The 72089-nt window shown below is 39.7% G+C and overlaps 4 protein-coding genes and 1 long non-coding RNA gene across 16 annotated transcripts in view; 1 reads left to right on the plus strand and 4 right to left on the minus strand.

Annotated features, from left to right (window-relative positions):
* LOC104120485 (uncharacterized) overlaps positions 1-1057 on the plus strand; it is a 10259-nt gene extending 9202 nt beyond the window's left edge. For 4 of the 6 annotated variants that reach the window (XM_070191465.1, XM_018766302.3, XM_018766304.3 and 1 more), the window contains 3 exons: positions 89-256; positions 338-477; positions 561-1057. In XM_070191465.1, coding sequence (XP_070047566.1) covers positions 89-256; positions 338-421 — 252 coding nt within the window. In that variant the 3' untranslated portion in view covers positions 422-477; positions 561-1057. The remainder of the gene's footprint in view (positions 1-88; positions 257-337; positions 478-560) is intronic. The other 2 variants (XM_009632241.4, XM_070191466.1) reach the window with 2 other exon arrangements.
* Positions 1058-15639: 14582 nt separating this feature from the next.
* On the minus strand, positions 15640-21653 carry LOC104120486 (pentatricopeptide repeat-containing protein At2g03880, mitochondrial). Of its 4 annotated transcripts, none has more exons than XM_009632244.4 (5): positions 21484-21652; positions 18678-20913; positions 18397-18562; positions 18197-18287; positions 15640-17817 (listed from the first exon to the last, which is right to left on the minus strand). In XM_009632244.4, the coding sequence occupies exon 2, from the start codon at positions 20671-20673 to the stop codon at positions 18694-18696; it is 1980 nt and encodes a 659-aa protein (XP_009630539.1). In that variant the 5' UTR covers positions 20674-20913; positions 21484-21652; the 3' UTR covers positions 15640-17817; positions 18197-18287; positions 18397-18562; positions 18678-18693. The 4 variants fall into 4 exon arrangements, with proteins under 4 accessions (XP_009630539.1, XP_009630538.1, XP_018621821.1 ...); XM_009632243.4 differs by having other exon boundaries at positions 18151-18287; XM_018766305.3 differs by lacking the exon at positions 15640-17817 and having other exon boundaries at positions 17824-18287; positions 18673-20913; positions 21484-21653.
* A 3023-nt stretch (positions 21654-24676) lies between these two features.
* Positions 24677-27828, minus strand: LOC104120487 (cytosolic Fe-S cluster assembly factor NBP35). 3 transcript variants are annotated; one of them, XM_070191635.1, is made up of 4 exons: positions 27688-27828; positions 27539-27622; positions 27340-27441; positions 24677-25832 (listed from the first exon to the last, which is right to left on the minus strand). In XM_070191635.1, the coding sequence occupies exons 2-4, from the start codon at positions 27585-27587 to the stop codon at positions 24907-24909; spliced, it is 1077 nt and encodes a 358-aa protein (XP_070047736.1). In that variant the 5' UTR covers positions 27588-27622; positions 27688-27828; the 3' UTR covers positions 24677-24906. The 3 variants fall into 3 exon arrangements, with proteins under 3 accessions (XP_070047736.1, XP_070047737.1, XP_070047738.1); XM_070191636.1 differs by having other exon boundaries at positions 27539-27647; positions 27688-27819; XM_070191637.1 differs by having other exon boundaries at positions 27539-27610; positions 27688-27814.
* A 2213-nt stretch (positions 27829-30041) lies between these two features.
* Positions 30042-32810, minus strand: LOC104120488 (large ribosomal subunit protein uL6z/uL6y-like). Its single transcript, XM_009632252.4, has 3 exons — positions 32321-32810; positions 30471-30593; positions 30042-30345 (listed from the first exon to the last, which is right to left on the minus strand). Exons 1-3 carry the CDS (start codon positions 32693-32695, stop codon positions 30259-30261), a joined length of 585 nt encoding a protein of 194 aa, XP_009630547.1. The 5' UTR covers positions 32696-32810; the 3' UTR covers positions 30042-30258.
* Positions 32811-36637: 3827 nt separating this feature from the next.
* LOC104120489 (uncharacterized) lies at positions 36638-55979 on the minus strand. 2 transcript variants are annotated; one of them, XR_691673.4, is made up of 4 exons: positions 55831-55979; positions 54765-55661; positions 51324-54664; positions 36638-36908 (listed from the first exon to the last, which is right to left on the minus strand). It is a non-coding gene; the product is annotated as an uncharacterized lncRNA (long non-coding RNA). The 2 variants fall into 2 exon arrangements; XR_011412714.1 differs by lacking the exon at positions 36638-36908 and adding an exon at positions 48964-49467.
* Between the last annotated feature and the right edge of the window lie 16110 nt (positions 55980-72089).

Genomic DNA, 72089 nt, shown 5'->3' on the forward strand with positions numbered 1-72089 from the left:
GTGGTTAACTACTTAACATTCATGAAAACATTCACATCCAAGTCCCAACATGATCTAATGCTATTGGTCCATTAATTTGGATGTGTAGGAAGAGCTAAGAATGGAAAAGCTAAAAGCCAAAGAAGAAGCAGAGGATTTAGCCCAAGAAATGGCTGAGCTACGATATCAGATGACTGGGTTGCTTGAAGAAGAACGGAAACGACGTGCATGTGTTGAACAATTATCTTTACAGAGAATAGCAGAGTTAGAGGCGCAGGTATCAACTTCGGGACTCACTATGTTCCTTGAGGAGGAGCCTTTTTATGAGGTTTCTGATAGATTTTCTTGTGTTATCAAGGTTGAAAAAGAAAGGTTGAAATCCTTCAATGAAGAAGATCGAAGTAAATCTATCACCATTTACAGACATGTCAGTGAAGCATAAAGACGGATCAAATGTTGCAATTTCAAGCGTGTCTTTCCGGTGGTGCATGTTTTAAGGTCTGTTACCCCACTTCATTTTACTTATTTAGAGGTGTTTACTAAAGGAAACTTAATATTGACTGAGAGGATGAACTGTGCAGCAACTGGCAAAGGAATCTGATCAATAACTGTATTATCGCCTTATCAAGTGTGAGATGGTGGGGAAGTTCAGTTTGCTTCCTTGTTTTCGGAATGAGTTATACATGCATAAATATTGAGCTTTCTGTTTGCAGATGAAAGACTGTTACCTCTTAAAATGGAATCAATGTTGGCTTTGATGTGCTTAGGGATTTGCTGGTTTCATTAGCTGATATCCAGCCTTAGGGAAGATGATTCCAGTCCAGATGAAATGCTGGGTTATCAGCATTGCACATTTTAGTTGGATTATGATGCTTTTACATACCGACCACTCGTGCTTGTACAGATTTATTTTTTTCTCGGTGAACCATGGAAATGTAATTTATTTGAGCTTTTGCTTTCTTGAAATTATTGGGTGTCCCATTGTGGTCAAAATTTGTAACTGATCTCCTGGAATGTGCTTGCAAACTGCAAAGTCTTTTCCTAAAGGGTGCCGTCTGATTGTACATTTTTTGAATCAGATCATTGTACTACTCGTGTTTCTTTTTTGTTCTCCATTAAATATATTTATCTATTTGCTTCTGGTCAATGAGCTTTCTCAAAAATTTGCTGTTTCCTCGATGTAATGTTGATCCATCACCGGGCCACACATTACACATTGGTAGATGGATGCTATAATTTCCTCCGTAAAATCACAAAATGATGTGTGCATATAAAAAGGACATTTCGGTGCACAAAACATCCTATGTTTAAGTAGGGTCCGAGGAAGTACCGCATCCCAAGGGTGTCTGATGTAGGCAGCTTACCCTTATACAAGCATCAATGGCGGATTCCCATATAATACACCCAAATTTTTTGTCAAGTTGGAAATCAATCCTTCAGACCTATGAGCTCCTAATCGAAGAAAGAAATAGACAGAGTTATACGAGGATCTCTAATTTCTTTTTCTGCTGTCGAGTTTGTTATTATTACGAGTAATATCTTAGGACTAAGGTATGTGAGAGTTGAGACAAAGAAACCAGCTGGAAAAGCGAAGCCGCTGGCCATTGGATTTCACAATCTACCGAAGATAGTAATATATTACTCCATGCATTCACTTTTACTTGTCCACTTTCGCATATCACGAGAAAAATAATTTATTTTTTCTGTTTTGCCCTTGGCATTAATTACTCATTCCAAATTATTTTCCAAATCCATTAAGACTATACAACAATTAATAAGGGTATCATGGTAAATTATGCACTTTATTTATTATTTTTTAAAGGGTGTGCAAAGTCAATTGTGGACAAGTAAAAGTGAACAGAGGAAGTAAATTATTCAATGTATAACTTCGGTAGCTGTTGTCTTTGCATTAGAAATCAAAACATAATAGGATTTCAAGACTGATTAAATGCTTCTAAGTTAACAATCAAACTCCTTAGATAATTTAAGATAAACCATTATGCCATTATTGATAGCACCTAAATAAAGCTAAATAGTTGTCAACACTTTGTGTGTACATTAATATGGGAATTTTATGAAAACATGGACCCTCAAAATGATTCAACTTAGGTTAGAGGTAAAGTTTTTCATCTCCCTCCATATGTGATTAACGATCTTCATATGTGCTTGAAAAGGTTAATGACATGTTACTCAATTTGCAATTAATAATTTCAATATTAATGAGGTGGTTGACGTCCTGTGTCAAATGATCAACTGTCACATATTCGAGGAATTAACATGAGTCGCATGCACCGAGCTTTGTTATATTTTGTTGATTGTCATTTGAACCCAATGTATATGGTCGAAATAGATTTCGGCCTCCGTACGTTTGATCGAGTTTGAATGATAAGCGATCGAAGTGAGAGCTCGAAACGAGTTCCGAGTATAGTGCATACAAGCCTCGAGCTCCAAGACCAATCGAAGAATCGGCTCAGTATCATTATCAAGTCCATGACCAAATCGAACCGCAAGGCAAAGAGAAGGTTGTCGGAAATGCACATGCCGATTGACACTCACCCTGAATGTCGAACTCGAACTCAAGGCCGAGGGCTCGACCCAATACCGAGCTCGAGCCAGTATCGAACTCGGGCCAGTATCGAGCTCGAGCCAGTATCGAGCTCGCAGACAGGAGCCGTTGCAACCGCACTAGGGGAGAGAATCTTGGAAGGAATCGAGAAAGGGATAATTCATCATGGGTTCTCCACTATATATTTTTTATTGTAAATAATAGTAAGATCCATCTACTATAAAGGGGGGAATCCTTGTAAACACAGGTGGAGATGATGGTAAGAAAAGACTACTTCTATTTATTGAAGAAAATCTCTTAAGCTTGTTTGACTCAACATACTCACTCTTCTAATTCAATAATTTATATCTCATTTTCATAGCCAAAAATCCTAACACTTCCACTTCTACGTACGATTTACGTCAGGCTATATCACAAATCCTTAGAACTACTTGTAAATTCAACTATATCCGATTTTCTGGGTAAACAGTTTGGTGCCCACCGTGGGACTAAGGATAACAGTGATTGTTTGATACAAATCCGCAATACGCACCAGTTTACAATTCCTAATCAGCAATGGCAAACCCTCGATTCATGGTTTTACCTATCGACCACGAAGCCGGCCTTCAGGATGAAACCAACAACTTGATACTCAGGGCAGGAAGGCCACTTAACGACGTCACTGAAGCTCGAGTCGAAGCACCACTAGATGTAAATTCACAAGTGGCTCTAGAGGCGAACCAACGTTCCGATCCGGAAAAAAGCATTCAGGGTGGTACTCGATCCGTAGCTCGAGACGCTCATAACGTGGAGGAGATCGGAGTTAGCTTACGGATGATCTTCGAGATGTTACAAGCCCAGCAAATAGCGATAGCTCACTTGCAAAGCCAAACTCAGGTACAAAGCAGGTCGGAGCCCGATCCGCTTCAGGAAATCACCTACGGAACGGAGCCAGCCATAGTGAAGTCAAACGAGCAAGAATCGGGGACTACTCCCGAAATTACCAAATTACTCGAGGAACTCACAAAACGAGTCAAAGCCAACGATAAAAAAGTAGAAACATATAATTCCAGGGTCGATCAGATCCCGGGAGCTCCACCAATGATAAAAGGACTGGATTCGAAGAAATTCATCCAAAAGTCTTTTCCCTCGAGTGCAGCTCCAAAACCAATCCCCAAAAAATTCCGTACGCCCTAAATTCCCAAATATAACGGTACGACCGATCCCAACGAACACATCACCTTTTACACATGTGCCATCAAGGGTAACGATTTGGAAGACGACGAGATCGAATCCGTGTTATTGAAGAAATTCGGAGAGACCCTCTCTAAGGGAGCGATGATTTGGTATCATAATTTGCCCCAAATTCCATCGATTCTTTTGCCATGTTAGCGGATTCGTTTGTAAAAGCACATGTTGGTACCATAAAGGTTGCAACAAGGAAGTCGGACCTCTTTAAAGTAAAGCAACGCGATAATGAAATGCTAAGGGAGTTTGTGTCCCGATTTCAAATGGAACGCATGGAATTGCCACCGGTTACAGATGACTGGGCCGTCCAAGCTTTCACCCAAGGGTTGAACGAGCAAAGTTCAATAGCATCGCGTTGGCTGAAACAAAATTTAATCGAGTATCCGCAATGACTTAGGCGGATGTACACAACCTATATCAGTCAAAAATCAGGGTCGAAGACGACTAGTTGGGAGCTCCTTCCGGACAGATCGAATGAACAATGGCTCAACGCGCAATTACGCTCGGAACAATCGAAGGAGTGATCGAGGATAAAATTCTCGGGGGCTTATGAGCAAGAGTGGCTTCGATAAATATGGAGATCCTATAGAGGCACCTCGACTATCGGAGTACAATTTCAGCGTCGACGCATCGGGCATTGTATCGGCGATCGGAAGAATCAAAGATACTAGGTGGCCCAGACCCACGCAAACAGACCATTCCCAAAGAAACCCGAATTCAATGTGCAAGTATCATGGCACGCATGGTCACAGGATCAAGGGTTGTAGACAATTAAGAGAAGAGGTAGCCCGCCTATTCGATGAGGGACAACTTCGAGAATTCCTCGGCGACCGAGCCAGGAATCACTTCAGAGAAAGGGACGCCAGCAAAAAGGATAACCAAGAGGAACCTCTGCATATCATTCATATGATCATCGGTGGGGTCGATACTCCGCAGGGACACATGCTCAAGTACGGCAATATACCGACCACAGGGGAAAAACGAACTCGAGGTTACGTACCCGAGGGCACTTTATCATTCAGAATTGAAGAAGCCGAAGGCATCTCTCAACCTCACAACGACGCTGTGGTAATTTCTATCCTATTAAATAAAGCTCAAGTTAAGCGTGTTTTAGTGGATCCAGGTAGCTCTGTGAATATCATCCGATCTTGGGTAGTGGAGCAGCTCGGCTTGCAGAATCAAGTCGTGCCCGCAGCTCGGGTCCTGAACGGTTCCAATATGGCCAGTGAAACGACTAAAGGGGAGATTACTCTACCAGTGAATGTAGCTGGAACCATCCAAAATACCGAATTCCACGTAATCAAAGGGGATATGAGGTACAACGCCCTACTCGAAAAACCTTGGATCCACAATATGAAGGCAGTGCCTTCGACCCTCCACCAAGTAATGAAATTTCCTACGTCGGACGGCGTGAAAACAATATACAGGGAGCAACATGCTGCGAAGGAAATGTTTGCGGTCGATGAGGTAACACCGATGCCAATGCTATCGGTCTCGAAAAGATCGAACACTAAAGATAGACAAGAAACCAAATAACAATCACAGCTACCATAGACCAAACATGTGGAATAGAAAATAGAGGATGACGAGAAAAGGTTTCTGACACCTCGAGCTTTCGTCGCCCCCGACGACTCCGACACCACCAAATCTACGATCGAAGAACTGAAGCAGGTTATATTAATCAAATATCTGCCCGAGAAAAAGGTATACCTGGGAACGGGATTGACCCCCGAACATAGGGAAAAACTCATTCAATTTTTTATTGATAACATAGACTGTTTTGCTTGGTCCCATTTAGACATGGAAGGGATCCCACCGTCGATAACAACGCACCAGCTGAGCTTGGACCCCAGGTTCAAACTGGTGAAGCAAAAAAGAAGACCTCAATCCGAGGTAAATCACGCATTTGTAAAGGATGAGGTAACTAAACTTCTCAAAATAGGATCAATTCGGGAGGTAAAATATCCCGAGTGGTTAGCTAACGTAGTTGTAGTCCCTAAAAAGGGGAACAAACTTAGAATGTGCATAGATTATAAAGATCTAAACAAAGCATGCCCCAAAGATTCTTTTCCACTGTCTAGCATTGATCGCATGATCGATGCCACAGCCGGCCACGAGATCCTTAATTTTCTCGACGCCTACTCCAGGTACAATCAAATTCGAATGAACCTGGAGGACCAGGAAAAGATTTCATTTATCACCAAGTACGGAACCTATTGCTATAATGTAATGCCATTCGGGCTAAAAAACGCAGGAGCTACTTACCAACGCCTAGTGAATAAAATATTTGAAGAACAAATAAGTAAGTCGATGGAAGTTTACATTGATGACATGCTAGTTAAGTCCCTGCGCGCAGAGGACCATTTGACTCATTTGCAGGAAACATTCAAGATCTTAAGGAAATACAACATGAAGCTCAACCCCGAGAAATGTGCTTTTGGGGTTGGATCGGGCAAGTTCCTTAGTTTCATGGTATCGAATTGGGGAATCGAGATCAACCCCGACAAAATTAAGGCCATCGAAGACATCACCATCGTGGATAGCGTGAAAGCAGTGCAAAGGATGACTGGGCGCATAGCTGCCTTAGGCCAATTCATTTCGAGGTCATCAGATCGAAGCCACAAATTCTTCTCCCTACTCAAAAGAAAGAACGATTTCGCCTAGACCCCGGAATGCCAACAGGCAATAGAACAATTGAAGCGGTACCTATCGAGCCCACCACTACTTCACACTCCGAGAGAGATGAGAAGCTGTACTTATACTTGGCGGTATCGGAAATCGCGCTAAGTGGCGTCCTACTTCGAGAAGAGCAAGGTACACAGTTTCCTGTTTATTATGTAAGTCGGACCTTAGGGGAAGCAGAGGCTAGATACCCTCACTTAGAGAAATTAGCACTTGCACTAATAAACGCCTCTAGAAAGTTAAGACCATACTTCAAATGTCACCACATATGCGTTTTGACCACGTACCCACTTCGCAATATTTTGCACAAGCCCGAACTATCAGCTCGATTGGCCAAATGGGCCGTCGAACTCAGTGGGTACGATATCGAATATCAACCTTGTACGACCATCAAGTCCCAAATTTTAGCGGACTTCGTGGCCGATTTCACGGCAACCCTCGTACCCGAAGTTAAAAAGGAACTCTTGTTAAAATCGGGTATGTCGTCGGGGGTTTGGACCCTCTACACAGATGGTGCTTCAAATGTGAAGGGGTCCGGGCTTGGCGTCGTACTGAAACCTCCCACAGGTGGCATTATTAGACAATCCATCAAAACCACTAGATTAACTAACAATGAGGCCGAGTACGAGGCCATGATTGCAGGTCTCGAGCTAGCTAAAAGCCTGGGAGCAGAAGTCATTGAAGCCAAATATGACTCTTTACTAGTGGTGAACCAAATAAACAAAACTTTTGAGGTTCGAGAAGATAGGATGCAAAGGTATTTGGACAAATTACAGGTAACTCTACACCGTTTCAAAGAATGGACCCTACAACATGTGCCTCGAGAACAAAACTGTGAGGCCGACGCACTCGCAAATTTGGGGTCATCGGTCGAGGAAGATAAGATCGACTCGGGGACTGTCATTCAACTCTCGAGATCTATAATCGAGGATGGACATGTCGAAATAAATTCCACGAGCTTAACCTGGGATTGGAGGAATAAGTATATTGAATATTTAAAGAACGGAAAACTCCCATCGAACCCTAAAGAATCGAGGGTTCTATGAACCAAGGCTGCTCGATTCACACTGGTTGAAGATGGAACATTATACAGAAGGATGTTTGATGGACCACTGGCGGTATGTTTGGGACTAGGAGACACCGATTATGTTTTACGAGAGGTTCATGAAGGCACTTGTGGAAACCACTCTGGCGCCGAACCATTAATTCGCAAAATCATCAGAGCAGGGTAATACTGGGATAGCATGGAAAAAGACACTAAGGAGTTCGTTTGAAAATGTGATAAATGTCAAAGGTTTGCACCGATGATCCACCAACCCGGAGAGCAGCTTCATTCAGTCATTTCTCCATGGCCATTCATGAAATGGGGAATGGATATCGTCGGCCCTCTACCATCGGCCCCAGGTAAAGCTAAATTTATTCTGTTTATGACTGACTATTTCTCTAAATAGGTTGAAGAACAGGCGTTCGAAAAAGTGAGGGAAAAAGAGGTTATAGATTTCATCTGGGACCACATCGTGTGTCGATTTGGGATACCAGCAGAAATAACATGCACAATGGTAGACAGTTTATCGGTGGCAGAGTGACGAAATTCCTCGACGACCATAAAATCCCGAAGTCCTTTGGGCATATCGGACAACATCTAAATCCAGTATAGGAGCAACCCCATTTTCCCTAGTATATGGATCTGAAGCCCTAATTCCGGTCGAAGTCGGGGAACCAAGCACAAGGTTCCGACATACATCGAAAGAATCAAACTACGAGGAAATGAATACTAGCCTCGAACTATTAGATGAAAAATTAGAGGCGGCACTGGTTCAAATGGCTGCACAAAAATAACAAATTGAAAGGTACTACAACAGAAGAACCAACCTACGCCATTTTAAGGCCGGGGACTTGGTCCTAAGGAAGGTCACTGTTAACACTCGAGATCCTAATGAAGGGAAGCTCGGCCCAAATTGGGAAGGACCCTATCAAGTCCTCAATATAGTCGGGAAAGGGTCTTATAAACTTGGAGCAACGGATGGAAAACTGTTACTGATTAATTGGAACATATTGCTTCTCAAATGATATTACTGTTAAGGTATGATTTTCTCCTCTATCGTCTATATACGTACATTCGACACAAACTCATTGCAAGAATTCGACGAAAAACATTAAGACCTCTGGTTTCAAAGCATGCGTTGTACTCTTTTTTCCTTAAGTTCGGCTTTTATCCCGAATGGGTTTTTCCGATGAGGTTTTTAACGAGACAACAGCTCTGTGCTACCCGGGGACAAATCAATTATATCTGAGGCTCCTTCATAATCAACCTCGAATACTGGGGGGCTACCAAGCGAATAAATCAAAGTTCGGCACAAGAAAGTTATTCCATATCAAATTCATGACAAACAGAGGCTCGATAGAGAAAAATGTAAGGGCCAAATGGTCAAAACAAACCATGCCTGCGTAGTTTCGCTCGGACTCTGGCACAAGATACAAACACATGTGTAATGACTTATAAAGGAGAACTTCTTTTTCAGATATCTCACACTTTGAAAAGATTTTTCTGCTTCATGATTCAAACGGGCTTAAAGGCCAACCACCATCAAAGGGATTTTTGATAGCGGTCATAAAAGGCCTACGGGCTTAGATATTCTGAGTTCGAGTTCGAAACAATCACTCACTCAAATTAAATCCTAAGGGCTATCTTACTTCGAGTTCGAGCAATCACTTACTCGGTCATAAAAAGCCTATGGGCTAAGATATTCTGAGTTCGAGTTTGAAACAACCACTCGCTCAATTATCAAAAGCCTAAGGGCTATCTTACTTAGTGTTTGAAACAATCACTCGCTCAATTATTAAAAGCCTACGAGCTGAGATATTCTGAGTTCGAGTTCGAAACAATCACTCACTCAAATTAAAGCCTAAGGGCTATCTTACTTCGAGTTCGAGCAATCACTCACTAGGTCATAAAAAGCCTACGGGCTAAGATATTCTGAGTTCGAGTTCGAAACAACCACTCGCTCAATTATCAAAAGCCTAAGGGCTATCTTACTTCGAGTTAGAAACAATCACTCGCTCAATTATTAAAATCCTACGGGTTGAGATATTCTGAGTTCGAGTTTGAAACAATCACTCACTCAAATTAAAGCCTAAGGGCTATCTTACTTCGAGTTCGAGTAATCACTCACTCGGTCATAAAAGGCCTACGGGCTAAGATATTCTGAGTTCGAAGTAATCACTCACTCGGTCATAAAAGGCCTACGGGCTAAGATATTCTGAGTTCGAGTTCGAAACAGTCACTCATTCAAATTAAAGGCTACGAAGACCGAATTCGATGAAATCACCTAAATCCTCATAAAAACATCCGCAAGGCATAAATGAAATCTTCACGAAGCAAGGCAGTAAAAGAAAAAGATATTTGTATAGATATACATGGGTGGTTTATATAAATAAATGCAACATAGAAGAAGCAAAGGGCTAAGCTTCTGGGTTATCTTCGAGAGCGGTCTCTTCTCCACCGGGCTGCCCCTCCCCCCCCCCATCTTCGGACCCGCTCTTGCTACCATCATCATCATCATCATCATCGCCATCAGAATCCAAGGCTTCAGCTTCAGCTTCGAGCTCTTTAGCCCTTTTTATCTCTTCAGCAAGGTCAAAACCTCGAGCGTGTATCTCCTTGAGGGTCTCCCTCCGAGACCGACACTTAGCAAGTTCGGCAACCCAATGTGCTCGAGTGTCGGCAATATCCGCTGCCTCTCGTGCCTCTATCTGAGCAGCCTCGGCATCAGCCCGATACATGGCAATGGACTTGTCCGCCATGACTTTCGACGACTCAACCTCCGCCTTGGCCTTAGCAAGTCGTGTTTCAAGCTCCTCGATCCTCTTGGCCTGAACCGAACCCTTTTGCTTGATGCTTCGAAGCTGAACATCGGCCGATAATAATTTGGCCAAGATGGTTTCTTTTTCTGCAGCCAGGCGGTCGACAGTCTCCTTCCACCGGTTACATTAAGCCTTGATTTGATCGACTTCTTCCCAAAGCAACCTGATCTTTTCAACATTTTGCTGCAGCTGAGATAACGAAGGGTTATTTTCCACAGTTGGGTCAAACCTATACTCTAACAGAACGAGGCTCACTTGGTTATCCTGTTCGGCCTCTTCTTCACGAGCCTTACCCAAATCTGCTTGGAGGTCCTTTATAGCCTCATTTTTTTGGCTGCAAAGAAGCCGCAGGGCATCTCTCTCCCCCAAGACCTTTTGAAGCTCGACCTCACACTGGCTGAGGTCGACTCAAAACCTGCTAATGGCCTGCACAGTAGGGAAAAAACACAAGTCAAGTTTGGAAAAGAACGAAGAAACCAAGCACAGTAAAATCATTACCCGAGAAATGAAACGTTGGGCCTCTTCTAGGAGAAGAGAAGCATCACCAATGTCGGAGGCATCATTGACTCCAGTAAAAAAATCCCGAAAAGGGTCCCCTACACTAGAGCCTCCGCCCATATCGGGGGTTTTCAATTCTCGAGCTTCCTTTAACACCTCCTCAGAAAAGGTTGGAAGAGAAGGCAAATGCCCTACTATCATAGTCCCAAGCGAATCGCTCGGGACGCTCTGATCGAGACTCGGGGTACCGGAACCGACCCCGACCGGTATAGCCGCCATCGACTCATAAGGTCTGGCGACCTCGATAGCTTTCGCAGATCGGATCACCAAAATCGAGGCATCATCTTTTTCTTCTTCTTCTTCTTCTTCTTCTTCTTCTTCTTCTTCTTCTCTCAGCCGTTGGACCGAGTCCGTTGAAAGATCGATTGCCTTCCTCCTCACCCTTCGAGTTTTGGGCTTGGGGTCCTCTGACAGAGAGACAGCTTTTCGCTTCTTATCTTTCCCCGATTCCAGGACCGGGGACTTGGTTCCTTCCTCACCACTCGAAGGCCTCTAAACGGCATCCTTGGTTACACCTGCATGAAAGGAAATCGGTAACGAATGGAGCATAAAAAATATTTCGAAGAACACGAGAAGTGACCCTTACCATGATTCTTGGCCTCCCATCTACCTTTTTGTCAAATCACGCCAAGCGCGTTCGGCATAAGAGGAAGTCGAGTCTAACTTCTGAACCCAATCCTCGAGGTCGGGTACCGCTTGTGGCATCCAAGGGGCAGTTGTATATCGGAGAAAGACATTAGATAAAATCGGAGAAAGATACGAAAAGCAACGTCTTATGAAACCCACTTACGGTCGAAATTCCATTCCTTGGGGAACGACATCTTCTCTTCCGGAATGAGGTCACGGGTCCTCACCCGGATATAATGGCCCATCCAACTCTGATCCTTGTCTTCGTCGATGCTCGACATCAAAGCCTTCGATGCCCGACGATAAAGCCTGATTAGTCCTCGAAAGATTTGAGGCCGATACAATCGTATGAGGTGATTCAGGGAAAAATCCAGCCCCCCGACCTTGTTGGAGAAAAAGCGAAGTAAGGTTACTATACGCCATAGAGAAGGATGAATTTGACCGAGGGTAACCTGATATCTTTTGCAAAAATCAATGATCACCGGGTCGACAGGACCCAATGTGAAGGGGTAAGTGTAAACACTTAAAAACCCCTCCACATGAGTGATGACGCTCTCTTCGGGATAGGGAATTTGCAACGCAACCTCGGAACCCCAGTTGCAGTCTTTCCTCACAGCCTCGAGATGACCCTCCGTTATCGAGCACATGTACATCGACACATGCTCACATCGACCCGGAACAGATGAAGGGTTCACAACCTTAAAATCAATCTTCAGAGTATGCGGGCCGGGAACATACTTATAGGGAGGCGGCTCCACCGGCGCCTTGTCGCCGGACGGCCGTGAAGAAGAAGCTTTCTCCTTCTGAGATACAGTTTTCGAAGTTTTCGCCATTAATGTAAGAGAAAGAAAAGTGAAAGAAGATGAAAGGTTGATGGTTCCAAACGCTGATGAATGTGGCTCTACAAGTGGCGAAATAGAGACAGAAAGAGTAAAGAAATTTGGGAGATTGAAGATGTAAAAGTGGTAAATGATAAATGGAAGGGCTATTTAAAGGTTTATACCGTGGCGGTTCAGTATCAGCGGTGACCGACCACCATCTGATGTGCATTAAATACCTTGAAAGACTAAATCGACGGGACATCTATCATATACGTCACGATCGAGCCCAGTGAAAACGTCAGCTTATAATCCGATCGAGCCGTCGAATATCATATCGTTTCTCACCACATTCTTCCTGAGAAACGAGGGGACTATCTGTATACGGTCGAAATAGATTTCGGCCTCCGTACGTTTGATCGAGTTCGAATGGTAAGCGATCGAAGTGAGAGCTCGAAACGAGTTTCGAGGATAGTGCATACAAGCCTCGAGCTCCAAGACCGATCGAGGAATCGGCTCGGTATCATTGTCAAGCTCATGATCAAATCGAACCGCAAGGCAAAGAGAAGATTGTCAGAAATGCACAGGCCGATTGACACTCACCTCGAATGTCGAACTCGAACTCAAGCCGAGAGCTCGACCCAATACCGAGCTCGAACCAGTATCGAGCTCGCAGACAGGAGCCGTTGCAACCGCACTAGGGGAGAGAATCTTGGAAGGAATCGAGAAAGGGACAATTCATGATGGATTCTCCACTATATATTTTTTATTGTAAATAATAGTAAGATCCCTCTACTATAAATTGGGGAATCCTTGTAAACACAGGTGGAGATGATGGTAAGAAAAGACTACTTCTATTTATTGAAGAAAATCTCTTAAGCTTGTTTGACTCAACATACTCACTCTTCTAGTTCAATAATTTATATCTCATTTCCATAGCCAAAAATCCTAACACTTCCACTTCTACGTACGATTTACGTCAGGCTATATCACATATCCTTAGAACTACTTGTAAATTCAACTATATCCGATTTTTCGGGTAAACACCCAACATTGAATAATTTAAAAAAAATAAAAAAAAATAAAAATAAAAAAATAAAAAATAAAAAATAAAAAAAAATAAAAAATAAAAAAAAATAATAATAATAATAATAATAATAATAATAATAATAGTAATAATAATAATAGTAATAATAACAGTAATAATAGTCCATCCGTTTTATATTTTCTATTTAATCCGTCCAAAAAGAATGATTACTTTCCATATTTGGAAACAATTTATCTTTTCGGCAATGATTTATAGTCACACAAAATATATGTGCCTCATTTTGCACCACAAGTTCAAAAGTTTTTTTTTTCTTAAACTCCGTGCGCAATCAAATAGGTTCATATAAATTGAAACGTAACTAGAATTCCTCGGAATGCATTAGTGCAATCTATCAACTTTCACCATTGAACGTTGGACGAGTAATTAATGAACAAATAAAGATATTATCAACGCTTTGTGCGTACATTAATGCCATGGCTGAACCAGGAATAAAGTTCAGCCATGGCATTTACTCAAAATTGTCCAGAAAGAAAGATTAGGTACCTCAACAACCCTTTCACGCACAAAAGGTAGGAAACTAGTGGAAATTGAAATTGAAATAAGTTGGTAAACAGGATAAGAAAATATAACTTCCACTACAACTCCACATCATAACAGGACAAAGGTATCTAATCATCATTTATAGTTTGTAAGCTAGTAAAGGCACTAAATAGTTGCTTATTTTCCTGTTTGCTTATGTTACTTCAGCTTGGTTAAACTTAATTGTTACAATTTCTGAATAGAAAAGTCATTGAAGTGCGTCTCCTTTCAGTTGTCAATACCATCAGTTGGAATGATAAAAGTTAAATTACATATTATAAGCAAAAGATGCATGTATGCCAATCATTGCCAGTAAATCTAAGGGCAAAAAGGGCAGTCTGGTGCCTAAGGCATTCCGTGTTCACGTATCACGGAAGAGTCGCACCCCAAGCAGTGTAACATAGACGGTTTGCCCTAATACAAGTATTTCTGATTGCTTCCACGGCTCGAACCAGTGACCTATAAGTCACACGGAGACAATTTTACTGTTGCTCTAAAACTCTCCTTCATTGCTAGTAAATCCAACTCCACAAATACATAGAACATATACCAAAATTATATGCTCTTAAACCTTCGACCATGCATAGTCCTCTTCACAGGAAATGCCACAATTTTGAAACTAACAAACTTCTGCAAAGCCACTGCTAATCTCTACAATGCCAGCTATAACAAACAATTCAAAATCATCTATTTAATCTTAATCTATATACTCACGGTCTTGAATCCTATGAACTTATCTGAATCTGCAAACGTTTATTGTATTGCAGTGGTGTTTTAGCCAACTTGCTCGCAACAATTCCACCTAAAATTTTCATACTTCTATAGTAGAGGTATCGAGTAACTCTGTCCATCAAAACTTAGGTAAATGAAAAGAAATCGCCAACTTTTTTTGCCTCTACTGTGATTGGTCTCCTATGATCTTCCATACCTTAGGGTACAAAGCTTGAAACAGAAGATAACTGGCAACAAATATTCTAAAGGACATATTAAGTTCTTAATTTAGCCATTCACCTAGTCTGAGAAAACCTGAATCCCTAAAATATCTCTATTAATGATTGTATCAAATCAAGGAAAACTAACAAAAGCCATCTAAACCTAAAAAGAAAAAAAAATAGACATAAAATCTAACACCTTTATATGCAAAACCTAATACTATCTGCAAAAAATCATTCAAAAAAAGGCAAAAAAAGATCGTTCAATAAACGGCATTTACATTCAAATCGAGCTAATTTTATTCCAAGTAATTAGTTCACCTTCCAACCAAAGTAGAATTCTCTAAAACTACATAACAACTTCTTTAAAAACAATTACAACAAAATTAATACTTTTACTTGTTCAATTTTCCATGACGCTCTTGATTTTAGCTGCTTCAAGCTGCGTCTTTCCCTCGGAGTAAGCAGCGGTGACCTCAAACGGCTCTGGAAGTACCTTGTTTTGACGAAAACCATTGATAGTTTGGCGTCCAGAAAACTATCTTGTGAATTGGATCTCTTCACAGAACATTAAAAAAAGATGCTGAAATGGCTAACATTGCCACTATTACTGATGCACTGACTATTGGACGGACATAATTGAAAATAACCTGCCTCACATCTCCGAATGAGCCTCTAGCTGTTGATAAGAACTCGGCTACCATCTGTTGAATATGCTTCTCTTGGGCCTCATTTTTCAATGTCAGCAAAGTAATCGTCTTTTCAAGTATCTTTCTTTCATTATAGAGGTGCAAAAGAAGATTTGACCTCAACTGGTTGCATAGGTTATCTTGGTCAATAGATACAACTTTAGGCGGATGACGAAGCTCATACTCTCTAATCTGCTTCTGCAATAACTTGAGATCACCTTCCGCTGTATCAATTCTCCTCCAAGTTTTAGCATCCTTTTCCTTCAGATCATTGATTGTATGTTCCAATTTATGGATCATAGCTGCAGTTTTTGTATATTTGATTTCAGATTCCTGCACTCTCTTTTCGTTTTCTTGAGAAGAGAGTCTTTCCGAAACAATCTCTCTACTCCCTCGGGGCTGCGTACTCACTACCTTCCCCAGACCCAATCTATGAGATTTCACTGGGTTGTTGTTGTTGATGATTTCAGACTCCCGCAATAAATAGTCTCTATGATTTCCTAACAGGATTTCAGAAGCAATCTCTCCCTCCAACAACCTTCGCCAAGCAACTTCAATTTCTTCTTCCATATCTTGACGTTTAATTCTTCTTCAACTTGTCTAGATTTAGAATTTCGAACGAGTAAGAGAGAGGGGAAACCAAAAAAATTGAACCAACTCTTTTGCTATTTTGTTTGGGATAAAAAAAATATGAGGGAAACGAAAAGAGTTTCCTCCGCAAAGAATCCTATATTTTGAAAACCACAAGTCTTGTGGATATATATATATATATATACATAGGAATCCGAAAGTAAAGAAGGAAGTCTTAATCCAACACAAAAACCAAAAATCAATCGAAGCCTATTCTTTCTACTCTATATATAGTACTGCTACGGAAGTCCTAATCCAAAACAAATACAAAAAATCAATGGAAACCTATTCTCTCTATACATAGTACTGCCACGGAAGTCCTAATCCAACACAAAAACAAATTTCGAATTTATTTTTTGAAAATAATAAATAATTGATTTCAATCTTATGTATTTTCACAAGATATGGACGGTGTTCAATGCCAAGTTTCATTATTCAGAAGATTTTGATTCAAAACGTGAGTCCTCTATGTCGTACTTGAATTATATTAGACATGTGAAGCACGTTATATAAATGTCAGAACTAAATAGATTATGTAATACTCTTTCCGTTTCAATTTATGTGAACCTTACAGAGAATGACCTCTTTCCTTATTTGAAAACAATTTAACTTTATGCAATGATTTATAGCCACACAAAATATATGTGCCTCATTTTACACAAGTTCAAAAGTCTTCTCTCTTTTCTTAAACTCCGTGCCCAATCAAATGAGTTCACATAAATTGAAACGGAGGCAGTAGGAATTATAAGTTCAGAATTTATGTTTTTTTAATTTAAATTTTGCCTACAATAGTTTTGTAACAACATATCAAAAGTCCATCCATTACTCATCTGGCAAAACACATTTTTCAAGTAATTCTAGATTCTCTATTAGGGCAGGCCGGTGCACTAAACTCTCGCTATGCGCGGGGTCCGAGGAAGGGCCGGACCACAAGGGTCTATTGTACGCAGTCTTACCCTGCATTTCTGCTGGAGGCTATTTTCACGGCTCGAACTCGTGACCTTTTGGTCACATGACATCAACTTTACCAGTTACTCCAAGGCTCACCTTCGAATATAAAATGTAGATAACAATTGGTTACCAAATACCAAACATGGCTATCAGATTTAAACGAATAACAAGATTTTGTTTTTTCATATCCGAAATCTCCGAAGGCTACAGTTCAAAACTTGATGGATAAAACTGTACCATCTATTCCAGTTGCTTGGAGGAATTGCAATTTAATATGGTAATATGTGGTCTAAGCTGGGACATCAGCCACACGAAATCAAGCTCTTCGGGATGAATTCATTCAGGAACTTAAATAGACCATTCTTGCGCCACATATCATCTGTGTTTTGAACCAACGAAACTGCGTGACCTCAACATTAGACTAAATATAGACAACAGAAAGAAACCAGATTTCTCTGGTAAATCTTGTACCCTTCTAGACCAAGCGAATTGGGGACTCTTGGGCCGTAAATATCAATATTAAGGAGGCTGAAATGGAAAACCTAAAACCTTAGCTGCCAATGCAAATGCCAGTTACATAGAGAATGTACTCTTAGCAATCCTTTCCTTGACAGATATAAGCAGTTCATGTTTCACCAGTTTGCTATTTCAAAGATTGCCCCTAAATCTGCATGGAAACCATAAGAAACATGTGGAACATAAGTACAAAGTTTCCTATATAGACAGACTACTGAAGCCTATAACTCTAATTCACATACAAATTAAACCACGAAGTAAGTAAATTGATCGCTATAGGACATATTAGCAAAGCATTTTCCTAAAAGAAAAAACAACAACAAATCCAGTCTAGTTCACAATATGAGGAAGTGACTTCATTGCCAATTAGTTCATTTTGATCAGGGAAAGCAACAAGCATACTTGACAAACAAGAACCACACTGAATAATATCTCAATAATGGAAGAAAAGTAAAAGTCCCAACAAGTATTCAAATACACATACTTGACAAGAGAGTAACGGCTGGGGAAAGATTTGAATAAGAGAGGACCTGGATCAGGGATTTTTAATGTAGTTGCACAAAGCTCTTGACTTGGATAAGCTTCATTTTCTAGCAGATTTCAAATAGGGGACCTTGCAATCTGAAAATTGAAGATGGATGAAATTTTCAGAAGATCAAATAGGCTTGAACAGTCCAACTAAAAGATGTATTTTCTTAAACTTGGGACTTTTGCTCAGCAGCTGCTATACCTTCAGAGGTCTCCTCAGTAATTTTGCTTGCCAACCTAGAAACTCATAGCTGCCAATACAAATGCAAGTTGGGCAGAGAGTGGATTCTTGTCAACCCAACCATTGCTGCATGAAACCAGTACTTTGAGCTCCATAGTTGACACTATTTCTGCAAGTGTTACTATATCTGCCAGCAAAACATATAAACATGGGGGACAAGTGAGTATGATGTGTTTAATGTAGACAGTGAAGCTTATAAGTCTATCGAAAGCAAATTAACTAGGTATTTTATCATACTCAACTGAAGTCCATTCCCATCTACCAATAATCTCCGCATGAACAAATACCATCCTGGAAATGATGGTAACGGATAGGATCTCTTATGACAATGCTCCGACGCTCTATCTGTGCCAAAAGTTTCGCGAATAAATGGCAATCTCCACAGATCCTGAGATTCTTCCTGATTCTAATGGTCTTCTCTCTAGACAGGCTCATTACACCAAAGGCAACAGCTATTTTCTCACTGTGGTACAGAAGTGAATCTTCCATCTGTTCACCTTCAAGATCTTGCAAGACAAAGTTTGTGTCTGGAACATATCCCACTTCCTTTAATCTCCAAATAATCTGATTTAGCTCTTTTTTAATTTCCTCTATTTGTGGATGAGAGTTGTCTCCCATAATAAAAGCATGGATCTGTTTGTTCACTTCAACCCAGCTGCATCCTGGTTCCTTCTTCACTCCTCTTTCCCTCATGGACCTTCTCAAGTCCATAACGTCTTCCCATTTGTGAGTGTGCGCATAAATATTAGATAGCAATATGTAAGTTCCTGCATCACTTGGATCCAGCTTTATAATTTGTTTGGCAGCATATTCAGCTAAATCCATTTTTCGATGTACTCTGCAGGCACCAAGCAATGTTCTCCATGTCACAGCATCTGGTTCACATTCCATTTCATGGATTAGTTTCACCGCTTCATCTAGCTTCCCAGATCTTCCAAGAAGATCAACCATGCAACCGTAGTGTTCTCTTCCTGGATCAATACCAAAGAGCTTCTTCATCGAGTGGAAGTAATATTGCCCATCTTCTACCAGTCCAGCATGGCTGCAAGCAAATAAAACTCCAAGAACAGTGATGTAGTTTGGTTTGATCCCTGAGACTTTCATCTCCTTGAATAATTCCAGTGCTTTTCTGCTGAAACCATTCTGGGCATAGCCTATGATCATGGTGCTCCAGGAGATCACGTCCTTCTCTACCATCCGAGTAAATATTTTGTGGGCATCTTCTAAATTGCCACACTTGCAATACATGTCCAAAAGTGCATTGTTAAGGATTAGGTCCCGCTGGAACTTGAGTACATCAACATGGACTTGACTTCCAACTTCTAAAAGTGCCAAACTAGTACAAGCTCTAAGAACACTTGTCAAGGTCGACTGATCAGACGAGAATCCGGCTCTCTTCATTCTTTTGAAGAGAGTCAAAGCTTCATCCCCATCACTGTTTTGAGCAAATCCACCAATAATGGAGTTCCAGACAACAAGATCCCCTGTCACCATCTCATTAAAGGTGCACAATGCACACTCGAGTTGACCCATTTTGGAGTAAACATCAATAAGAGCACTTCGGACAAATACGTCAGACTCCAGACCAACTTTGAGTATGCTGCAGTGGAGCTGCCCAAGATTGGACAGGTCATCACAAGATCTCAGAACAGAGGAGTAAGTAAACATATTAGGTCTCACACCATCTCTCAGCATGAGGATCAAAAACTCCAAAGCCTTGTTGTTGATCTTAGCGCTAGAGTAGGCAGCTATCATTGTAGTCCAGGAGACAACATTTCTGTCAGACATTTGATCAAATAAAGCTTGTGCTTCGTCCAGCATGTTAAACTTCACATACATGTTAATAAGTGTGTTAATGAGGAACGTTTTGGGCTCATAACCATAGGAGAACACATGTTGGTGGACCCGTTTGCCTTGTTCGACTGCGCCACGAGCCAAGCAGCACTTAATGAGTTCAGAGTAGGTGACAGCATCAGCCCATATCTTGTGAGTTTGCAAGGAGTTTAATGCTTTCATAGCCCTGGAAAGATCCCTTTGATAGCAGTAAGTAGTGAACTCATTGAGCATATCATTACATTTAATTGATCTTGTCTCATTCTGCCACTGAGTTGCTACACCAGAGTAACAGCGCAGATGTTGAAGCAGATGTCCAAGTGCAAAGAGTGGAGGAAATGGACCAATAAAAACCAGACCAAATACTGGTGTGAGTTTGGATTTGAATCTCAGTAAGGATTTCATCTCATTTTATGTTGTAGGACTGTGAAGATTTTCAGAAAAGCAATACAGTATGAGCAAAGTAACTACCAATTAAATGCGTTATACAAATTTTCTTTCAACATAATTAATAGGCAGCCCGGTGCACTAAGCTCACGCAATGTGTGGGGTCCGGGAAAGGTCTGGACCACATTGGGTCTTATGTACGCAGCTTTATCTTGCACTTTTGCAAGAGGTTGTTTCCGCGCTTGCACCCGTGACCTCCTGAAAACATAATTGAAATGGAAAATTTGCAGCTCATACGATTTTAGATGTAGTTTCTACTTCTCTAGTAATTCAGAAAGTTTTATCCACGTTTAACCTCCAAAAGAAGGTCAATCTAAAATCATGAATTGAAATGTGACAACACTAGGAAGGAGAGAGCATAAACATTCAGTAGAAATTTTTCGACACTAGTATTCATAAAAAGGGACCAGCCTATTCCACAATTAACAGCTTCTCATTAAAGAACAGAGCTAAAACGTGATTCTATATTGAGAAGAATCATATCCTTGTTTTAGCAACTCATATAAGGGCAATAAACTCTCCAAGTTCAGACCTTTTTTTTTTCTTTCTTGTGTGTGTTTTTCCCACCTCTAACAATCAATTTATGTTTAGCTTTAGTGAATAAAGAGATATGAATTTGCTAATCTAATTAATTTTGGCTATGAACCTGCTCGCAAAAAGTTATGTTCAATGTTTTCCCGGTTAATATAGAAAGTAATATATGCATACAATCAAATAGGTTGTAGGCATTGCATAAGAGTAACAAGTAGAAACAGAATTTGTACTCACACTTTACAGAAATGAGACCGTGACACGAAGATTCAGCGTAGGCAATTGCAAGAATTTTGGATGTTGAAACTAAGAAGTTGTCTAATTTAAAGCAATTTCCAGCTGCAGCTATATTCGTAATAGCTCGGCCCGCCCAATCCGCGAGAAATTGAGGAATGGCGATTAAATCATACTAGTAACTTTGAGAAAATGACAAAATGGTGTCTTATGTTTGGGATAGGCCTAAATTGTCCCTTAAATATACTCCTAAACAGTTTTGATCCGGGGTGGATATAAAATCCGAAAAATCAAAAAATCAGACTGAACCGAATTAATTTGGAATTTTGGTATCGGTTCTTCGATTTTTTGGTAGTAATTAGGTATAAATATTTTAAAAGTTCGGTACTTCGGTACGGTTCTCGGTAGAGGTGTTCATAAAAAACCGAAAAACCGAACCAAACCGACCCAAAAAAACGATACTTTTTAGGTTTGGTTTGGTTTTGGTTTTGAATTTTAAAAACCGATCAAACTTGGTTTGGTTTTGGTTTTAATCAAAAAATAACTAAAAAAAATCGAGTCAAACCGACTATAAAAGTAGCTATTTAAATTTATTATTACACATATATATGTATATTTTTATATAAAATTTCTAAAATTTTATGGTACATACTAGTCATTTAGATTTTTAGTCTAGTTCTTTGCTATTATAATAATCTAATTCTTTGCATTTACATTCTAGTTTGATTGGTAGTTTTCTTTTGCTAAGTACAAGAATTTATTTCATGTTAAAAATAATCGATTTTTAATTGAGTACTTTAATTATTCATCACTATTTGATTCAATTATCATCAATATATCTTGGTAAATGATAGATTTCTCAAAAAGCAATTGATTTGATAGTATTACGTTGAAAATATAGTTACCGGAATATGTGTTCGGTAGTGTATGTCTTATGTTTAAGAAACAAACCGATGAATAACCGATGTATCTAATTCTTTGCTTTTACATTCTAGTTTGATTGGTAGTTTTCTTTAGCTAAGTACAAGAATTTATTCCATGTTAAAAATAATCGATTTTTAATTGAGTGCTTTAATTATTCATCACTATTTGATTCAATTATCATCAATATATCTTGGTAAATGATAGATTTCTCAAAGAATAATTGATTTGATAGTGTTACGTTGAAAATATAGTCACCGGAATATGCGTTTGGTAGTGTATGTCTCATATTTAAGAAAAATATCAACGAATAACCGAAAAAACGATAAACCGAATCAAACCGAATCGATAAAAAACCAACTTAATTGGTTTGGTTTGGTTAAAATATTTTAAAACCCGACTTACTTGGTTTGATTTTTTTTTAAGGAAAAATCAACCCAAATCGAACCATGAACACCCCCTAGTTCTCGGTATTGAACTTTCAATACTTTGATAAACCAAAATATCGAAATATTTTAGTAAGCCCATCCCAAGTTCCCATTTCCCAACCCAAGTACAACTTACAACCCCTAAAGCCGGTAAGCCCAATTCAACTATCCAAATCCAATCTTCTACTTTTGACTTACAATAAGATATGTATACCAAGATTACAAACTCCAACTTGGTGGAATGTGTTGATATTTTCATATATTTGATTCTGGAACTAAATAATATTGGAAAAGTTCCTCATTTTCTTGTTGTTTTAGATTCTTTGGTTTCTCTGTCCTTTGTTGCTCTACTGTGAATTCTCAGTTAGAACATAAATGTAGCAAATTTGATTTTTAAAGCTGGAGCATTTTCAGGCTAGAAGGAACGATTAGTGATTATCATAAATTTGGATTAAGTACAGTACTAATATTAGGCATTTGAAGATAGATTGGGTGCAATAGATGAAAACATTATTCCTTCGAGTTCGTTGTTGACAAACCAATATGGTTATCTCATGGATTTGGATTATATGGATGGACTATTATGAGAACTCCACTAACAGCAATTTTACCGAACCGTATTGAAGTCGTACCAAATCAAATTAAGAAACACCAAATCGTATCGAACTATTTTGGTACGGTATTTGATATGCACAATTGACATACCAGAGACCGAAATTTTTAAATACCGTACCGAACGTCCACCCCTAGTTTTGATCTTTAAAGTTTGGCAAAAGTAGATGCTTTTAATCTTCGTCAAATCTTTTCTTCTCACAGTTCACATTAAATTTAATAACAAGAGTTTGTTACTCCCTCTGATCCATAGTTGGCACATTCCTTAATAAAATACTAACTCCTAGAGAAAAAAAGGTATTTTGACTACGTTATCATTAATTAAAATTTGCATATTGTTGACACATGTGGATATGTAAATAAGGGCAAATTTTAAAAAAATAAAGTTAATTCCTTCTCGATTATGTAAAAGGACACTTATTTTGGTTCAAAATAAAAGGACAAAAAAATCACTTATTATAGATCGGAGAAAGTAAATACTTGACGGACTCCAAACATGTTCACTTTTAGACCACTCATGTTCTAAATTAGAGAGCATTTTAGACCTATTTCTAAACATAAGAGAGCATTTTTAATTATTTTCTCGTAATCAATGATTACTATTAAAGAACAATTGGTGTCAATACATTGTTGATCTCCATTGAATTTTATAAGAAGCAAAGTTTCATAACATCTTCTTTCTGATGAAATGATAGGTGTATGAAAATCTACTAAAATCTAGTGAGCAATAAGAGATTATAGACCAACTGATGGTTCAGCGCAAAATCGATGCAGTAATTTATACCCAGAAAGAAAAATTTAAAAAAAAAAGAAGGAATAGACAGTTGAACACAGTAAACTTATAAGCCAGCAACCTCATCTGTGGCTGGGTGTGACATGACCTCTTTGCTACAAGATGACATGCTTATTTTTCTTTTCTTTACATAACAGTTATGGTGTCCTGACCAACTTACATCTACTGCAATTAAACCATTAAGTATATGTTACCTTCTATCAGTACATGGATTGCTACTTAAGCTTGGCCTAACTGATTGTGAAGTAGCACCAAAGAGTAACTGCACAGCAACAACATAACACTACTATACAGTACTAAAAACATAATACATTAAAAGCACCTGTTCTGGGGTCAAAAACATTGATCTTTCTTCTTTCTTTTCGCCCACGGTGCAAGTATATTAGGTTGAGGTCCAAGGGAACAGAAAGAAAAATTTCACGGGAGTGAATGTAAACTCATATCACAGGAGATAACATTTCTCATCCATTATTCATCAGTCTATTCAACTATCATTGGGAACAAACTTGTTCATTTCACAAATCATCGTATCTAAACCACTAAAATTTAATACTCCACATCATACATCCATATCGGGAGTGATAAAAGTTGCCTTACGAACAAAAGGTTGGTCACAAGTACCAGAACTTAATAAGAGAAAAGGTATAGAAAGCCTTAAAAAAGCAATAAATACTATGCTCCATTCTCTGTTCTTGAGATCATTTTCTGAGCCAACATCTTTTCTATTATCATCTTGAGTGCGGGGGCACTTGCACGACACTTATCATCTGAAAAGCAAGATCGCCCTTCTTCAGCTGCTTTACATAGCTGAGGATCAAGTGGTACTTTCCCAAGAAAAGGGACACCCATATCACCGCACATCTTTGCAGCACCTCCACCACTGCTATCAAAAACTTCACTAAAGGCAACCAAGTTTAGCATTTCTGGGGCTTTTTCTCTCATATAAGCTATGGCCCACTCGGTCATGTCTTTTTGCTCACCGGTCTCTGTCATTCTCATGAATTTGAATTCTGTGAGTGGTTGGGACAGACCACTCATGTTCTCAACAACACCAAGAACCTCCACCCCAACTTTCTTGCAAAAACTAACTTCTTTCCTCACATCTATCAGTGATACCTGTTGTGGGGTTGTGACGATAACTGCACCATCTATTCCAGTTGCTTGTAGGAATTGAACAATTGAAATATGCTCATCTGAGGTCCCAGGTGGAGCATCAACCACAAGAAAATCAAGCTCTCCCCAATAAACTTCTTTGAGGAATTGCTTAATTAGACCATTCTTGCGGGGACCTCTCCATATGACAGCTTCATCAGGGTTGGGAAGCATGAAACCAATTGACATAACCCCAAGGTTAGACTCAACATAAACAGGGGACCATCCAATGTTACTCTGGTGAATCTCTCGTCCTTCTAGACCAAGCATCTTTGGGATGCTGGGGCCACATATATCAATATCAAGGAGACCTACTTGAAAATCCATAGCTGCCAATGCAAAAGCAAGTTGAGCTGAGAATGTACTCTTACCAACTCCGCCTTTGCCAGATAAAACCAGTATTTTGTGCTTCACAGTTGCCATTCTTTCTACTATTGCCACCAAGTCTGCACGAAACAATAAATACAAACACGTGGAAAATGAATACCATATGCAACCTTGATATATAAAACATATTATGCTACTGCGCACCATCGTTGACAGGTAAAATATAAGTAATTGGGAAAAGCAACGGCTGAAATATACAGCATGCATTTGACCCCAGAAATGTCCCAACTTGGTAAATAAACAATCTAGTCAGTATTACACTATCAACCACTTTGTCATTCAACTTTCGAAAACCTACGGTGTCCGCATACTAGCTTTCAGAAGCAAACAAATTATTCATTAGAAAGCGTCAGTCAACAATATTCAAATTTCCTTTGTTACTTACTGCAACATATAAGAGCTACTTGAGTTACACTATCCATATGAGAACATAAATTCAAAATAAATGTACCAAGGCAATAGTTCTAAAATTAGAAAAGGTAACATCTGAATGAGAGCTAGATGCCTATGCCTGAGAGGTGCTTAATGTGATTTAGATATTCTTTAGTGTGAACGTTTGCACGTTTTTGTGTGGAGAAAATCCTTTCTATCGTTGCTCATTCCACAATGAATCTTCAGAAATATAGAATTCCTTCAACTTCTTCTTAAGTTCCCTTCTTGCTGCACAGACTAAAAAACCCTCTCCGACCAATCATTGCAGAGCATACACATTTTTTTTTATTGGTAAAGTTTATGTCTTTCAGTGAACTTCAGTTAAAAGTTTATCCTTTCTTTCTTAAACTCATTCCCAAGTTAAGGATTTAAAATATTGAACTAATTCCTGAGTTGATGATCTTAATAAGATTCAGACAAATTGAATTAAGCATCCTTCCTTTATGACTTTAGGTACTGTATGAGCATGGGTATATAGCCAAGGACATCAAAAAGACATAATGCAATAAATAACAAACATATCTGAAATTTCTGTGAAAAATACGCATATGTATCTTGTACTTCAGCAACAAGTGCACTCTATCTGCTAATAGTGCTTCATATGTGCTTCATATGTAATGAAATTGCCGATAGTTACTTAATAATAGCCCCTCCATTGTGTTTCATTAACATAGTTTAACCACCCTGACTATTAAAAAAGAAAGACGAAGATATTATGCTGAGGTTACTTTGAACTATGTATATACACAATCTTGTAATAGTACTATAAGTGTTTCTAAATGATTACATTCCGAATTCTAGAAGAAAGAAGCTTTTGCCATTTTTATAATGTCAAACTAATTGGGACGGGATCTCTTTCTCTTAGCATTTGGAATAAAGCAATTGATTTTTTCCCATCCCCATAAGCTTTGGCGCGCAGAGTTAACCCGATAAGATGCATAATCCTAGTGCACACAAGCTAGCACGACACTAGGATATTAAAAAATAAAAGGGATAACATTCCAAGTCAGAAAAATTGACACCTAATATTTCAAGGAAAGAAAAACAAGTTCAAACAAAGTATTTTACAGAATCATATTATGCACAATTAAAGAGCAAAATAGTGATGGGAAAAATATTGGAAAAAGAAAAGACCTGGGTCAGGGCCTTTAGGAGCAGTAGCACAAATTTCCTGATTGGGGCATCCTTGGCAAGCATCCGATTTTCCTGCTGTTTCAGATTGTGGACCTGGACAATCTGAAATACCAACAACAAAACAACACAAATATAGACGCTTAAGCAATTAAATCGAAGAAAAAAAAAACTTTAGCTTTACATCAAAGAATAAACATACGTTCAGGAGCATTTTCTGGGATTTCATTGGGCCCTCCTCCGTTTTCCATCTTTTTCCTCTTAGTTTTACAACCTGCAGGAACAGCTAGAATACAGCCCAAAGATTTAAACTTTAATTACAGCTAAATTAGTAATCGCAAATTCCAGTACCTTTTTCTTCTGCAACAAGTCGATTGTTGTCGGTCTAAGGTTTACAGAATTTAACGAAATTTTTGTAGGTTTTTTTATGCTGCCTTTTAGGCTCAGAGAAATGGCTGTAAATTTGTAATTCCTTTTGTATATTAGGGCTACAGAGTTTAACTCAGGGGAGAGATAAAGAAAAGGAACATAAGTGTAAATGTTTGACTTTTATTTTACTTGTTCCCTTATGTTTAAATAAAAAAGTACCCTTTGAGTATGCATCGAACACTTTTTGATTATTAAAAATTAATACTTTTGATCTCCATCAAATATTTAATGAATTATATTAATGAAAATATGGAAAAAAGATCAGTGAGAACTCACATTTAAAGGTTAAATTTTGTATTTTGTTATTTTTGGTCACTTTCTAGAGTTTGATGCACCCTTTGAAAGTGCAATTTCTCCTATTTTGGTGTCTAATGTACTTTTTAGGATTTGATGGGACTTTTGTGGTGTTTAAGCATAAATTATTTTTTTCATATTTTCCGTCAAATCTAACTAATATAAATTGTTAAATATTTGATGGAGAGTAAACTTAAATATAATATTTTACGAACTACTTTGAACCTATTCTCAAACATATGAGACTATTTTTATCATATATATTTTTTTTTTGTATTTTGACATAAGTTTTTTTTTTTAAAGTAGATTTTGAAGTTAAGTTAAATAAATTAAAATTGTATTTGGACATACATTTATTTGAAAAAATAATACATATCTAATGTCACTTTTTCAAACTTGAAACTCGGTATCTTATTTCATTTTCTACTAATTATACTAGTACTAATTAACGTTATATGCCGGGGAGAAAATAACAATTCAAACTGGAAACTGGCTATTTTTAACATCGTTATATAATTTTCGTGTTTCGATATTAACTCGTTCACAAATCAAACAAATACCAAAATTATATTGAATCTGCCATAAGATTCAATAAAGTACTAAAAGTTTGCGGGCTAGAATTAGGTTAGAGAAATTTATATTTCATATTGACATTACTTTATGCTGGTATTTCTATTTTCACGTGATTTATGTCATTTCGCTTTTAAAAAATTTATTATTTACACGTATCCCTTCAGTTTGCATTTTAAAAAAATTATTATTTGCACGTATCCCTTCAGTTTGCATTTTAAAGTCTTTAGGCGAATATGACTCGGTGACCACACTAATCTCCCTCGATTAAAGATTTAAAGTCTTTTTTGGTTTGGATGAATAAGGATAATGGTGCACAAAGTATCCCGCATTCATGCAGGATCTAGAGAAGGGTCGCATTTCAAGGGGTGTAATGTAAGCAATCTACCCTGATGCAAGTATCAACTTGAACCCGTGACATATAGGTCACGTAAAAATAAATTTACTGTTGCTCCAAGCCTCCCTTTAATTGCATGAATAAGATGAAGAGAAATAAAAATTTATCTATAACCGTAATGTCCAAAACAATGTATATACCAATAAATGCCTCTAGTTCCAACCAGCACATGAACCAAGTATCTGTGCTTACAAAAACCACCGATTCTCTACAAGATGAAACATGGCAACCCCCAACTTATATGATTCTTTCTCTTTCTTTGGAACATCCAAAACGTTTAACAGTGTTTGCTAGTAAATATTTTTTTGTTTCACTTACTGCTTACTGGCTCCATCACATTTGATAGCTTGTGGATAGTAGATTCAGAGGAGCCTTGGAAATAAATCACATGATTTGCCAAATCTTGGCAGCCACAGCCACCACAATTAGATAATCTATACCCTCATAACATGGCAACACTGATGGTAAGAATAAACAAACTCAAAACATTAAATTGATCAATGTTTTACTACAAAAGTGTTGCTAAAATCATCCTTACCTTAACAAGTATGGTGTCAATAGGTCTTGTTTATTCTTCGTAAAAACGAACTATTGCACTGATCCCTGATGCAACCCCATCACGATTGGAAAGTGTTTTGAATCAACTCCCGGTGTCCTTACCGAGGGTAGAAAGTTAGTAGATAGTCAAGCACTATTCCTTTCCAATCCATTTTAGTAATATTAGTATGTATTCTGGTTCCTGGCCTGCTACATGTGTTTTTCGTTTTGGTCATCTTATTATCTTGCTGCTTCATTTTCATGGCTTGTACACTATCGTTTCTCTTTCCTATTTGCGCTTTATGCTTTTACTGAGCCGGGGGTCTATCAGAAACAACATTTCTATCTCCACAAGGTAAGAGTAAGGTTTTTGTATACACTACCCTCCACAGACTCCACTATGTGAGATTACATTGGGCATTTTTTTTCCTCAAAAAAAAATCGTGCCGCTTGATAGAAAAACAGAAAACAACGCAGATTTAGAATTACTATAATCAATCTGCTTTCAAGAAAAACATTAATCTTCCCAGTTCCAAGAACAAATTACTTATCTCAAAAGAATCTTAAGTAAAAAACCTTACAATATTTTGATTGATCTAACTCCAAACAAATTTGCAAGGGATCCCAACATAACCTCAACTCTTAACCAAAAATAACGAGAACAAACAGACCAAGAGCAATCTACTGATAACTACTTACTCTTCCTCAACTATTCTTCCCTTCTCGCTGACATAGATACCATCAAGGAACTTACGGATATCTTTGTTCTTCACATGGCATTTCTGTCCCAAAAAAAACAATATATGACCTCAATATGCAAGATATTGATATTCACTATAAAGAGTAAACACATATTACGGCGAAATAGGGTGATATCTAAAAGAACAGAAAAGAAACGGAGGTTTACTTGGTTAATGAGGGCAGCAGATCGTGAGACAAGTTCAATGTCATTTCCGTCCAATACCAACTCATCCTTCACTTTTTCTGACCGGACAACAGTAACTCCTTCAAGCATATCGACTTTCCTCACCTGAAAATCACAGCAAACAAGTCGGTCTCTTAGTGCTCTACACTTAAGAAATGCCCATAACAAGTGCAACAGCAAAAACAAATTATACGACCTCAAGGTTATTTAAATGTCAAATCATGCTGAAACGTGAGATAGCAATGTATTGTGGATCACAGCATCCAAACAAGAAGATAATTACAAGCTAATGCATAGAGATCCCAGTGATAAGGGAAGAAATTTAAATTTAAATTTAATATAACAATATCATTTCCAAGCAAAGGTCAACAGATTCTACATTCTGTAGTGTTGGAAGACGAGTAGACAAACATATCAATCATTCTAGGACAACTTCCCTTTAATCATGACCAAGAACAGGAGAAGGGAGGGGGGGGGGGGGGGGTTAAAGAAAAACTTAGAAAGCATCCTCTAAAAGTATCAAATCATTGTCTTAGTACATTCCTGTATAATTTTAAAAACAATCAGCAAAAATAAAGCACAATGAAGCTTGTCTTAGTACATTCCTGTATAATTTTAAAAACAATCAGCAAAATAAAAGCACAATGAAGCCCATTGCTCAAGCACACTATAAACCATGCAAGGGACATTTAAATCCATCAATATTAGTGTTGCGATGATCTCCACATGTTTAAGAAAAGACGGATATAGTCCATACAACAAGCAGCATGAAGTAAAGGCATCAAAGTTGTTAAACACTTCTCAATGCTTTTTACCTCTGCTATTTGAAACCTATCCCTGAGCAGCCAATGAAAAAGAAAAGGCCCTGATCAAGCGTCTTTGGTATGGCAAAAAATGTTTTCTTGGAAAATATTTACCACATATCTTGAAATGTGGAAAGGTTTTCCTCCAAGGAAAATATATGAATTCCCTCCATTAGCGAGAGAAGTCATTTTCCCTTGCAACATCTCAACTCTTACTACATATCGCTTACTTTAATCAACACTTACCCATTGTTATTCACCGTTAATACAAGTATATGACCAACAACACTATGATTATCCCTTATCCTACACAACAACAACTCCACCAATCCCCAGCTTCTCAACGCGAACGCGGTACCCTATCGCGAACGCGTAGAGCAACCCGCTCAAACTTTCGCAAACGCACTCCTCCTGTCGCGACCGCGATGACTAAACCACCAGTGGCCCCATAATACTCTTCGCGATGACTAATAGCCCAGCGCCAGAAATCAGAGAAACCAGTAATGCCAATATGAGGATAATGATCCGAAATCACTCCGGAACTCACCCGAGCCCCGCGGGACCCACCAAATGAACTATTCCAGCTGCTTATTCATTATAGTTTAACTAGTTTTAGGCTGATTATCAACCTACCGTAATCCTCCTACTTCATCCAACCTTAGGAACAGAGCAAGGTCACACAGGATAATCATGTGTAAGCAATATTTATATCTAACCAAACACATGAAAATTATCCTGTAAATGTAAAAAATTAAGTTTAACAAAAACTAAAATTCATGAAAAATACTTTCCTTCGTACCAAACACACTCGAGAGTCGAGAAGCTTATATATTTCCCAAAACGAAAATTAGATGAACATTCCTAAAGTTAAAATTAACATACAACAGCAACATGTATAATCAAACATTTCAAGATACCAGCATCATAGTTAAACAAACAAAAACAAACCAACATTTTAATCAGATCATAAAAACCCACTTAATACATAACAAAAACAAAGACTACAAAAAAAAGAGAAAGAAATCATACCCTCTTCTCGCCAAGGAAATTCCTGATCTCAATGGCCTTATTCCCTCCACTAATCGACGCATTAATAGGAAAATGAGCATACACAAAACGCATCTTGTAACGGTACCCTTTAGTGACACCAGTGATCAAATTCTCAACGTGACTAAGTGCTGTACGGATTGCAGCCGTAGTCTTACGCGAACCAAACCAAGCATCAATCTTGAGCTTTTTTTTGCCTGTTTCTTCATCTTTAATGAGCTGAAAATCAAGATTTAAATGCTTGAAGTTTCTAGTGAGTTTTCCTCTTGGACCTTCTACTTCTATTTGCTTTGCTTTTACTTTAATGTTTACCCCATCTGGGATGTCCATTGTTTCTGATGAGAGTATGGTCTTCATTTTGCTTTACTCTCTCTCTCTCTCTCTCTCTCTCTCTCTCTCTCTCTCCTCTCTCTCTCTCGGCGTTTGTGTGAAGACTGCAAAACCCTAGCGGGGGAAGTTTGTGTAAGGTGGTGAGTTAGGGATTAATAAACCTAGAAATGATTAATGATGTCTTGGGTTATTGGGCTTATGGACCTTCAAAATATAGCCAGCCCAATACTTTTTGCTATAGATTGGCCCATTTCTTCCTTCTGTTTCTGAGGGGTCAAAAATATTTTTTTTTGTTTAAAAAAAACTTTTTTAAAAATGTAAGTTGTTTGGCCAAACAGAAGCAGTTTTTCTACTTTTGGGAAGAAGCAGATAATTCTAGCTTCTTCCAAGAAGCAGAAGCAGAAAATTAATTTATTCAAGACAAACTTATCCTCTCTATAAATTTATATTTTTCAAATTATCCCGTATTGATTTAATTTTTTTTTCATATTTGTTTCTTATTTTACCATTCTTTTAAATTTTACGAATACATGAATCATATTTCCCACGATGTAGATAATACTGGGTATATTGTTGTTGTTATATACATTAATCATATTGTAACTTTCCAAATTCTTTATTGACTTTTCTTGTTTTTGATTTTTTGTTTTTGTAATGTCTTGTAACTTTTCAAATTATCTTCTTCTTTTTTCACACTAAAACAAATTATCTACATCCTTCTTTGGATTATCAATTCTCTTCTTACAAATAATCATTTATAATTTCTTCTCTTATAGGCTATTAATTCCCGAATCTTTAAAATAATTATCAAATTTAATTTGTGAAATTACCTCCAAATAGGTAATAAATTTATAATTGCATTGCGTAATCTATATATTATTAAACAAAGAAGAAGAAATATCCACATTAAGCCAAGTGGCAGCCTCACAATAGGTCACTTGCAATTCAGGACAAAGGTAATTAGGTTAGGTAATAATTAGTTATTCTTTTTAAATATATATATATATTATTAAATGAAGAAGAAAAAGGCTCCACATTAAGTCAAGTGGCAGCATCGCAATAGGCCACTTGGCAATTCAAGACAAAGTTAGTTAGGTTAGGTAATAATTAGTTTCTTTTTGAATTTAAATATTAAAAAAAATTATGCATTATGTGTTGCTAATAATTAGTTATTCTTTTTGAATTTAAATATACTTAACTAATATTTTTACGAAAATAATATTTTTTTACATATTTAAAATTATTTTTATTTTACGCTTGTTTACCCTCAAAATCGGATAACAATTGAATTTGTAAGTGGTTTTAGATAAATTAGATCGCAATTGAAATAAATAATGACAAAGTAAATGCAAACCACACGAATTGAATAGTATCAGCCTTGGAAGGTTAGCCACCCTCGAGCCAGGTACGCTTCGAACGGTTTCAGGATACAGAAGAACAAGAGCTTAAAGAGAAATAATAACAATGTATTGCTTTGGGATGCGTGTTACAATGCATTTAATGAATTATCAGACCCCCATTTATATAGTAGAGGAGTCATACTTTAGGTACAATTCTATAAAAGGTAAAAAAATCCCTTGATTAGCTGAGTGTCGGTTCCTTACTGATACACACCGAGATTCCCGCCGTAATACCAGACCAGTTATGGATATTTCGGTCTTCTGTTGGTTATTCTAATAATATTTCTTCGAGCTCGATAGGGGCTAAGGTCGACTCCGGGATTGCGGACTCAATGTTCTCGAAAACATGCATTCTGACCCCGGGTTCTAGCTCGGTGGGACTCGGGGTCGGTCTTAATCTTTGGTTGTCATGTTCCGAGCATAACTTTCCATGTCGTAGGCGAGCTCGATTCCGACCGTATACAGATAGTCCCCTCATTTTTCGGAGAGTAGACGACGAGAAACGACATGACCTTTTAATTCTTTCTTCGACACCACACGACAGAAATGACAAAATAGTCGCAACGTCTCTTCAGTCAAGTCTTAATGGCATTAAATGTTGGTCAGTTGTTGGTCGGTCACTCCTGGATGCGAACCGTCATTAAACACTATAAATACCCCCTAATTTTGCTCATTCAAACTTTACATTCAAAGCTTTTGCCCATGTACCTTAGCAATATCAATATTTTTAGGCACTTATATTTGAGGTCTTTTTATAAGAACTTCTGTTCCGCTTCAACACAAACCATTAAGTGTACTCTTTTAACTTCCTCTTTTTCTTTATTTCCTCTTCATAAAGAAATGGCGAAAACTTCTAAAACCATTCCCCAAAAAGAAATTCATTCTACCTCGCGGTCGCCTACCGAAGATCTCTTCACGTACTATTTTCGAGGAACCAGCACCAGAACCTCCTCTAAAAATATTCGGGGGGGGGGGGGGGGATGCCCGGTCAATGCTGACTTTAAAGTCGAAAAGCCCTCCTCCATACCAGGCCGGTGTGAGAAGGTCTCGAGGTACATCTGCTAGATCACCGAGGATATTCTCTCCAAAATTAAAAAGGATTATAACTGGGTTGATAAACATGTGGTAGTTCCCGAACCTGACGAAGCCATCACCACCCACGTCGAGGGATTTTAAGTGTTTACACTTATCCCTTCACGTTGGGCCCCTTGGACTCAGTTATCTTCGACTTTTGCAAAAGATACGACGTAACCCTCAGTCAAATTCACCCTTCTTTCTGGAGGATCGTAACCCTCCTTAGTTTCTTTGTAAGCAAGATCGAAAGGTGCACTTTCACTATCGACCACCTCATATGTTTATACAGTCCCCGACTCTACCGGGGGGCTGATCAAGATCGCTCGTTGGGCCATTAAGTCCCCGTTCTCAAGTATCGATGAAGATAGGGATCGAGGTTTGCTAGGCCGTTTCGTCTGAGTGAGGACCTCGGACTTGATCCCGGCCGAACACATGTCGTTCCATGAGAAGTGGAACATGTCATATAAGTATATAATTTTTCTTCTAAGATTTTATTTATCGCCCTTTTCCTCCCTTCTTATCGGTGTTCTATGATGATGCAACTGTTGCTCGAATCTCGAACGCAGTTCCTCGAATCAAGGAGTGGGTCGAGGGAATCGTATCACAAATGCCTTATTTCGAGTACTAGTGGCGCGGGCTTTCAAAGGGCCGATGGGAGGCTCGATTGCACAGTGAAATCTTTTTCGTGAGTAATATTTGATTTCCCTTTTGCATGATTAAGTCCTTACTTATTTTATTTCTTTTTGCAGGTTTACCCAAGGATGTCCAAATGAGGCCCCATCCGGTAGTGATGATTTCCCCACTGAGTCCCCTGCTCCGAAACAGGGTGAAGAGAAGAAAAGAAAAAGGGCTCTGAGTTCTCTGAGCTCGGAGAAAAAGAAACCAAGGAGGAGGCTAATCCGCAAGCCAAAAGAAACCTCCAGCTCCCAAATACTTGATTCGAACTCCCTCCACCGATTCAGGGACGAGTCTGGAGAGGATGAAATTTTAGTGGCCCCAGAGCCATCGGTCCCTGAAGAACGGACATCAACCGAATGAGGGACAATAGAGGCCAATCCCTCCCAAATTCAAGAGGTCGATGCATTAGTGAAGGTCGAGAACCCTCAAGACGCCGGTTCTGCTCCACTCGGTGTCATAGATATAACGATATCGCCTTCGTTCACGGACTCAATGTTCGGTGAAGCTTAAGCGGCGAAGGAGCGTCAAATGAGGTAGACCAAGGAGCGAACGATCCCCTCCAAAGATTTTTTGATGACATGGATTCTATTGCCACGGACGATGTCACCGGATGTCACGTCCCCCAAACTCGGGGAGCACGACCGGCGCTCAAGCGAGTGAACCCGATCGAGCAAGCCTATTAGATTTCCTTCTACCCAAACTCATCCATGAATAAAGAGGAGATACACTCCATTAATCAAATATTGAAAATATTTTATTAACAACTCCCATGTCATTCCATTAGCAACTTCATTCATAATTTTCAGAGTATTACAAGTTTATAGATTTAGTGAAAAACATGTTTGCCAAATAGAAATATTTCTAGTTCAATTCCCAACATCATACACCACCCACAACCTATCTACGGAGCCTCTAAATATGATAGAAGAATAGTATGGAAGTGCCGGCAACAAGGCCCCGACTATACTTCAAGACACAAAGTGTAACATCAAGTGACATCGGGCCCAGAATAGAGTAGGGCTCACCAAAACCTGCTGAATAGGGTGTAACTGCTAACGAGGACCAAAGTTGCACTGCTGATGAATCACCTACATCCATTGAAAATGCAGCGTCCCCGACAAAAAGGGACGTTAGTACATATGGAATAGTACTAATATGTAAAGCTAACTGTCCTCTTTTAAAATAGAATACCGATGTAAAAAAAAAAAGAAGGAAATCCATAGAATCAACAAGTCACAATCAATGATATTCAAATGCCAAGTTAAAACATAATAATTTCCAAAATATGAAGATAACATTGTGAAGTGATAATCAAATTATGATGATAATATTATTTTTGATTGGGAGATCTTTAGCACCGATATACCACTGTTCACAATACCAATGTTAATAATACCAATATTCACAATATCAGTGTTCACAATACCGATGTTCAAAATACCAATGCCACCGTACTTTTAGCACGAAGTCCAATCACGTCCCGACTGGCTAGGCTATCTCATTAGAGACATCAATCACAATTACTACCATTATCAATACCACCGTAATTTTAGCACAGAGTCCGATCACGGCCCGATCGGCTAGGCTATCTCTTTAGAGAATCAACCACAATTACTATCAATACCAATACCACCATAATTTTAGCACGGAGTCAATTCGGAATAGTTGAATCAAGGCTCATTTCATAACCTTTCTCATATCATTTCATTTCATTTGCTCCATTGGCCACAATATAACTTTCACTTATATCAATCATCGCATTTTATACTTCTTTCACATCTTTTAATTCCATTGGCACCATTGTCCACAAGTATAACTTTTACTTATATCAATCATCGCATTTCATACTTCTTTCACATCTTTATAGGTTATCAACAGTAAGACATTTCCAATCAAGGCTTTAGGTACACATATGAGCAATTAAGAGTCTTAAGCATATTGAGTTTTCTCACACAATTTGGAATCGTAACTTTCATTTGAAACACAACTCAAAGACATAGCATTTTAATACACATATCATTCTTGAACACATTCCCAAAGGATAACATAATGTGTTAGGAACATTCGGAACATGTTTTGAATACTTAATTCCTGACACTTTGCTTATTCGGGACAATCGGATTTATTGGGAACAACTAGGAACATAGAATAAGGAACTTGAGACAACAATACTTGAAACTTATGAGAACATCATTGAATTCAATTCTAAGAGAGTAGTTTAGCCAACATACCTTACTTTTAGCTTTCCTTAAATTACTACAACGTTCCGGAAATTCTAGCAATCCCAATCTATTTTGAGACATAACAAAATTAAACCATTATTAGGAAGATATTCATGGTCTCAGCTCATTTGAGCATTTTATCAAACGCTAGGTGTGCAAATTTAACTACAAGATTCTTCTACAAGATTTCTTTCACTCCACAACCCAATCATTACTTATTTGAGCTCAACAATCTTTTTACAAACCTTATTAGTACAAGCATGTATAAATAATACTCTTACACCCAAGAATCATACTCCCAATTACCCATCTTTTCCCCAAACTCGAAATTGAAAACTAGGGGTTTGAATCTTGCCTCTTAGATGAAGATCTTGTGAGATTTCCTTGTTGGATTTCAAAGCTTGGGCAAGATCTTGATGAACAAAACACTTAATCTACTTTCTCTCTCTAGAACACTCTCACTTCTCTTTAAAAACCCTTAGATAATCGTCCCAAAATAAACCCCAAAGCCTATTTATCAAAATGGGGTCGGGTTATGAAAATAAAAAAATTAACCCTACAAAAGCAGGTCTGTGGTCGCATAATGGACCGCAGAATGGGTATGCGGGTCGCAAAAATCGGTGCCCAGAACTGGGCTATTCTGGTCCATTCTACGACCAGTTTGCGGTCGCAGAAGCAGTTTCGCGATCGCATAATTATTCTGCGATCGCAGAATTAGTCGCAGAATCGCATTTTTCCAGCATTTGGTAATTTGGTCATAACTTCTTGTAGGAGTGTTCAAATGACGAACGGTTTGAAGCGTTAGAAACTAGACACATAGACATTTCATTTGATCAGTAATACACCATATAAATCTTCAAATCAAGATAGGTATGCTCGTTTGAATTTAGGTCTTGTGCGAACTCACTTGAAACTTTATCCCATCATAAAATGTTCAACTTGACTTAGCCTTGGGGCTCTTCTTAGACCATAAACCATTATTAATGCACCTCATACATATATTATCATGATCAATTGATATTATTCATATAATAATCCTTGTCTACACACAAAATAATATAATTAGCGCACATCGACTTTCTTAATAGCGCTTAAGTACTTCAAAAATTTTCGGGGTGTTACATTCTCCCCCACTTAAGAACATTCATCCTCAAATATTTTACAAGTCACTTCTAATAATAGAGTTACCATCCTTTTACCTCCAGCCATTATACATAGGCGCTTATGACTACATGGGTCTTATACTTCCTTTCCAAAACCTCAACTTACTTATGGCCCTTAAAATTTGGCCATCTTTACAAATTCATAAAACTTTCGGCAGAGTTTCCCTTGTAGGTGGGCCTATCCACCTGTCAGATAATCACCAAAATCAACCTATCACATACACAACTTGACAAAGCATCACCATATATATCAACATCACAAATCTCATCATTACAGGCATTATATTATCAAGAGTGATATCTGGACATGCGCTGCACATATTTAAATTATAACACATAGAAAGTACCTTCCAAATCACAATCATTTGACTATATACTCAAGTGAGAACAGTTTATTTCCTTAACACTTTTTGGCCCTTAAGGTGGCCTCCTCGACTTACCGACTTCGCCATAACACATTAACGGAGGCAATCTCAACTTCCAGACTTTTCGAACAAGGATAGGAAATAGTTGCTCCTCATAATCAAATTATCCATTAACTTCACCTTCTTAAACATAGACAAATGAAACACCGGGTACACGAAGAACAATAATAGGGAAACACCATACTCATAGTTTGGCCTATTTCCTTCGAGATTTCATAAAGCCTAATATGACGACATATACTTTACCTTCCTTAACAATTCACACAATATATTCATAGAGAAATATTTAGAATAACCCGTTCACTTTCTTCCATTCTAAATCTCTATGCCGAACACCCAAACTAAAACTTTTGTGACATCGAACAATTACTCTAATATGTGCTAGCATGAATATGACCATAAACTTTTCTGTCCAATATATTTGATCACGGAATGATGCTTCTTCTTTGACATGTTTGAACCTTTAACCCCCATAGGTTTACTAAAAATAGGAACAACGAGGTTCGAGATTGGGATGAAATTATTCAAGAATCCATCAATGTGCCGAGCACGACATTTCAGGATGTTATATCCTAAGAGACATGAAGGTTACTACCAATAGTGCTGACATGGTTAATCATTGTGATGACATCATTGATTCGACACATGAAGCATAGAGTAGCCTAGTAGGCATTGATAATGTAGGGATCATGTTTCTGATTCTGAGATTTAAATAAATGAGTCATTTTAGACATGTGACATATGCGTGGCATGGTCGGGAGGATAAAGACATTAGCGTCAGTTATTCTTGGAAGACTATGAGCCATGAATAGTACAACAAAAATTGTTTCATTCTATACGTGACTTGTTTGGCAATAGTAAGCCTCAAAGAGATATAGCACTTATGTGACACCAGTCGCCTCTTGGAATGTAGGAAAAATCAGTTTAACTCGAAATGAGAATATTCTAATACCTTGAATGTGATATGGGTTTCAAGATACACAAAGTTGCATTACGCTCCTAACTGTATTTGACACAAGAAATCTATGCCACAAACCAGTGAGGATGAAAAAAAAGTTGAACATTTGTGAGATTATTATCATTCTCACAACTTAACCTTTGCCAATAGTTGATCCTATATGAGAGGACTAGAGATACGATAAACTTGTCTTTCAAATCAATATGCTCTCATGTTACTAGACGGTGAAAAGGATTCGTGATAATATACACAAAGGAACAAAGTGATTGTTCAAACCATATGAGCCACATACACCAGAGAGAAAAAGAGTGACTCAAGAAGGATCTCAACACTAGGTTGCTTTACATTCGATTTGATACCACATAGGTAAATATTATGGTGGTGCGTGCATAGGCACAAATGACCAGATGTTATCCATTTGAATCAAAAGGTTCAGTACGAAATCCATCAGGTATAGTCCTTTGTTGAGAATTTAAGAAAGCAAGTGGAAAGTATTAATCCTAGAGTTATAACTCAATTCAAGGACATAACTATAGAGCTCAATTCCACAAGAGGTTTTAAATAAGAGAATTTATGATAGAGTGGATTCACGAATAATGTATCTCTTTCAAAGAGTAGATATATGCAATGTTTTGTGATTCAACATTTTGGTTAAGACCATATTTATGTAGGCCTCTTCAATATGGATGTACATATACAACAAGGAAAATAATGCGGTGTTCATAATGATGTATTAAGTAGTGACTTACTTGATGACTTTAGATTGATAGGGCAGTACCTTAATTGATGCCCCTCTACTCCACATCCAAAACATACATTAGTACCATAGTGACATACCCCCTAATGATATTTCATACACTTCACACAATGAGGATGGGATCCGCTAAACTGATTCTCCCCACTTACCCAATATTTACCCTTTTTTTATACATCATAAGCATTCCCCTTAGTCTTCCTCCAAGCCTTCATGGTGGGAGTAACAATCTCTGCAACAGCTCGTTGTATGGACTTTTGGAATTGCCTTAATCTACCACCCCTAACATGCTCAGAGTTTTGATCTATATACTGAGATCGAAATCGCTAAGGGGCTCGAGGCCGAGGCCAATAAATTGGCTTACCTTGAGGAAGAAGAAGAAGAAGAAGACTCTGAGGGTTCCGATGGAACCGGGGGCGAAGAAGGCCAGGCTATTTAGACGCCTTTGTAGATGTTCTTGCTTTTTTTCGTACTTATGCACTTTGCACTTTTTGTTAAGGCCATTTGGCCTTTGTAAAAACTGTATATAATATACAAGGCTTGTTTTTCCATTCGACAGTTTAAGAATTTTGTTTTCCTTTGCTTTACTCTTTATGTTTGCAAAGATCTAAATGCCTTAACATAAAATAGTTAGGTCATGTTCGGAGGTTTGAACAGGCCTTGCCTTCGACATTATTTTGCTTAAGGCATCATGGGGGTTCAGTATGACATAAACCTTTTTCCCCAAAATACTTATGAATTTTTAGATTATAGTTTGCCGAAGGTAACCTTTAGAACTGGTTATGAAATTGTGAAGGCCTTATTTTTTGTTACGGGTCTCGGACGTCTCCGAGCCATTTTAATATAGCCGTAGACTTTAGTTTGGGTGTTTTCAGTGGGTTTATTACCCCGAAGTATCCAGGATTGCCTAAGATAACAGTCTCTGAATGGGGATGGCCGTAGCCTTTAAGGTTCGGGCGCTGTCTAATAGGTCTCGTGCCCTCAAGCTCCGATAGCACGAGCCTACCGAGTTTGTTTTTGGACTGCAGTCCTCGATTGGGGGTGATCGTTTGAGCCCAGATAAAGGTGGCCCTTAGGCTCGATACCTTTAGGGGATCGAATGTAAGAAATTCCTTGAGAGGAAAAGAAAAAAGAGACATTCTTAAGGGACAAGATATTTATCCGCAAGGTAGAAACATCTTTTTATTCTTGTGCGTAATAGTTGTACACGTGTACAAGTTTTGTTCCAAGGCTCGAGTAGTCTATGCGGACATGGTTCATTTGACTGTTTAACCCTTACCGTAAATCCTATTGATTAAGCCGAGACCATTCAATCATAAAGTTTCCTTCCTTGCTAAAGTCGTTATCCGAGGGTTATTCCCCCAGTGTTTGTGGCCGAGCATAAAGAGGCCTCGAATATTGTTGTCGTGATCTTCGATACCGATTCATAACCGGCCTTCAATTCTAAGATAGAACAATTTATTGTTGCCTCGTTAGAAACCTTGCCGGAAAATCCATTTGGGACAAAATCAGTTCAAGGGAAAAAGAGTGTAACGCGTGCTTTCTGGCCTAAAGATTGTATCATTCTTTGATGATTGCCTGCAAGTGTTAGTTCGTAATATAAATAAATAAAAGGAAATGAATGGGGTCATACCTTAACAGTAGTATCGCTTCAAGTATGTTATGTTCCAGTTGCTTGGTAGTTGCTCACCGTTCATTGTTCTGAGCTTGTACGATCATTTACCGGTGATCTCGATAATTTGATAAGGTCTTTCCTAGTTCGGCCCCAGCTTTCCTTCGTTTGGGTTTCGAGTGTTTAATGTGACCTTCTTTAACACTAAGTCCCCAACATTGAAGTGTCTAAGGTTATCCCTTTGATTGTAGTATCTCTCGATCCGCTGTTTTTGGACGCCTAACCGGACAAGGGTTGCTTTGCGCCTTTCATTTAATAGATCTAGGCTCGTGTTCATAGCCTCGTCGTTCGATTCCTTGGTTACATATCAGAACTTGAGACTTGGTTCTCTGACTGGTATTAGAGCTTTGGCGCCATAAACTAATAAGAACGGGGCGGCCCCGGTACTGGACTTCGAGGTCTTACGATATGCCAATAAGATTTCGAGCAGTATTTCCTTCCATTTTCCTTTGGCGTCGGTCAACCTCTTCTTGAGGTTTTGGAGTATGTTTTTGTTGGTCGATTCTGCTTATCCGTTCCTGCTAGGGTAGTTGATAGGATCATTTTGATCTTATGATCTTCGAGAAACTTGCTAACTTTGCTGCCGATGAATTATTTCCTGTTGTCGCACATGATCTCGGCTGGCATTCCGAACCGGCATATGACGTGGTCCTAAATAAAATCGATGACTTCCTTCTTCTTAACCTTTCCGTATGCGTGGTCTTCCACATACATAGAAAAATAGTCACTCATAAACAATATAAATTGAGCATTATCAGGTGCCCACGGAAGGGGCCAACAATATCCATTCTCCACTTCATGAATGACCATGGTGACAAAATCGAATGCAACAGCTCCCCGGGCTGATGAATCATCGGAGCGTGTCTTTGATATTCATCATATTTTTGTACGAACTCCTTCACGTCCTTTTCCATATCGATCTAGTAGTAGCCGACTCTGATCACTTTCCGAACCAATGATTAGGCGCCTAAATGATTTCCACATGTGCCTTTGTGGATTTCCCTCAAAACTTACTTGATATCCCCTGGTCCTAGACATATCGTGAGTGGGCCGTCGAATATTTATTTGAACAGAGTTCCATCTCCGGACAACTAAACCGGGTTGCCTTTGTAGGCTGGGCCCTTGATTATTTTGCACCCGAGGGTAATTTTCTAGTCTTCAAATATTCTATATATTTATTTCTCTAGTCCCAAGTTAGACTCGTTGAGTTAATCTCGGCATGGCCTTCTTCCACTACCGATCTCATAAGTTGTACGAATTCCCCCGAGTTGAACTCGTCGTCCTTGACCGATGACCCTAAATTAGTGAGGGCATCCCCCTCACTATTTTTATCTCGAGGTACATGTTACAAAGTTCATTCTTTGAACCGATGTAATGTTACCTGCAACTTATCTAGGTACCTTTGCATTCGTTCTTCTGTGACTTCGAATGTCCCATTAACTTGGTTAACCACAAGGAGGGAGTCGCACTTGGCTTCGATCACTTCTTCCCCCAAGCTTTTGGCTAGTTCGAGACCTGCAATCATGACCTTATATTCGGCCTTGTTGTTAGTCAATTTCACTGTCCTAATAGATTGTCTGACTACATTACCTGTTGGTGGTTTTAATACGATGCCAAGTTCGAACCCTTTTCCGTTCGAAACGCCGTCCGTAAAGAGGGTCCAGATCCCCGAAAAGGTTCCTGAGTTGATTAATAACTCTCTTTCGATCTCGGGTATTAGGTCCGGCATAAAGTCGGCCACAAAGTCTTCCAAATTTTGAGATTTAATGGCGATCCAGTGTCAATATTCAATATCGTACCCATTGATTTCCACGGCCCATCTGGCCAACCGTCCCGAGAGCTCGGGCTTATGCATGATATTCCTCAACGGATATATAGTCATGACACATATGGGGTGACACTAGAAGTATGATTTTAGCTTTCTAGAGGCGCTTAGCAAAGCGAGCACCAGCTTTTCTAGGTGATGTACCTAGTTTTGGCCTCACCTAAGGTCCTGCTAACATAGTAAATTGGAAATTGCGTACCTTACTCTTCCCAGACCAGGACTCTACGTACCGCTATCTCCGATACTGCCAAGTACAAGTATAGTTACTCGTCTGTCCTCGGTGTGTGAAGAAACGGTGGACTCGATAGATACCGCTTGAGTTCCTCCAAGGCTCGTTGGCACTCCGGGGTCCATGAGAAGTTATTCTTCTTCTTCAATAGTGTGAAGAACTGGCGGCTCTTGCCGGAGGACCTTGAGATGAATCACCCCAGGGTGGCTATGCACCCGGTTAATCTTTGCACGACCTTCACGTTATCCACAACTGTTCTATCTTTGATGGCTTTTGATCTTGTCAGGATTGATCTCGATTCCCTGGTTGGATACCACGAATCCGGGGAATTTACCTGACCCAACTCCAAACGCACATTTCTTCGGGTTCAGCTTCATATTGTACTTTTTCAATATGCTGAAGTTTTCCTACAAATGTTTTAAATGGTCCTCTACTCGTAGTGACTTAACCAATATATCGTCAATGTAAACCTCCATTGATTTTCCTATTTGTTCCTCGAACATCCGATTTACTAGGTGTTGGTAAGTGGCACCGACGTTTTTTTAACCCGAATGGCATCACGTTATAACAGTATGTGCCGTATTTAGTGGTGAAGGAGGTTTTTTCCTGATCACCCGGGTTCATCCGTATTTGGTTGTACCTAGAATAGTTATCTAGAAAACTAAGGATCTCGTGGTTGGTCGTGGCGTCGATCATGCGATCGATGTTGGGCAAAGGGAAAGAATCCTTGGGACATACCTTATTCAAATCCTTATAGTCTACACATATTCTTAATTTTTTCCCTTTTTTAGGGGCTACTACTCCATTTGCTAACCACTCCGGGTATTTAACCTCCCGAATGGACCATATTTTAAGGAGTTTAGATACCTCGTCCTTGATGAAAGTATATTTGACCTCGAGCTAGGGTCTCCTCTTCTGCTTGATCGTATGGAACTTTGGGTCCAGGCTCAACTTATGAATGGTTATCTCCAGCGGGATCCCTGCCATATCAAGGTGAGACCAAGCGAAACAATCTTCATTAGCTATAAGAAATTGAATGAGTTTTTTCCTGAGCTCGAGGCTTAACCCCGTGCCCAGGTGTACCTTTCGATCGGGCAAGTGTTCACTCAATACGACTTGGTCTAGTTCTTCGACCGTTGGTTTTATAGCGTAAGAATCATCGGGGGCTATGAAAGATTTGGGGACCCCGTAATCACCATCCTCGTCTACCGCTTGTTCCTCTGATTCTGTTGAGGTTGGTATCAGTGATTGCTATTTGGCACCGTCTTTGACCATCTGGTTCGGATCCTTCGATGTTGAGATTGTGGATTTTGGGGTCACTTCATCAACCGCGAACATTTCCTTGGCGGTCTGTTGTTCCCCATAAACTATTTTGACTTCACTGGGTGTTGGAAATTTCAGCACCTAGTGCAGTGTCGAGGGCACTGCTCTCATGTTGTGGATATAAGGCCTCCCGAACAAAGAGTTGTACCTCATGTCTCCTTTGATCACATAAAACTTAGCTTCCTGGATGATCCCGGTTATGTTCACTGTTAATGTTATCTCATCCTTAGTGGTTTCACATGCCATGTTGAATCCGTTTAGAACTCGGACTGCAGGCACGATTTGATCTTGTAGACCGAGCTGCTCCACGACCCTCGATCGGATGATGTTGGACGAGCTACTTGGATTAATTAACACACGTTTAACTCAAATTTATTTACGAGTACAAATATTACCAGTGCATCATTGTGAGGCTGCACGATTCCTTCCGCGTCCTCTTGTTGAAAGACAAGGTTCCTTCCAGTACGTAATCTCGAGTTCGTTTCTCCCTCGTCATGGACACTTTGGTGCGCTTCAACATCGACCCCTTAGGGACATAGACCCCACCAATGATTATGTTAATGACGTGTTGAGGTTCTTCTTGTTCAGTTTGTTTGTTAGAATCCCTATTCCTAAAATGATTCTTGTTTCGATCGCTCAGGAATTCTCAAAGATTCCCGTTGTTGAATATTCAGGCTACTTCCTCTCTCACCTGTCGGCAATCCTCCGTTCTGTGGTCGTGAGTGCCGTGATATTTACACATCTGGTTAGGATCCCTTTGGGTTGGATTAGATTGTAGAGGATGAGGCCATTTTGTATCTTTGATGCGCCCGATAACTGATACAATGGTGGCAACATCGATATTAAATTTGTATTCCGATAACCTCGGTGCTTCTTTAGGCCCGATGGGCCTGTCGAAGCTGTTTTTGCTCATGAGTCCTCAGTTTCTCTGACTTCGATCACTTCTCCTTTCATTTCTCATAGAGTTCCGCCCGGACCCATTGCTTCTTCGGTCTCCATTATACGACTGATAACGATCCCTGTTTGGTCTCAGTTTACGATCGATGTCTCTCCTGACTCTGTCGATGGTTTTGATAGGATAAACGGACCCCGAAGAGGCCTTGAGTTGATCATCTTCCACTCTGATTGTTGATTGATACCGATTATGTATGTCAGCCTAAGTAACGGTCGGATATTCTATCAGGTTTTGTTTCAACTAGTGTGAAGCCACCGAGCTTCGAACATTGAGCCCTTGGGTGAAAGCCTGAATGGCCAAATCATCAGCGACCCGTGGCAGGTCCATTCGTTCTATTTGAAATCGGGACACGAACTCTCTGAGTATCTCGTTATCTTTCTGTTTTACTTTGAAAATGTCCGATTTTCTGGTCTCGACCTTAATGGCCCCGACGTGTACTTTCATGAAAGAACCTGCAAGTATGGCAAATGAGTCAATAGAATTAGGCGGTAAGTTGTGGTACCATATCATAGCTTCTTTTGACAGGGTCACTCCGAACTTTTTCAACACGACAGACTCGTTCTCATCATCCTCCAAGTCGTTCCCTTTGATGGCACATGTGTAGGAGGTTACATGCTCATTTGGGTCGGTCTTTCCGTTATACTTAGCAATCTCGGGCATGCAAAATTTCTTAGGGATCGGCTTTGGATCCTTGCTCGGAGGAAAAGGTTTTTGTACGAACTTCTTGGAATCCAGGCCTTTCAATATTGGCGGTGCTCTTGGGATTTGGTCTGCCATGGAATTGTAGGTTTCCACGTTTTTGTCATTAGCTTCGATTTTCTTCTCCCCTGATTCTATATGTTTTGTCAGCTCTTCGAGTACCGGTTCATCCTTGCGGGTGATTTCTCGGGGTGGATCGGGTTCAATTCTGCTCGGTGCACGACTTTGGTTCTGTAACTGAGCTATCGCTGCATGTTGAGCCTGCAACATTTCAAAGATTACCCATAAATCGATTCCGTCTCCTCCAATATTTTGTGTATTTTGAGTTGCCGATCGGGCTCCACCATGGACAATATTCTCGGGGTCGGTAGACAAGTTTGCGTCGATAGCCATATATAAATTAGCGTCAATCGGGCCCGCGACAGGAATTTCGATAGGATCAATAGCCAGTACCTCATCACCGGGCGCTATGTTGTTATTTTCACCGTGATGACCGGACTCATTGTCAAAATGTAGGGGTGCTGGTTGAGAATTCGACATTTTGAGTTTTACCCTCCAATTAGAGACACTTCAAAGAATAAGTGTAAAGTAGTGTGTGTTATGGAGATTTGTATCAAATAACCACTATTATCCTTAGCCCCACGGTGTGCGCCAAACTGTTTACCCTCGAAATCGGATAACAATTAAATTTGTAAGTGGTTTTAAGGATATATGGACTAACTTGATACAAAATGATAAATTAGATCACAATTAAAATAAATAACGATAAAGTAAATGCAAACCAAATGAATTGAATAGTATCAGCCTCGGAAGGTTAGCCACCCTCGAGCCAGGTACGCTTCGAACGATTTCAGGATACAGAGGAACAAGAGCTTAAAGAGAAACAATAACAATGTATTATTTTGGGATGCGTGTTACAACATGTTTAATGAATTATTAAATCCCTCTTTATATAGTAGATGAGTCCTACTTTAGGTACAATTCTATAAAAGGTAAAAAATCTCTTGATTAGCTGATTGACGGTTCCTTACTGATAAGCGCCGAGATTCTCGCCGTAATACCTGACCAGTCACGAATATTTAGGTCTTCTGCTGGTTATGCTAACAATTTTTCTTTGAGCTTGATCGGGGCTAAGTTCGACTCGGGGATTACAAGCTCAATGTTCTCGAAGACTAGCATTCTAACCCCGAGTTCTAGCTCAGTGGGACTCGGGGTCGATCTTCAGTCTTTGGTTGTCATGTTCCGAGCCTAACTTGCCATGTCGTAGGTGAACTCGATTCCGACCATATACAATGCTCGATGCCATCTTTCAAGTTTGACACTCAGAATCATCTTGTTACAACTACCATAGCTATACAAAATTTCATCCGACGACATTCTTCTACCGATACGGAATTCAACTATTATGCTAATGAAGCATTACTGCAGAGATTGAGGAATGAGATGAGCCTTCTGCTTTCCTTTAGAAATTCAAGGCAAGTCTTCTACTAATATGAAGGTGTTGTGTTATAGAATTAGAGATGAAATTGTTGAGAAATATTATCATGTGTGTGCGACTTTGCTTATTATTTCATAGTGGATTATCAATATATAGTAATTTGTGGAATAAACTTCTAATTCATACTGAATGATGTATTTTGATTATTCAAATCATCATATAAACAATAAGTAATTATACTAGATAATATTATATGCTTTGGTGCAACTATATATGTTATATTAATTTAAATCTTTAATATGTATGTTTACTTTATATTTTATATTTTAATTAAATAAAATAAAAAATAATAAAAGTTTACGATAAATATTTAAGTTCATTTTTCTCTTTAAAATAATTACAAGACTTCGGTACTATCCTTTTTGGTAATTTGACACTCAAAAGTACTTTTTAGAAAGGCCGGTCAAATACAATTTGTTTACCAAATGTTGCAAAAAGTATTTCTTAAATGAATTGGCCAAACACAAAGTGTTTTTTCCCAAAAGTACTTTTGGATAAAGCACTTCTGGAAAAAATTACTTTTCAAAATAAACAGTGTTTGGCAGCTTGGCCAAACGGGCCCTAAACTCCATATATCCAGTAGAATGATACCATAATAGGTCAAGAATTCTAATTCAACAAACTTGGTAGGAGGATCATCCAACAACACAGCCATAAAGACTAGACTTTTATAGCATGTTTGCTCAAGCTTTTAAAAGGCCAAAAGTCTTTTGTCCCAAAAAATATTTTTTTAGAAATCGAGGTGTTTGGTCAAAACGGAGAAGTGCTTTTGAGTAGCCTACTCATCTCCCCTTAATTTAGATAAGTACTTAATATTTTTTCTACCTTCTCCTACTCTTCTTTCTAATAGTTTTTCTATTATAAATATATTTTTTTCTGTCTTTTTTCTTTTCATCCTCTCTTATTGCAACTCTCATTCCTTTTTTGAAATAACTAAGCTAATCACCATATTTAAGTATTTTTTTCATGAGGTATGATTCGTTATGTTTTTTTTGTAATATACCATATGCGAAATATTATTATTTTGGTATAACCATATTTTATATTGATTAAAATCTTTAATTTGTATTATTAGTTTATGTTTTATATTTTAATTAAATCGAAATAAAAGGAGAAAATGACTCTCTATAGCCTCTCAAAATTTTAATAGCCCATATTTTTTCGTTGACACGAAACGTCCCTTCGGTCCAAATATATTACATATAATAGCCCGAAATATCTATTTTGTATATTTTTGTATAGTGACAGTCTATTTTGTATATATTTTGTATAGTGACAGTCTATTTAGTATATTTTTTGTATAGTGATAGTCTATTGTATATAAATTGTACAGTGACAGTCTATTTTATATATATTTTGTATAGTGACAGTCTATTTTATATATATTTTGTATAGTGACATTCTATTATATATGAACTGTATAGTGACAATCTATTTAGTATATTTTTTGTATAGTGATAGTCTATTTTGTATATATTTTGTATAGTGACAGTCTATTGTATATAATTTATATAGTGACAGTCTATTTAGTACATATTTTGTATAGTAACAATATATTTTGTATATATTTCAACGTTATGCATAGTTATGTGAGAAAAAACAATCATAAAAATTCCTGTTATTTCCCGTGACTTCAAACTCCCAACTCAAAACCCTATAACTCCATTGAAACACAACACTAAAAGCTTCTTACTTTCCCATTTCTTCCTGTTATTTATCAATGCACCGTTAATTCGCTAAAAGATAAAGAAAAAAGAAAAGAAAAAGATGATGAGGTCACCTTAGGTACGAAACGACATCGTTGATACACCGTCGCCGTCACACTTTCTCTCCACACTGTCCGTACACAAGCTCCGGAGTTTCAACATTTTGAATTATCGTCTTCCGATTTGCTTCCTTCTGCTTCTCTCTTGTTTACTAATTCTCGTCCCGGCGGCTCCGATTTTCCTCAGTGGCACCACTTTCAGGTTTTTCAATTGCTAGCCATTATTATTGTTTTTAGGTTATAACTTGTATGAGGTCATTTAGTGGCTACTGGGTGATATAAGTTTGGCCTGAGTGACTATAAATAAATTTTGCTCAAATAAAAACTTAATTAAATTCTTTTTCGTTTCTATCTTAAATATACTAATAGTATACTGAACCTTGACAGTAATTTGACACTCAAAAGCACTTTTTGTAAAGATTAGTTTTGCTTCCCAATTTATGTAAAAAAAATAATAATTCTCAAATGAATTGACCAAACACAAACTGCTACGCTCCAAAAAGTACTATTCTGAAAATCCATTTTGGTAAAAGTGAATTTCAAAAGAAGCATTTTTTGGCGGTTTGGCCAAACATGGTTTTAGACGAGTTAGAAATGTTAATTGTCAATAGTAATTGTGCTGGGAGAATTTGCGATCATACATTGACTACAGTTTGGAAACGATATAGGATCTCGAATACCTTTTTCCCTTGGTTCATTGAATTGGATGTCTTAAGGAAAATGAACACTTCCCTTTTTCAACAAAATGAAATCTGTTTAGATTGACCAGAAATGGAAGGAAGACAATATAGCAAATTTATTGTTCAAGGTTAATTGGGAGCATCAGAGGTATGTGGACTAAGACAATTGGGAGTATCAAGCTGCAGACTCCAAGACCTGTTTACCAGTTCTCTGAGGCTATAAATAATTGAACTAGGGGGAGTAGTATTTACGAAACAACAACTAGAGCAACGTAACTAGGCATTCTCTAGCATATACTAACTAATACATTAACGCATGACTCAGCTTCATGCCTTGTAGGATTTGTATCTAACCGAGCTTGTCCTATATATTGCCAATACTTCATTGGTAAGAGTAGAAGAGCTGACAAGCTAGTATTACTAACACTGTTTTAATATAATTACTAGAATAGCTAATCTAATGTAGTGTGTAATATGATTGTTTGTAACCCAAAGAGAGCTGCATAAACAGTTCTCCGTAGAGTGCCATTTCAAAAACTTATACAAATTATTTTTACAAGTTCAATTCAGTACGCATTTATTGTTAAGTTAATATCTGAGTCGACTCCTGCTTGGTATGTATCTCTATAAAGTTGATTTTTACAATCAAATGGAGGATAAGCATATCTCTCATGGCTGCAGGTATACCAAGTTGATTTTGTAGTAGTTTGCGTGGGAAGATTCAGCCAAGTTCCAAATATCCCTCCAAACAAAGGTCCACAAGCTGTAGACGGTGAAGAAATCCATTCAATGGACTATTCCAAAATGGATTCAACGACTGCAACTAACTTTGTCAAAGGAAAACATGTAGTCTGTCATTGGGTCCCATAAATCAGGAATGGACATTGCCATCCACAGTTAATGGTAAGTACTGCTACTGATCTTCCATACACCTTCATTCCCCGAACCTCTTTATTGTTTGTTTATAAACATCAGTTTGATTCTGTTTGCACTAGTTTTGCAGGGATTGAACGTCCATGCACAGTAGTAACCAAGACACCACATTGGAACATTCCCGATTATTTTCCATAGGGATTGCCTTTGGCATATCTCTACCTACATTGATTCTCCGAACTTATGGTGCATAAACCCGGCGAAGGCCTTCTTCTAAGTCTCCTCGCCACAACTCTTTCACCTTTGGTAATTGTTTTCTTCGTGACTAATTAAACTTATAAAAAGACTCAACTATGTGCAGCAACAATTAGTCATACTTTCTCATTGAAACTAACAAATGCATCTGCAAACAAAGCCAAATACTTTAAGGTTGAGTAATGTTCATTTCTAGCTGTGGATTGTACATCTCGTTCAAAACTTAACCATTGTAGAGAAACTAAGCTACATATAAGTTATATACCTGAATTTCAATAACCAAAGACTGAGTAGCTTTATAAACTAGAAAGATCTTGAATTTGGAAATGAAAAGTTATTCCACCAATTGTTTAAAGAAAGGAAAAAAGTGAAGAAATGTTTTTTACATGACACCACTATGGAACCCAAAAGGATAAAAGAAGTAAAAAAGTGGAGTTTAACATAAGAATAAAATTACATGACTGTTACGTAACACAAATACATGTAAGTGTGCAAGTTAAGTGAAGAAACAAGAAAAATAAATATTATTGTTGTTGAAGCAACAATGGAGCAGCATGTGTCGACAAAGTTAACTACTATTCCTTTTCAAAATATTAGAATCTATCCCAAAGTTACTAGAAGTCGTCTTAAAGTTACTACTCATATGCTCAAAGTTACAACAATGTGATTTTTATTCTTCCTCTCATAAAACTAATATGCAGTACTAATCGAAATCACTCATATTTTAGAGAGGTGGTCCTTCTCAAAATTTGTAGAAAGTCATATACAATACAAACTCGGGCTTGCAAAACATGGAACAATGCTAGAGTATAGTTTCTTAAACGAATTGAGTTCATGTTTAATTTCTATAGTGCATGAGGGATTCTACGATAGAGTTGGGGAAGGAAATATCAAGTTGCAGAAAGCAAAGAGCTTTGGATTCTCGAAAGAAGGTATCATTCTCGAGGGTCAGACTGAACCAATAAAATCCGACTTAGTCAAACTCGCTACTGGATCATCATGCCCTCTTCTGCCAGCTTCAGAGAGGTCTCCTTTCCTCTGTTCTCACTTGTACTCAAAATTCTATTGTATTCTAACTTTAAGACGACTTCAAAATTCAAGATCATTTCCAATTTAGAAAGCTAATCAGATTCTCAGTCTTTGGCTATTGAAATTCAGGTATATAACCTATATGTAGCTTAGTTTCTCTACAATGGTTAAGTTTTGAACGAGATGTACAATCCACAGCTAGAAATGAACATTACTCAACCTTAAAGTATTTGGCTTTGTTTGCAGATGCATTTGTTAGTTTCAATGAGAAAGTATGACTAATTGTTGCTGCACATAGTTGAGTCTTTTTATAAGTTTAATTAGTCACGAAGAAAACAATTACCAAAGGTGAAAGAGTTGTGGCGAGGAGACTTAGAAGAAGGCCTTCGCCGGGTTTATGCACCATAAGTTCGGAGAATCAATGTAGGTAGAGATATGCCAAAGGCAATCCCTATGGAAAATAATCGGGAATGTTCCAATGTGGTGTCCTGGTTACTACTGTGCATGGACGTTCAATCCCTGCAAAACTAATGCAAACAGAATCAAGCTGATGTTTATAAACAAACAATAAACAGGTCCAGGGAATGGAGGTATATGGAAGATTAGTAGCAATACTTACCATTAACTGTGGAGCACTCAATGGCAATGCCCATTCCTCATTTCTGGGACCCAATGCCTGCTACATGTTTTCCTTTGACAAAGTTAGTTGCAGTTGTTGAATCCATTTTGGAATAGTCCATTGAATGGATTACTTCAATGTCTAAAGCTTGTGGACCTTTGTTGGGAGGGAATTGAGGGATATTTGGCACTTGGCTGAATCTTCCCACGCAAACTACTACAAAATCAACTTGGTATGCCTGCAGCCATAAGAGATATGCTTATCCTCCATTTGATTGTAAAAATCAACTTTATAGAGATACATACCAAGCAGGAGTCACTCAGATATTAATCCAAACTATTCATAATAGTATGCAAAACTACAATACTAGAATTCATAACCAATAATAAAAATAGGAAGACGGAAGTGAAAAAACTAATAGAAGAATTCGCCATCTTGCTCCTAGTGTGTTCTTGTCTCCTTAGGTCGAATTTTCCCCTTTCAAAATAGTGTTTAATGACTATTTATATGTGTAGGAAAAACCTATACGAAATAACCAAATCCAAAACCAAATATGAGACAAAATAGGCCTAAAATCCGGAACACCCGCGTCGCGAGGCAAAACGCCTGATCCACCTCGTTGTACACCGGGCGACGCGGGCTCTCCATCGTGCTTTCCACTGCGCGACGCCAGCTCCATAGCGAGCTTTTCGTTTCATTCCTGCTTTGCCTAACTTTTCCCAAATTCCTCTCCTTCTCATTCCTTACTTTTCAACTCTTCTTTTGCTTTTTTTATTTTCTTCTTTTTGTCTTCTTTTGCAATTAAATACCACAAATTAAATAATTATAACTTCATTCCTGTAGTATATAAAATAAACATAAAATCTTTACTTTGCTCCAATTTCATCTCCAATATACCTACACATAAAATAAACTCAATTAAGTACAAATATAATATAGTTTAGCATTAAAGCCTCAAAATATAAGGTAAATAATGCACTAAAAATATGGAATTATATCCAAACATCAACGGCGGAGATGAGCAATCCACTATATAAAAGAGAGTACAAAATATCGAGAGAACAACCTCACAAAGAGGCAAACACAAGTGACATACTAACACTTGTCCCGTAAAGTTCTTCCCCTAAATACGACTCTCAAACCCATATGACTAAATTGTGGATGCTAATGAATGAGAAGGAAGGATCCTCAATTTATAGAAGTCCAAATATTTTTCTACAAGAAAAAAGGACTAGCCAAACATGGAAGAATTATAATTTTCTTCTATAGAAAGAAAAAATCAATTATGATAAATATATTATCATTTTCTTCGAGAAATAAAAAAATCAAATATGATAAGAAAATCAGAACACAACCCTAACACAATCCTCTATCAGTGGCTTTTGCCAAGTCCCTCCCCGACAAAAAACACAAATAGCCAATATTTAAGAAAATTTTATAAAATCCTAGTAGCACTACAACAACAACAACAACAACTCATTATAATTTCACTAGTGGGGTCTGGGGAGGGAATGTGTACGCAGATCTTACCCCTACCCTAGGGTAGAGAGACTGTTTCTAATAGACCATCGGCTCCCTCTCTCCAAGAACTCTCCACCACCTTGCTCTTGGGTGACTCGAACTCACCCCTAGCAGCACTACGTGATTAACAAATATAACAACTACTTAATTACATTCCTTAATAAAACCTATAAATCTAGACCGTGAATCATGTTGAAAAAATTTCCAAACATTTCAGTTCCTAAAAATCCATCCAAATAATTAGGATCTCAATAACTCCTACTATAATCAAGGCACCCTCGACTTCACACTTCCTCAAATTTCTTGCCATCACCTAAATCACATTCATTGCTAACACATCATCCCCTCCTCCTCCCCCCATAAATCACGTTTAAGTGGCCCCACATAATAAATTTTAGAGTATGTATTAAGTTTTTATATATATATATACTATACTATATACTATATATATATATATATATATATATATATATATATATATATATATATATATAGTATAATATAGTATATTTATACCTAAACAGAATTAAATAAATAGAATATATACTATGTATTTCGAAGACAAAAGCATATACTATTATTATACATAAATACAATTAAAATACATGGTATATTATATTTATTTAATTGTATTAACTAGGTATAAAAATTGTATGTACTCTGTCTTCAAAATTCATGGTATATTCTATTTATCTAATTGGGTTTAGTTAGTACCTACTTTATCTATATATTATCCAATATTTTGAGGATTCGATTATGGGATAATTAAGGAATTGTGTAAAAATTTCTCTATATACGTATTATTTTTTTAAAGAAAAGAGAAAAAAGTTAATAAGCAAATCTTCTTTTTTATCCCTTAAGTAAATAAAAAAAGAGTTGTGTGACCCCTTGATTTGTGGATTAGTTTATTTTTAAAATTGCTAAGAGGGAGAGCGGGTAAAATATAAATAAGGATAAACATCATATCGCTTGATTTGTGCAATTAGTTATATGTAGTATAACTTTTTTAATGTGCTAATGTTGTAAAAATAATCTGCTATATTTGGAATAAACAAAAAATATATTATTTTCTTAAATAATTTTTAAAGTGCTCACCCGTGTAGTTTTCTCGAAAATTTTTACATCTCTCTGTCTCCACGTGATTGATGTTTTATTTCGGCAGGTTGAAAATATCAGTGTCACTATCTTATAGTTGTGGTATCAAAGTTAGAAACGTTTGTAAACCAGTTATATAGTACTGATAGCTACATTTGTCTTGACAATGATATGTCCTAAGAGGACATGGGCCATACAACTGAATAGCATTGCCCAATAATATGCAGGTCTTAATACTCATCTACGCTTGGTCCCGCGATTGAGCTTCCAAATTAAGGTTGGCAACAGGGCCGGGTCGGGAACGGGACTGGCTCGGAACCGTGGGCTAAAAGATCTGGGATCATTTGGCCCGCAAGAGGTGGGCTCACGCCAGTCTCGTGGGCTGGTTTTTAGGTAGGAACCGTTAGAACCGGACCTGTTTGGCCGGCGAAGAAATTGTGACCGGACAGTTGGCGGGCCCAACGGGCCCAACAGATATATTTAAAAAAAAAGAGTTGTTTGGCTTTTGAAAAAAGTAGTCGTTGGGTGTTTAAAAAATAGCCGTTGGGTCAGGTTGAAAATATCAGTGTCACTATCTTATAGTTGTGGTATCAAAGTTAGAAACGTTTGTAAACCAGTTATATAGTACTGATAGCTACATTTGTCTTGACAATGATATGTCCTAAGAGGACATGGGCCATACAACTGAATAGCATTGCCCAATAATATGCAGGTCTTAATACTCATCTACGCTTGGTCCCGCGATTGAGCTTCCAAATTAAGGTTGGCAACAGGGCCGGGTCGGGAACGGGACTGGCTCGGAACCGTGGGCTAAAAGATCTGGGATCATTTGGCCCGCAAGAGGTGGGCTCACGCCAGTCTCGTGGGCTGGTTTTTAGGTAGGAACCGTTAGAACCGGACCTGTTTGGCCGGCGAAGAAATTGTGACCGGACAGTTGGCGGGCCCAACGGGCCCAACAGATATATTTAAAAAAAAAGAGTTGTTTGGCTTTTGAAAAAAGTAGTCGTTGGGTGTTTAAAAAATAGCCGTTGGGTCAGGTTGAAAATATCAGTGTCACTATCTTATAGTTGTGGTATCAAAGTTAGAAACGTTTGTAAACCAGTTATATAGTACTGATAGCTACATTTGTCTTGACAATGATATGTCCTAAGAGGACATGGGCCATACAAACTGAATAACATTGCCCAATAATATGCAGGTCTTAATACTCATCTACGCTTGGTCCCGCGATTGAGCTTCCAAATTAAGGTTGGCAACAGGGCTGGGTCGGGAACGGGACTGGCTCGGAACCGTGGGCTAAAAGACTTGGGATCGTTTGGCCCGCAAGAGGTGGGCTCACGCCAGTCTCGTGGGCTGGTTTTTAGCTAGGAACCGTTAGGACCGGACCTGTTTGGCCGGCCAAGAAATTGGGACCGGACAGTTGGCGGGCCCAACGGGCCCAACAGATATATTTAAAAAAAAAAGAGTTGTTTGGCTTTTGAAAAAAGTAGTCGTTGGGTGTTTAAAAAATAGCCGTTGGGTATTTAAAAAATAGTCATTTAAACCCTCCCCCAACCAACTAATTTTTAACCCCAAACTTTTTATTATTACACTTTTTCCTATATTTTACTAAAAACACCCCCTCATTCTCTCATTTTTCTTACAAAATCAATATCAATCTATCAAAATCTCCCTCTAATTTTCTTCTATACTTGCTACAATTGTTTACTTTTATAAAAAATATAGTGAAAAAAGTGAGCTTGCTACTATTGCTTACTTTATTCTAAAAAATAGTCAAAAAATATTGAGGTTGTTATAATTTATGAAAAAATTATGAAGTTGGTAAATTAGAGTCTTCAAGTGTTCAACGAAAATCAATTTTCAACAAGTTGTTCGTCAATTCGGTAAACTCGTTCCAACTCTTAAGTCTTAATATTATAGTTTTGTTTGTTTTATTTATTTTTTATTACTTGATTAATTAAAATATCTTTCTTAAGAAATATTTTTGGTAAAAGTAAGAATAAGGAAAAATCCAAGACTGGCAAATCTACTGGTACTGTTGTTCCTCCTCCCCTACCCCCGGCTCTCCGAACCAAACCCCATAGTCGTCCTACACCTGCTATTCTTGATACCGATAATAGTTTATTATATTTTAGCGACACAGAACAAAAATTAGCATGTAACTTGTATTTTCGCACTTCTTGATTAGTTCCTTTTTCTTCTCAATGGTAGTATTAGCACTTTTGTTGTGCTCATTCCAAGGGGAGAGGAAGACTAAGAAAGATATTGCTATGTTTTATTGCTATAATAAAATTACAAGGCATTATGTCACGACCCGAAATTCCCACCGTCGGGACCGTGATAGCGCCTAACATTTCACTTTCTAGGCAAGCCAACGTTAGACAATCATTAAACCAATCCTTATTCCATTCAGTAAATAACGAAAATTAGCTAAGATGAAATATAGTGAGTGCGGAATAATAATAAAACTCTCTTAATTACTACCACCCGAATCTGGAGTCATAATTCACGAGCATTCGAGAATTCACTACAAGTAATAGTCCGAAAAAAATACAATTGTTTGAATGAAAGAAACAGTAAAATAGAAAAGATAGACGGGGACTTCAAGGTCTGTGAACGCCGACAGATCTACCTTGAGTCTCCGGATAGCGAGCCCAACAGCTAGAATCTCGATTAACCCGAGCCAGTACCAAAATCTGCACAAAAGTGCAGAGTGCAGTATCAGTACACCCGACCCCATGTACTGGTAAGTATCGAGCCTAACCTCGACGAAGTAGTGATGAGGCTATGACAAGACACCAATATAATAAACATGTGCAGATAACAGTATATGTACAAGAAAACATCAATAACAGTTAAACATGTACTATTAGGAGGGGGGCATGCTAAAGGGGCACCAGATATAAGAGATACAACAGAAATGATAACCGAAACAGTCCACATGCTTTTAACCAGTAAAAAGACCTAAAACACAATGAAGAAAATTGCACGGCATCACCCTTCGTGCTTTTACTCTCAGACTCACTATATAAATCAATAGATATGGCACGACATCACCCTTCGTGCATTAACTCTCATAACATGGCACGACATCACCCTTTGTGCATTAACACTTACAATATGGCACGACATCACCCTTCGTGCATTAACACTCATAATATGGCACGACATCACCCTTCGTGCATTAACACTCACAATATGGCACGGCATCATCCTTCATGTATTAACACTCTCCCTTACCATAATGCAATGAACAGATAACAACAGGGAGAAATAATAACAAGTACAAGCCTTACCTCAATATTTGGTTCCACAATATCAATCTCAACTTCGAAATAAATACTTAATTATCACCAGAAGATCCATAAACATAATAAGAATAATCAATTTACAACACTAGTCTAACACGTAGCAATTAGGCAGGGGAAAGAGACAATATGAGAAAAATGAGGGAAACGGGAAAAACAGGTAAATTGGCGGCGCATAAGTACTCGTCACCTCACATATACGCCACTCACATGAATTTCACATAGCAAATAATCTAAGGTTCCTAATTCCCTCAAGTCAGGGTTAACCACGACACTTACCTCGCTCCGAAGGCCACTCAATACTCAATCACAACTTTTCTTCTAGAATCCACCTCCAAACCACTCGTATCTATTCAAAAATGTCTCAATAATATCAAATATTGCTAAAGGAATCAATTACATTGCATAAATTTAGATTTCCCAAACTTTCCCACAAAAAGTCAAAAATCGACACCGGACCCGCTTGGTCAAAACCTGAGGTTCGGACCAAAATTCTTTAATCCATTCACCCCCGAGCCGGGATATATAATTGGTTTTGTAATCCGACCTCAATTTGAGGTCTAAATCCCCAAAATTTGAAATTCCTAGTTTCTACCCAAAACCCCTAATTCTATCATGAAAGCTCTAGATTTTAGGTTGATAATTCATGAAATATAATGGGTAATCGAAAGAAAATGGTTTAGAATTACTTACCAACACTTTGGGGAAGAGAATATCTTTTGAAAATCGCCTCTAGCCCGTTTGGTTTTTGAAAATTTTGAAAAATGGCTTAAGTCCCGTTTTGGGATTGTTTTTAAACCGGGCGACAGTGTTCATCGCGTTCGTGAGGCCACTATCACGTTCGCGAATAGTAGAGCTTGCCAAGCTTACGTGTTCGCGAGACTCCAATCGCGTTCGAGAAGGTTACGCCCCCTGGCGTTCGCGTTCGCGAGTCCTTGCTCGCGTTCGCGATGAAGAGTTACTGACCCCTCCCCCAGGTCCAAAATGCTACGCGTTTGCGATGAGCCGGTCGCATTCGCGAAGGGTAAAAATTCACCCCGACCAGCTTGCCCTTCGCGTTCGCGAGAGTACCTTCGCGAACGCGAAGAAGAACATACTAGAACAGCTGATGCAGCAAAAATACCAGATTTTCTAAGTCCAAAACATCCCGTGGCCTATCCGAAACTCACCCGAGCCCTCGGGGCTTCAAACCCAACATGCACACAAGTATAAAAATATCATACAAATTTGTTCGCGCGATCAAATCGCCAAAATAACACCTAGAACTACGAATTGAACACCAAGTCGAATGAAATTTTCAAGAAAGCTTTAAAATTTCTATTTTCACAACCGGACGTCCGAATCATGTCAAACGAACTTCCTTTCTCACCAAATTTCACAGACAAGTCTTAAATATTATAATCAACCTGTACCGGGCTCCGAAACTAAAATACGGACCCGGTACTAACAATGCCAAACATCAATCAATTCTTAAAGACATTAGATTTTTAGACTTTTAATTTTCATCAAAAATTCATAACTCAAGCTAGGGACCTCCGAATTCGATTTCGGGTATACGCGCAGTTCGATACAGACCCACCGAAACCGTCAAAATATGGATCCGGGCTCGTTTACCAAAAATATTGACCGAAGTCAACTCAATTGAAGTTTTTAGGCAAACATTCTTATTTTTATCAGTTTTTAACATATAAGCCTTCCGGGCTAATACCCGGACTATGCACGCAAATCGAGAAAGGTAAAAAAATGAGATTTTAAAGGCTTAAGAGCTGATAATCGAGTTCTAAAATATAAGATGACCTTTTGGGTCATCACATTCTCCACCTCTAAAATAACTGTTCGTCCTTGACTCCTCACAAAGTACCTGGGCTGGTGAAAAGATGTGGATATCTACTCTGCATGTCCGACTCGGACTCCCAAGTAGCTGCCTCGACGGGATGGCCTCTCCACTGCACTCGAACTGAATGGTAACTCTTTAATCTCAATTGGCGAACCTGCCGGGCTAGAATAGCCACCGGCTCCTCCTTGTAAGTCAAATCCTTGTCCAACTGGACAAAGGTGAAATCTAACACATGGGACGGATCGCCATGATACTTTCGAAGCATGGAATACCGGGTGAATTGCTGATAACCCCGGTGGCAACGCAAGCCTGTAAGCCACCTCTCCCTCTCTCTCCAGATTCTCAAAAGGTCCGATATACCTAGGGCTCAACTTGCCCTTCTTCCCGAACCTCATTACACCCTTCATGGGTGATACCCGAAGCAACACTCTCTCCCCGACCATGAATGCAACATCACGAACTTTGCGGTTGTCATAACTCTTCTGCCTGGACTGAGTTGTGCGAATTCGATCCTGAATAATCTTGACCTTATCCAAGACATCCTGTACTAAGTCTATGCCCAACCACCGAACCTCCCCAAGCTCGAACCACCCAACTGGTGACCGGCACCGCCTACCATATAATGCCTCATAGGGAGCCATCTGAATGCTCGACTGGTAGCTGTGTTTGTAGGCGAACTCTGCAAGGGGAAAGAACTGATCCCATGATTCTCCGAAGTCTGTGACACACGCGTGGAGCATAACCACCAAGATCTGAATAGTGCGCTCGGACTGTCCGTCCGTTTGAGGATGAAACGCTGTGCTCAACTCAATCCAAGTGCCCAACTCACGCTGTACTCCCCTCCAGAAATGCGAGGTGAACTGCGCACCTTGATCAGAAATGATAGACACGGGCACACCGTGAAGGAGGACGATCTCGCGGATGTAAATCTATGCCAACCACTCCGAGGAATAGGTAACTGCCACAGGAATGAAATGCGATGACTTAGTCTGCCTGTCCACAATGACCCAAACGGCATCGAACCTCCTCTAAGTTCGTGGGAGTCCAACAACGAAGTCCATAGTGATACGCTTCCACTTCCACTCAGGATTCTCTATCTTCTGAAGCAAACCACCAAGCCTCTGGTGCTCACACTTTACCGCTGGCAATTTAGACACCGAGCTACATATGCAACTATGTCTTTCTTCATTCGCCTCCACCAATAATGCTGCCGCAAGTCCTGATACATCTTGGCGGCGCCCGGATGAGTAGAATACCGGGAACTGTGGGCCTCCTCAAGAATAAACTCACGAAGTCCATCCATATTAGGCACACAAATACGACCCTGCATCCTCAAAACTCCATCATCTCCAATAGTAACCTGCTTGGCACCAACGTACCGTACTGTGTCTCTAAGGACAAGAAAATGAGGATCGTCATATTGCCGATCTCTGATGCGCTCAAACAAAGAAGACCGAGCAACTATACAAGCTAAAACATGGCTGGGCTCAGAAACATTCAACCTCACGAACTTGTTGGCCAGGGCCTGAACATCCAATGCAAGCGGTCTCTTACCGACTGGAATAAACGCAAGGCTGTCCATACTCGCTGACTTTCTACTCAAAGCATCGGCCACCATATTGGCCTTCCCGGGATGATACAATATGGTGATATCATAGTCTTTCAATAGCTCCAACCACCTCCTCTACCTCAAATTGAGCTTCGTTTGCTTGAACAAATACTGCAAGCTCCGATGATCCGTGAATACCTCACATAGCACGCCGTAAAGATAGTGCCTCTAAATCTTCAGCGCGTGAACAATGGCTGCCAGCTCTTGATCATGAACATGGTAATTCTTCCCGTGAACCTTCAACTGCCGCGAAGCATTTGCAATAACCTTGCCACCCTGCATCAATACCGCACCCAGACCAATACGAGATGCATCATAATATACTGTATACGATCATGAACCTGAGAGTAACACCAATACCGGTGCCGTAGTCAAAACTGTCTTGAGCTTCTGGAGGCTCGCCTCACACTCGTTTGACCACCTGAACGGGGCACCCATTCTGGGTCAACCTGGTCAACGGGGCTACTATAGATGAAAACCCCTCCACGAATCGATAGTAGTAGCCCGCCAAACCCAAAAAACTACGGATCTCTGTAACTAATGTGGGTCTGGGCCAGTTCTAGACTGCCTCAATCTTCTTAGGATCCACCTGAATACCCTCTGCTGATACGACGTGACCCAGGAAAGCAACTGAACTCAACCAAAACTCGCATTTTGAGAACTTAGCATATAACTGGCTGTCTCTCAGAGTCTGGAGAATGATCCGAAGGTGCTGCTCATGCTCCTCTCAGCTGTGGGAGTAGATCAAGATATCATTAATAAACACAATCACAAAGGAATCCAAGTAGGGCTTGAACACCCGGTTCATCAAATCCATGAATGCTGCTGGGGCATTTGTCAGCCCAAATGACATCACTAGAAACTCATAATACCCATACCGAGTCCGAAAAGCTGTCTTAGGGTCATCGGATGCCCTAATCCTCAACTGATGGTAGCCAGATCTTAAATAAATCTTCGAAAACACCTTGGCACCCTGAAGCTGATCAAACAAATCATCAATCCTCTGCAATGGATACTTGTTCTTGATGGTGACTTTGTTCAACTGCCGATAATCTATACACATCCTCATCGATCCATCTTTCTTCTTCACAAATAACACAAGTGCACCCTAGGGCAAGACACTAGGTCTAATGAAGCCCTTATCAAGAAAATCTTGCAACTGTTCCTTCAATTCTTTCAACTCTGGCGGGGACATGCGGTATGGCAGAATGGAAATGGGCTGAGTGCCCGGAGCCAAATCAATACAGAAATCAATATCCTTGTCGGGTGGCATCCCAGACAAATCTGTAGGAAACACCTCTGGAAACTCACGGACAACCGACATTGAATCCATGGAAGGAACCTCCGCACTAGAATCGTAGACATAAGCCAAATAAGCTAGACACCCCTTCTCGACCATATGCCGAGCCTTCATATAAGAGATAACCCTGCTGGTAGAGTGGCCAAGAGTCCCTCTCTACTCTAATCGAGGCAACCCCTGCAAGGCTAAGGTTACAATCTTGGCGTGACAATCTAATACAACATGATAAGGTGACAGCCAATCCATACCCAATATGACATCAAAATCAACCATATCGAGAAGTAGAAGATCTACATGAGTCTCAAGACTCCCAATGGTGACCACACACGAACGATAAAAATGATCTACAACAATAGCATCTCTCATTGGTGTGGACACATACACAGGATCACTCAAAGAATCACGGGGCACAACCAAATATCAAGCAAAATAGGATGACACATAAGAGTAAGTAGACCCCGGATAAAATAGAACTGAAGCATCTCTACTGCAAACTGAAGTAGTACCTGTGATAACAGCGTCAGATGACTTAGCCTCAGGCCTGGCCGGGAAAGCATAACACCGGGGCTGGGCCCTACCACTCTGAACTACGTCTCTGGGATGGCCTCTAGCTGGCTGGTCTCTACCTCTAATGGCCTGACCTCCACCTCTAACAGTCTGGCCTCTACCTCTGGCTGCATGACCCCTACCTCTGGCTGGCTGAGCAGGTGGTGCAACAACTAGTGCCGGAACTATGGCACGAGAACTCTGATACTGTGAGCTGCCCGTTGCCCGAGGGCAAAATCTAGCAATGTGCTTCAGATCACCACAAGTATAACATGACCTCGGCTTCTATGATTGCTGACCTTGAAACTGACCCTGTCGACCTGAGTAACCACCCTGATAACTCTAGAGTGGAGGTGCACTAATAGGAGCTAGTGGTGCACTATAGGCTAGCTGGTCAGAATAAGTCATATGAGGACCACGACCACCTGAGGCACCGTAGGATGCCTGGAGTGCTGAATGAAACGGCCTGGGAGGATGGCCTCTACCAAAAGTACTCACCAGAATGACGAGGTCTCTTGTCAGACCCCTAACCTCCCTGAGCAAGAACCATCTCGACTCGTCTGGCGACATTGGCAGCCGCCTGAAAAGAAATCTCACTGCCAGTCTCCTTAGCCATCTGCAATCTGATAGGCTGAGCGAGTCCGTCAATAAACCTCCTCACCCTCTCTCTCTCTCTCTCTCTCTCTCTCTCTGGGAAGCAGAAGAATAGTATGACGGGCCAAATCCACAAAACGGGTCTCATACTGAGTAACAGTCATACTGCCCTGCTGGAGATGCTCAAACTGACGCCGACACTCCTCTCTCAATGTGATAGTCAGAAACTTCTCTAGGAAGAGCTGAGAGAACTGGTCCCAAGTAAGAGCGGGTGACCCAGCTGGTCTGGTCAACAAATAATCTCTCCACTATTTCTTGGCGGAACCAGTCATCTGAAATGCAGCAAAATTGACCCCATTGGTCTCCACTATACCCATGTTCTGTAGAACCTCGTGACAGCAGTCAAGATACGCCTGGGGATCCTCTGAAGTAGCACCACTGAAGTGAACTGGGAAGAGCTTGGTAAACCTGTCCAATCTCCATAAAGCCTCAGAAGACATCGCTGACCCATCTTCGGCTTGTGCCCCAACAACCGGCTGAACTACTCTGGCTGGATGAGCTGCTGGAGCCTGATACTGGGGAGCTATCTGCTCTGGAGCGTGAGTAGTGGGAGTCTGGGCTCCTCCTCCAGCCTGAGAGATGGATGGTGCCATGGGAAATGTGCCAGTCCGGGCCACACTCTCCATAAGGCCCACCAAATGGACCAAAGCGTCCTGAAGTACTGGGGTGGCAATGAACCCCTCCGGAATTTGAGCTGGCCCAGCAGGAACAGTCTGGACTGGAACCTCCTCGTCAAGCTCAATATGAGGCTCCACTACCGGGGCTGCGGCTCGGGCTCTGGGCTGAGCCTTCCCCCTACCTCGGCCTCTGGCACGGCCTCGACCTCGTCCTCTGCCCCACGTAGGAGCTGCCACTGGAGGCTCTGGCTGCTGCTTAGCTAAGGAAGCGGTATGTGTTCTCGCCATCCGCGAGAGAATAAGAGTAGAATAATTCAATTAGTATTGAGAAAACAAAATCGCACGACAGAGAAGAATATAAGTGAAATTTGTTCCTAAACTTTATAGCCTCTGGAAGATAAGCACAGACGTCTCTGTACTGATCTTCCAGACTCTACTATGCTCGCTCGTGAATCGTGAGACCTAGGCAACCTAGTGCTCTGATACTAACTTGTCACAACATTTCACTTGCTAGGCAAACTAACGTTAGACAATCATTAAACCAATCCTTATTCCATTCAATAAATAACGACAATTAGCTAAGATGAAATATAGTGAGTGTGGAACAATAATAAAACTGCCTTAATTACTACCACTCAGATCTGGAGTCACAATTCATGAGCATTCTAGAATTCACTACAAGTAATAGTCCGAGAGAAATACAACTGTTTGAATGAAAAAATAGTAAAACAAAAATATAGACGGGGACTTCAAGGTCTGTGAACGCCGACAGATCTACCTTGAGTCTCCGGATAGCGGGTCCAACAACTAGAATCTCGATCAACCCGAGCCGGTACCAAAATCTGCACAAAAAGTACAGAGTGTAGTATCAGTACAACCGACCCCATGTACTGGTAAGTATCGAGCCTAACCTCGACGAAGTAGTGACAAGGCTATGACAAGACACCCACATAATAAACCTATGCAAATAACAATATATGTACAAGAAAACAGCAATAACAGTTAAATATGTACTATTGGGAGGGGGGCATGCTAAAAGGGCACCAGATATAAGAGATATAGCAGAAATGATAACCGAATCAGTCCACATGCTTTTAACCAGTGAAAAAAACTAAAACATAATGAAGAAAATTGCACGACATCACCTTTCGTGCTTTTACTCTCAGCCTCACAATATAAATCAATAGATACGTCATGACATCACCCTTCGTGCAATAACTCTCATAACATAGCACGACATCACCCTTCAGCAGGAGCGTGCCGAGGATTTAGCCAACAGGGAACAAGAGGCAGACAGGGTGACTGCCATGCAACAAACTATAGACAACTTGACAGGCCAGCTCAATGTTGTCAATGCTGCTTTACAAGGCCTACTTCGAGGAGGCGGAAACCAATTTGGGGGTGGTGTGAACCTCGCCCCCATGGCACAAAAGCTGAAAATTCCTGAGCCAAAGCCATACAGTGGAGCTCGGAATGCCAAAGAAGTGGAAAATTTCATTTTCGACATCGAGCAATACTTCGATGCCGTGGGAAGCCTGGAAGAAGCTAAGAAGGTAGCAACTGCTGCCATGTATCTTCAGGGTGATGCCAAACTCTGGTGGCGGGTGAAGTACGAAGCCATCAAGGCAGGTGAAGATGCCCTCGACACATGGGCGGAACTGAAGGCAGCCATACGCCTACAGTTCTTCCCCGAAAATGTTGAGTACAATGCCAGGAGAAAGTTGCGGGAGCTCCGCCAGACCAAATCAGTGCGAGATTACGTGCGGGAATTCTCCGCGCTCATGCTGAACATCCGTGACATGGGGGACAAAGACAAACTCTTCACCTTCCTGGAAGGGTTGAAACCTTATGCCCGGATGGAGTTGCAGAGACAAAGGGTAGACACGTTGCCTAAGGCAATCCAAGCAGCAGAGTGCCTTGGGGATTACCAAGTGGAAGCCCGGAAGGATAGGCCTCAACAGCCTGTCCGAGGAGGATACAAAGGGGGCCAACCAAACACTGGTGGCCCTAGTAGAAGTGGAGGAGACCGGAGTGCACCCAAATCCAAGGCTCCCTCTCCCGGCATTACTAGTGCTGCATCTAACAACAATGATCGGGGGAGGAAGCCCCCCTCAGGATGTCGTCATTGTGGCGGACCACATTGGAATAATGAATGCCCACATGCACAGATGGACGCCCATCAAGCTTTTGAGGATGGGACGGATGACGACACCGATGATGCAGACCAGACCGAGCTAGTAGGTGTATTCAATGCAATTGTTGGCTCCATTTCTGAGCCCTTAGCGGGAACCAGTGCCGGTATCCGCAAGAAGAAGGACCCCTGTCCAATTGCCAGGAAAGGAAATAAGAAGGCGAATTTGAGGACTCCTCCTCATCAAGAGAGGACCTTAATGTTCGTTGACATGAAGGTAAGTGGCAAGCCCATTCGGGCAATGATAGACACGGGTGCCACCCACAACTACTTAGCCTCGACTCAGGTGGAGCGTCTTGGACTAGTTGTAGGAAAGGGCAAAGGTCGTGTGAAGGCTATCAACTCACCACCTCAACCAGTGGGTGGAATAGCCAAAGAAGTACCAGTGAAGCTTGGCCCTTATGAAGGAAAGTTCAACCTGCGCGTAGTGATCATAGATGACTTTGAGTTAATAGTGGGGTTGGAATTCCTGAGACAGACCAATACCATGCCCGCACAGTATGCAGACATGCTACTGATGATGGGAGTAAATGGGGCCAAGCCCTGCATTATTCCGTGCATTCCCATGAAGATGGCAGCCGAGAACATCTCGGCCTTACAGTTGAAGAAGGGGGTAAAGAGACATGAACCCACGTTCCTGGCTACCCACTGCATGGAAGATATAGAACACTCCTCGGGTCCCATTCCTGCACCCGTGAAGGAGTTGCTTCTAGAATTTGAAGACATCATGCCACAAGACATGCCGAAGCGCCTTCCGCCTAGGCAAACTGTGGACCATAAGATTGAGTTGGTGTCGAGTGCGAAGCCACCTGCCCGCCCTGGCACCGTACAGAATGTCACAACCCGAACTCTTCGAGCTTCGGAGATAATTGACGAAAATGCTAGACACAGGGATCATCGTGCCCTCCAATTCCCCATATGGGTCCCCTGTGTTATTCCAAAAGAAACATGATGGTAGTTTACGACTCTGTGTGGATTACCGGGCTCTAAACAAAATCACCGTGAAAAACAAGTATCCTATTCCGTTAATGGCAGACTTGTTTGATAGACTGGGTGGTGCGACGGTATTCACAAAAATAGACCTGAGGACAGGTTATTGGCAAGTTCGGATTGCAGATGGTGATGAGCACAAGACGACCTGTGTGACAAGATATGGGTCGTACGACTTCCTGGTTATGCCCTTTGGCTTGACTAACGCGCCAGCCACATTTTGCACCTTGATGAACCAAGTCTTCCGAGAATACATTGATGAATTCGTCGTGGTTTATCTGGATGACATTGTGGTATATAGCCAGACATTGGAAGAACACCTGGAGCATTTGCGGAAGGTCCTAGCCCGATTGCGGGAGCACTAATTATATGCGAAGCTATCCAAGTGCTCCTTTGCTCAGAAACAAATTGACTTCCTCGGACATGTCATCGAGGAAGGGAGGATCAAGATAGACCAGCGGAAAATTCAGGCCATTACAGAATGGCCGCCTCCTAAGGATATACATGCCTTGAGGTCGTTCCTTGGTCTATGCAACTTCTATCGGCGTTTTGTGAAAAGTTACTCCCTTATTGTAGTGCTGCTGACAGAACTTCTCAAGAAGGCCACCCCGTGGGATTGGGGCCCCAAGCGGGCAGAGGCCTTCGACGCATTGAAGATGGCTATGTCTAGTAGCCCAGTCTTGGCCCTCCCTGACTTGGCCAAGCCATTCGAAGTGCAAACGGATGCCTCCGACTATGCACTTGGGGGAGTATTGCTCCAAGAAGGGCATCCCGTAGCGTATGAGAGCCGGAAACTAAAGGATGCAGAGCGGCGCTATGCCGCCCATGAGAAAGAATTATTGGCTGTCGTTCATTGCTTATGCCTTTGGAGGCATTATCTATTGGGAGCCCCATTCGTCGTCAAGACAGACAACACAGCCGTTAGCCATTTCATGACCCAGCCAAAGCTGAACGGTCGACAGGCTAGGTGGCAGGAACTCCTAGCGGAATTTCACTTCAACCTGGAGTACCGAAGTGGAAAGACCAATCATGTTGCTGATGCACTCAGTCGGAGAGCTGATCTAGCATCGATGTGTGTACTCGTCGCCCTAAAAGGAAGTAAAGTAACCACCACCATAAAAGACCAGATACAGGATCTACTCATCAAGGATCCTGCTGCACAGTATTTGGTTGATTTGGTAGGATAGGGAAAGACTCGCCAGTTCTACACCGAAGATGGTTTCCTGAAGGTGAAAGGGAACCGACTTTATGTTCCTAAAGGAGGAGATCTGCGACGAGCTCTTCTTGCAGAATGCCACGATACTTTGTGGGCCGGTTATCCCGGCGAGGAACGCACCATGGCATTACTTCGCCGTGCATATTATTGGCCTCAAATGGTCGATGACGTCGCTCAGTATGTGAAGACTTGTCTAGTATGCCAAAAAGATAAGTCAGACCGCTTGACGCAGGCAGGGCTCTTGGAACCACTAGCTGTACCAAAAAGACCTTGGGAAAGCGTTTCCCTGGACTTCATCACCGGATTGCCCAAGGTCGGAGATCTCACAACTATCTTGGTTGTGGTGGATCGGTTTTCCAAGTATGCTACCTTTATAGCAGCCCCACAATATATATCAGCAGAAGATACAGCTCGACTATTCTTCTCTCATGTCGTCAAGTA

The sequence above is a fragment of the Nicotiana tomentosiformis genome, chromosome 12, assembly GCF_000390325.3.
Source record: "Nicotiana tomentosiformis chromosome 12, ASM39032v3, whole genome shotgun sequence".
Taxonomy (NCBI): domain Eukaryota; kingdom Viridiplantae; phylum Streptophyta; class Magnoliopsida; order Solanales; family Solanaceae; genus Nicotiana; species Nicotiana tomentosiformis.

What these genes read in the sequence shown, in the direction of transcription:
- LOC104120486 (XM_009632244.4), bottom strand. Translation starts at nt 20,673, where the DNA reads ATGAAATCCTTACTGAGATTCAAATCCAAACTCACACCAGTATTTGGT.
- LOC104120487 (XM_070191635.1), bottom strand. Translation starts at nt 27,587, where the DNA reads ATGGAAAACGGAGGAGGGCCCAATGAAATCCCAGAAAATGCTCCTGAA. An exon ending in CCCAGAAAATGCTCCTGAAC is followed by an intron (nt 27,442 to 27,538) that starts GTATGTTTATTC and finishes TTGGTATTTCAG; the next exon opens with ATTGTCCAGGTCCACAATCT. An exon ending in TCCTAAAGGCCCTGACCCAG is followed by an intron (nt 25,833 to 27,339) that starts GTCTTTTCTTTT and finishes TGTTTCGTGCAG; the next exon opens with ACTTGGTGGCAATAGTAGAA.
- LOC104120488 (XM_009632252.4), bottom strand. Translation starts at nt 32,695, where the DNA reads ATGAAGACCATACTCTCATCAGAAACAATGGACATCCCAGATGGGGTA. An exon ending in ATTTCCTTGGCGAGAAGAGG is followed by an intron (nt 30,594 to 32,320) that starts GTATGATTTCTT and finishes TGTGATTTTCAG; the next exon opens with GTGAGGAAAGTCGATATGCT. An exon ending in CTGCTGCCCTCATTAACCAA is followed by an intron (nt 30,346 to 30,470) that starts GTAAACCTCCGT and finishes TTTTTGGGACAG; the next exon opens with AAATGCCATGTGAAGAACAA.